Source organism: Canis lupus, chromosome 17 (genome assembly GCF_048164855.1).
Source record: "Canis lupus baileyi chromosome 17, mCanLup2.hap1, whole genome shotgun sequence".
Lineage (NCBI taxonomy): Eukaryota > Metazoa > Chordata > Mammalia > Carnivora > Canidae > Canis > Canis lupus.
The window spans coordinates 31,564,484-31,636,572 of record NC_132854.1 but is presented as its reverse complement, the minus strand read 5'-3'; the positions used below and the strand labels follow the sequence as shown (position 1 = coordinate 31,636,572).

Below are 72,089 nucleotides of genomic sequence, written 5' to 3'. Positions count from 1 at the left end.
CCCATGCTCTTCAGTTCCAAGGGGTACCATTTCACCATCCTATTGCTATAAAACTGGAGTTTCATTCAGGATTTCAGTTTCTTGCACTTTCATGCAGTTTTGTGTGACTTTGCCTTTTAGGGAAAAATGGCAAGGAAAAGAAAAAGTAGGAGGAACTTCCCCCATACTCTGGAAACAGGGCCCTTTGGTTCCTTCTGGCCAGAGAGATGGAGTTTAAAGTGTCCACGTTGCTTTAGCAGCAGTGCAGCTTTGTGAGTGGGGCAGGTAAAGCCTGAAGGCAGGGCTGAGGGGAAAAAATAACAAACAGGAAACATGTGGGAGGACTACCCCTTCAGTCTCTAAGACACAGAGGTCCTCTTTCTCAAAGGGAAATCTCTTTCAGAATTTTCAGTCTTTACCTGTTGTGCACTTTGCCCTCCAAGAGATAAAAGGGGACTAGAGAGAGACAGACTGATTTCACCTCATACTGGTGGTTGTTCTTTAAGTTCTGACTTGCTTTCCAAATTCTACTGCTATTGTTTGCTTTTCTTTTTTTAAAAAAGTAAGTTATTTATTTGAGCCAGAGAGCTCTGTACTGTTCTCTTACGAGTTACAACTTAAAGCTGGGCTTAAACTTGGGCTATCTCACCTTATTAGGCTCTTTCAATATTATTTTCCACCCAACCTATGACACTGCTGGTAGCTCAATTTCTCTTTTGAAATGAGAAAAATAACATTTTGGGTTGTTGTTATGTCAATGAATTCTCTTCATCAGGAAGTTACCCTACCTGCCATGGTAGCTTCCTGATGTTCAGATAGATGGTTTTTATATTTTATTCACCTGTGTGTGTGTGTGTATGTGTGCATGTGTGTGTGTGTGTGTGTGTGTGTAAGGATTGTTCTGTCACTAATTGGTCTGTCTCTGCCAGAAATAGAAATCCTATAAAGGATTATATTTTGGTAATTTCATATTTCTATCTTGTTCTGTATGTGTGAACATATGTATTTGGATAGATGTATAATTGTCTATGGATATGTGTATGTTTGTGTTATTGATATATTTTATGTTCTAATGCTAAAATGGGTTATATTCTCTTCAACTTTTAAAAAAGATTTTATTTAATTGAGAGAGAGAGAAAATAAATGATGGAGGGGGGGGAGAGAGAGAGAAGCAGACTCCCCGCTCAGTAGGAAGCACAGTGTGGGACTCAATCCCAGGACCCAGAGATCATGACCTCAGCTGAAGGCAGATCCTTAACTGACTGAGCCACCCAGGCATCCCTCTCTTCAACTTTCTATATACACTGTTTACTCTGTGAACTTAATAAACCACTCAGAGTAGAAACACTTGTCCCTTTAGTAGCTTTTCCTTAGTATCCTCAAAATTACATTTTATCACATGAGCTTGGTAAGGTGCATAAATGCACAAAGGTTTTAAGACCCAGTGGAACAATGTTATGAGGTTGTCCACATGAGAACTTTTATTCTTTGGAATTACTTTGATTTAACCTAACTGCCATACCCAATATTTATTTTCTTTAATGATTCTACTAGTATTATAGATCCTGATCCTTAGACATTTCCTTAGAAATTAGACATTTCTTAGACATTTCCTTTGTCACTTTTATGATTGGTCTGTAATCAACATCAGCTTGTTTCCATATCATTTCATATTTTTCTTTAGCCAAAATATGTTGACTGAAAAAGATATGTTTGGCCATCCGTTCTGTACCTCTCAGCCTTGTACCATACTGGCAGAAATAGTGAACATTATGATATTCAATTTTATTGTGGCGATCTTGTTATTCAACCAGTCACAGAATTCATGTAAGACCAAAGCTAGGCACAAATTGTGTCCAGGAAAATACTGCACACATGCCATCATTGAAGCTACTCAGATATTTTTAAATTGAGGATTTAATTAGATTATTTTTCCTTTAGATAGTTTGATGTCAGAAGGGTTGGGCAGTGGAGTCTCACTTATGTTTTATTTTTTCCCAATTTATTGAAGTATGATTGTGCAAATAAAAATTGTATATATTTAGATTGTAAGATGTAATTTTTAAAAGATGTATAATGTGATGGTTTAATACATATATACATTGTAGATGGTTATCACAATCAGGTTAAGTTACACAATCTACATAATTAGCTTTGTGTGTGTGTGTGTGTGTGTGTGTGTGTGTGGTGAGGTTCACTTACAGTCTACTGTCTTAGTAATCCCTATCACAGTTCCAAAGGTGTTTTTCACAGAAATAGAAGAAACAATCCTAAAAGTCCTGTGGAATCCCAAAAGACCTCAAATGGCCAAAAAGTCTTACCTTTGTTTAGAATGAAGCAATGGTGAGGATGTTTAATTAGATATGTCATAATTTGGGCAAATTCTCCTAAATTTCTGTTTATATTGGATAAAATTAAATTGAATAAATGAACATAATGTTGGTATAGTTTATGAATGTTATGCATCATACTCTGAAGAAATGCATTAAGTATTTTGAATGTATGCCAAATATGTAAATGGTAACCAGTAAACTTATTTGGATATATTTGTCAGAGTCATAATTTTTTTTATAAGAATAGCCTTTATGGTTATTTTCTCCAGTGGTTATTTTTGATTTTGTGTCTCTTACTCACAGCTGTGCCATTATCAATTGGGATCAGTACATAAACTTAGTGTATATCCATGCTTATGATGACAGAATAAATTTGTCATCCAAATTTATGTTAGGCAAATGTCATTGTCTCACTGTTGAGAATGATACGTAATGGATCTATGAGCTTTGTCCCTTTTGAAGGTTACCATTTGGAGAAAATATGTTTAGTGACATTTATCAAGGCTACAAAAGCTTTAAAGTGATGCAAAGTCTTTGTGTCAACTAGACTACTTTGGAGGTTAAGGAATCACTGCACAGAGGAAGGAAAACTTTAGTAGAATAAAGGTATCCTGGGAAAGCAATGGGAGAAATTTTGGAGGACAGAATTATGTATTGATGATTGGTCCTCTGGCCAGACCCATCATTAAACCCTGGGGAGCACTTGACGGGATGAGCACTGGGTGTTATTCTGTATGTTGGTAAATTGAACACCAATAAAAAATAAATTTGTTATTAAAAATACTAATCTTAATAAAACAGTGATAATAAAACTCATATTTATTAAGCAAAAAATAAATAAATAAACCCTGGGGAGAGAGAGAACAGGCATAGATACTAAAAGAGTGGTTGGAATCTATAATCCTTGTGAAAATCAAAAGTGCAAGGTAGCATTTTGTGACAAAATGTGATACCTCAGGTGTTGTGACTAGAAGAGAGTTCTAGAATGAATTCTGAAATTGGCAGGCAGCTTCAGTGTCATGAGATGTGATCACCCACATTAAAAAGTAGAAAGTAGTACAATAGTGAAGAGTGACTTTACCCAACCTCAAGAACAATACCAAGGAAATGAACCTGGAGCAAAAAATGAGGGAAAATAGTCAACCACCTGTGGCTTCCTACAACCACAGACTTGACTGCATTTCCTTGTAGATTGTTACTAGTTAGATACATTTCAGCTGCAAGTGCAAAACCATATTTGAATTAGCTCAAGGAACAGTACAGATATCATTGGCTCACAGAAATATACAAAGGCAGGCGTGTTTGGCTTCAAAGGAACTCTCAAGGGACCTCTGTATCTAATAATTGAAAAAGTTGCTTTTTTTCTCTCTACCCATCTCAGTTCTTATCCCTACTCTCATATATTTAGTTACATTAAAAAATCTGTTAATGTTTTTCTTTTTTTAATGTTTTTTTTTTTAAATTAAATAATACATACATGTCTTTGGTTTCAGCAGTTTCACCTTTGGGGAAGCTGTTTTATAAAAACAAATAGTTAAGAACATACAAACACATATAATGTAACTGCATTAAAAAATGCAAGTGTGTAGGAGCTTCTGGGTGGCTCAGTCGGTTAAGCATCTAACTCTTGGTTTTGGCTCACGTCATGATCTTAGGATCCTAAAATCAAACCCCACGTCGGGCTTTGCACTCAATGGGGAGTCTGCTTCTCTTCCTTTCCTCTCAATAAAATAAATAAATCTTTTTTAAAAAGTGGGAGTGTGTGTGTGTGTGTGTGTGTATTTACATATACTTAAAAACAGCCCTAGAAAAATAAATACACGAACCTATTAATGGCAGCTACTCTGGGAAAGAAATGTCTAGGCAGGAAGAGAGGAACATTCCTTTTTTATGTTCTGTAATTTTACTTTGCTTAATCGTATTGCAACAAAATATTTTTTTACTTGTACAATTTTATTTATTTATTTTTAATTTTATTCATTTATTTATTTATTATTCATTCATTCATTCATTCATTCATTCATGAGATACACAGAGAGAGAGAAACAGAGACAAAGGCAGAGGGAGAAGCAGGCTCCATGCATGGAGCCTGATGTGGGACTCGATCTCGGAACTCCAGAATCATGCCCTGAGCCAAAGGCAGATGCTCAACCACTGAGCCACTCAGGAGTCCCACTTCTTATACAATTTTAAACTATAGGGAAGAGACCTATTAGAAAACATAATGAAAATATTTTAAGAAAGAAGTAGAATTCATAATTCAAAAATTTCATTGCATGAAATATTTTTACTGAACATTAAGTTTGGTCAAGTTTTTACCAAATGTATACTGTAAAAAGTGTGGATGAGTACCAAATAGCTAGTTGTCATGGTGACATTATCTGATTTGTTTCATATTCTCTGTTCAGCTAATCACTGATGCTACAGGAGACTTACCTGTAACTTGTTTGGGCTTTGGGAAGTGATTGAAAGACAAATTCATGGAGATATAGATGCATGCAGAAATAAAATATGACTACTGTTCTCTCCACGTTTCTTCTTTTTCTTTTTAACCATTGTTGAGAAGGATTAAATTGGTCGATAATGACAGAAACATCCGTGGCTGCCCAAAAGCCTACTTTAGCACATTGTTTTAAAATGATAAGCATGAGTAGAAAGTACATGGCTCTGGGAATTAGATGACCTGGTTTTCAGTTCTGACACTTACACTTAACAAAGTGTCTATTATTTTATCATTCACCTAGAACTCTATAGTTTACAAACTGCTTTCAAGTAAACTGTTCTATTTAATCCTCATAACAACTCTGTGAAATGCATGGTACTATCACCCCATTTTAAAGATAAGAGAACTCATTCTAGAAAGGTTGAATTACTTGCCCAAGGTGAAAGTGGTTTATAATTGGAATTGCAAGAGAAATGACGCAAATCTAGTTTTCTAGACTCCAAGTCATGCCTTTTACTTAAGGCAAAATAATATGCCATGATAAAAAGTAATAGGGTGGATATGTAAGATATTGATATACATAAAAATAAGATAAAGATCAAAGTAGAATTCAAGACAAAAATATCAAATGGGACAGAGGGTAGTAAGACATTTAAAGCAGATGTCCTGGTTAAAAAAATAATATCAATTTCTGAATACAGAAAAGTTAGGAATGGAAGGCTCCTTTCAAAACTTAAGAAATTCTAAAATTATAGACTGTTATTATATTTAAAATGAGACGTTGAAAACATTCTAATTAAACTCACCTAGAAGATGAGGGTTTCTGCTATGGCTGCTATTGCCCAAAATTGTCCTGGAAGATCTTGTACAGGGATTTTTCAACTCAACATTCAATTGCCATTGTGTACTCTGATAATTTGGAGAGCTTTTTCCAATACCAGTGCTTGGGTCCAAACTCAGGATCCTGATTAAATTGTTCTTAAGAACTGGCATAGGTGAACCAACAATGTGTACAGTGAAGAGGAAACCAGACAGGTGAACACTGTGGCACTTTCTTCTCTCTCTCTTTTTTTTTTTTTGTTGTTGAGGAAGTTACTGGCTAAATATAAGATAAAATCTTAGTAATAATTTCATGAAAATATCTTTCATTTGTGGGATATTCATCAATTTTAAAACATTTTTGTCCTCACGTTTTATTCTTACTACAATCTTAAGAGGTTAATTATGCCCCACTTTTACACATACTGGCACAGTGCCCTCTTTTCCAAACTTATTTAAAATTGTTTTGCAACATTCTATGAATGTTAAGTCTTAGCTGAGAGGATGAAAAACATTCATATATACCAATAATACCCTCTAGTGTTGGAGAATAGCAACCCCCCAAAATGTAAAAGCAATAATTAGTTATAATTAGTTATGAAAAATTAGAAATTACAGGTTATAAAGATGACCTGAGGTACAGAGCTTCATTATTTCCTTATCTTAAGATTTAAATTTAATATTACCATTACTCATTACCTGGAAACCACAGAGACATTGCCAAACATTGGATTTACAACAAATGATAAGACCTCATGACAATACAGGGAATTATGACTGCAGAACTGAAAAATATTAAAGACTTGGAGAAAAAGGAAAACTATAAGGTGCTGGATATGTCAAACATGATCTCCCTGCAAGAACTGTTAAGTAGCCACAATTTCAATTTGCCACTTAAGACTGCAAACACCAGAATATTGACTGACTCTTTTTCTCTCTGCCTTCCCTCTTTCCTTCCTTTCTTCCTTCCTTCCTCCTTCCCCTCACTCTCTCCCTTCTTTCTTTCTTTTTCTTTCTATCTTCACTTTTGTCAATACCGTGACCCTCTAAATTGTCGGGAAAAATAATATAGTATGTATGTGGAAAAGAACAAGTATAGCAAGAAATTGCCAGTTTTGTTCCTAGATCCATTAGGAATTCATATAACTGAACTTTTTACAAGAACATGGGACCACTGAAAACTCATTTCACTGTGATTCCAGGAGACTACAAGTCTGTTGCCACCTTTAGGCATCTTTATAAAGAAGCTATTTAAGAAATTCAGATGAAGTTGTAGAATTGATGTTGGCTATAGGCTTCAGAAGTGTTAAGTGGTATTGACAGGATGGAGAAACCTACATCTCTGTAAGTTAAACTTTTATGAGATCTTGTAAAATAAGGGACACGTTGAAATTATCTCAGAAATGTACAAATATTAATGCCCTCTTGGTACTGAACACGATTATAATTTGAATAGAGATGCCTCAATTTCTAATACAGTGGATGCCAGCAATGAAGAGAATTGATGAAATTCAAGCAGAAACTTTGGAATATGAAGTTTGGGGAATAATGAGCTATCTGGCTTTGAAGATGGCAATTTCTAGGTTCTGAGGTTGAAGATTACTGTAAAGCCTTATGACAGATACATTTTTACATTTTTCCTTCTTGCGATATAGTGATATTTTATTGAAATAGCAGTATATATTAGAGTGCATTCATATTTTTATGTTGCCTACTGTATATTAATATTAAAAGAAATATAAAATATTTGCTTTTAGCGCATGCTATAGTATGAATTAGAAATCTTACAAATTCATTATTCCTTATGTGTTTGTATCATTTTTATGAAATTATTTGTTTATATGCCTGTTCTATGGTTATCTGCATAGAAATTAAAATTGTGCCTAAAATTCAGTACTCTCTTTTTATAGGATCCTTAGTATGAATTTTTATTTGTAAGGAAATTATGTTTTGCTTTTACTATGTACCAATATTTACAGACATCTGTATATTTGTTTTCATATAAGTTGATTCTCATTTTTAATGGTTTTATTTTCTGCAAAGTCAGCTCAAACACTGAAAGAATGAATAATCAACCATTGTTTCTAGGGGAAATAAAGGTCTAGGTGCCTGTGAGCCTCTTTTCACATTTTCACCAATTGATCAATACAAAACTTTGTTTTTGTTTTATGTATGTTTCTGGGTAAGGATATTTTATTTAATATATATTGAGGATTTCCCTAGCTTTATTGGATATAATTGACAAAAACATTCTGTAAGTTTAAGGCATACAATCTGATAATTTGATATTTGTATATATTGTGAAATGATTACCATAATAAAATTAGTTAACACATTCATCTGCTCACATACTTATCTTGTGTATGTATGTGTGTTGGAACATTTAAGATCTGTTCTCTTAGCAAATTTCAAGTATACAATACAGTATTGTTAACTATAGTCCACCATATAGTCCACCGTATATTCCCAGAACTTTTACATCTTATAACTGCACGTTTGTACCCTTTGATCAACCACTCCCCACTCCCCCTACCACTCAGTAGATTGGTAATATCAATTTACTCTCTGTTTTTAGGAGTTTGACTTTTTTTTAATTCCACATCATACAAGTGTGATCATGTAGTATTTGTCTTCTCTGACTTATTTCACTTAGGAAAATGGCTTCCAGTTTCATTCATATTGTTGAAAATGGCAAGATTTTCTTCATTTTCTATATCCATTCTTCTGTTGCTGAACATTTAGGTTGTCTCCATGCTTGGGCTATTGTGAACAATGCTGAATGACATGGGGGTGAAGATATCTCCTTGACATAGGATTTTATTTTCTTCAAATATATACCCAGAAATAAGACTACTGAATCAAATAGTAGGTTTATTTTTAATTTTTTGAGGAAGCTCCCTACTGTTTTTCCGTAATGGCTATGCCCATTTACATTCTCACCAACACTGCACAAGTGTTCCCCTTTCTCCATATTCTTTAATATATTTTGTTGATTCACTAACATTGAACTTGTGGCCAAAAACATTATAACTCATGCCTGAATGAAGCATACCTAACAGATATTTTCTCCATGAGGCATATCGCAGCCTTCTTGCACTTAGGAGGACTGGATAATACTTTAACACCACATTTGGAAGCCATTTTAAACAGCAAAGTCATCCAAAAACAGCACAAAAATGCTAAACACTAAGTAGACCAAGAAAAGGATGCTGGTTTGGAAGATGAGAGCTGATACAAAAAGACAGATCATCACCTTGTTCAACTTCATGTGAAGCTGAGGAACATGTACATGAAGTAACTGAAATTTCTGCCACTCTGTGCATGCCCATGGGTTCTGATTTTGGGGTTACAAATAAATTTTAACATGGAGGTGAATTCACAACTATGAAATCTATGAATAAAGGAGATCAACTGTAGGTCTTTTGGTACTTACAAAAATAGTGGAATATTACCTGCATATCCAGAATTCATCAACCAAAAATACACTCTTTGTTTTTTTTTTCATTGAGGTGAAATTCACATAAAATTTATCAAGTTTAATTCAGGAGCATTTAGTTCATTCCCAGTATTGTGCAACCATTACCCATGCATGGTTCCAAAACATTTTCAATACAATAGAGCCCTGAACCTATTAAGCAGTCATACTCCATTCTTTTTCTCCCCAACCTTTTGCAACTACTAATCTGCTTTATGTCTCCATAGATTACCCATTCCAATGTTTCATATAAATGGAATGATGCAATATATGACCTTTGTGTCTGACTTCTTTCATTTAGCATAGAATTTTCAAGGTTCATCTATGTTGTGGTGAATATCAGGCTTTACTACGTTTTATGGCTGAATAATATTCCATTATAACATCCATTCTTAATTATCAATATATTATGATGAAAAGGGCCTTTTATTTACCAAAAAAAATTACTATATGTTTATCAGTCTCTTGTATAGAGAGAATTCCATAAAAAACTTCAGATATTTTGAACTTAACTGATAGGACCTAAAAGATAAGACATCAGATGGAAAACTCAGGAAAATCTTTTGAAGAATATGTTTTTGAAGATTATAGGGAAAAATCATTCTTCTTTGCATATTCCCCTGGAAGCCTGTCAATTTTTCTTTCCTATTAGGTGTTTCTAGTTGCTTAATATTTGATTGTTTTCAGTTTGGTTCTTTGCCTGCTTAGATGGTCCTTTCATGATTTACATAGTATGTAGTCTCACTATCTTCAGTAAGTTTAAGTGGTGTGAGTTTTGGTCTCTACCTGAAGCTTCACAGGCTGGAATTCTGAAAACAAAGATCACAAGCAAGAAGTAAGTATGTGGTTTTAAAAATTAAGGCTGTAGAAAGCATCTGGTTAAGATTTCTTAAAGGTGACAGACAAAACCTAAATCAAATAAAGGCCAAAGTTCTTAAAAATTTATAATATCAAAGTAGAGATTCATATGGTGAAATGCCTTGCTTTTACTTAAATTCAGAAAAGTAACTAAGAGGAGAAATATGGGTTGCAGTTTTTATGGTGATATAAAATATATATTTCTTATTGAAAGTTCATTAGGTTGTGGTGAATTTGCAGCAATATTTTAAGAATAGAAGTCAGATGGGAATAATAACAAATCACTTGACATAAACATATAATCTATGAAATCAAATTCCTCTACCAGGCACAAAGGGAACAGGTTAATATTAATATATCATATGTGGCTATATTATAAGGAAATGGTGGTCCTCTTTCCTGGACTACACAAAGGAAATATCAGTGAATTTACTTATAGGTATTCGACTTTTTGACTAATGCAAGCAATGGTCTGTGTAGGGTGAAAGCAATTAATAAGGCAGTAGGGAGAGGAATCTAAAACTTTATAGTGACTTTTATCCCCTGTATTAAGAGTAGAATACATGCTTTCCTCCCTCTTTTTGAATCACTAGCTCCACATATTCATTTATCCTGATTATTACCAAATATAAATTCTTAATAAAAATATGCCCCATTTCAAATTTTCTCATAAGTGGTTGGTTTCTGTTGACCTGACATTGATAAACATTGTTATGAGATTTTCCAGTAATAATTCTCAGTGATATAAGTCAAATATAAAACATCACTTATACCTTTCTTTTGCCCGGAAAAATTGAAGGTAATGTTTTTGTTCTGTAAAATCCCAGCCCTGTGCACATGAACAGCCATTCCCAGCAGCTGACTTTAATTGCAATATGTTACATGTCAGCAGCATTTGGAAAATGCATTTTATCAAAGATAACTTGTACAAAGTCATCTTGAAAATGACAAAAACAATCAAATTTCAAAAACTGAGAATGTGAGAAATACTAATGGGCACTAATGTTGACTTTTTTCGATTTGTCATTCTGTCAATGATTTGAGATTATTATTTAGCATAGGAGTGGGAAAGAGATTTAGAGGGGAAAGGAATTGATACTAGTTACAGGGAGATTTTTAAGTATCTATGTGTGTGTGTGTGTGGGGGGGGTGTACACATGTGCTCCTTGGTAGAACTGGGAAAGAGGCTAGTTTGATGAAATCTGGAACTAATTTGCTCCACTATTTAAAAATGTAATTATGGTATATTGAATAAAAGTGGTTTAGAGTCCATATTATTGTAATTTTCTTTTTATGATATCCTGGAGAACTGTCATTGACTCTGTCCTTGGACCATCAACTGAAAATGGGGTAATCAGCATCCTACATGAACCCATTCCATTATTGGAAAGTTCTAAATGACAGTTCTTAGATTCTTTCATATTTTAGTCTTCCTTTTGATTTTTGGAGCAACAGGAACAAATAGTCTCTGCTTGGTATTCTTAAATATTTGAAATAATTATTACATCTCCCTGTTGGGCCTCTCATTTGCCCAATAGAATTCCTAGTTCCTTCAATTGTTTCACTTAATCAAAGATATCCAAATCTGTCATCAACCTGATTGAATTTCTCATAATATATTTTACTTTGTACCTTATAAAACAATGCTCAGAATTGATAATAATGCTCTAATATGATACAAGCACTTGAGAACAGTGAGAGTCTACCTACCTACCATGATTTGGACACTGTAAATATATTCATGTAACCCCAAATTAAAGCAACATTCTAGTAGCCATTACACTTTTGGCTTAGGTGAAACCTGTGGCCAATAAATGTTAGTTGAAATACTAAATCTTTCCCCTCTCTCCTTATACACTAAAAGCTTGTCTTGTTTTGGATTCTTTTGGATGGCTACTATTAAAATAATAGAAAATAGTAAGTGTTGGTGAGGATGCAGGGAAACTGGAACCCCTAATGCATTGTTGTTGGGAATGCACAATGGTGTAGCCATTATGGAAAACAGTATGAAGTTTCTTCAAAAAGTTAAAAATGGAATTACCATATGACCCAGCAATCTCACTTCTGGGTAGCTATCAAAAATAATTCAAAGCAGATATCAAAGAGATATTTGCACAGTATTGCAGTGTTATGCACAATAGTTGAGGAGTGGAAGTAACCCATATACCACATGAAAAAGAACATGTGGTATGTGAATATAATGGAATATTTTTTTACCCTTAAAAAGGAAGCATTATGGCCTATGCTACTACATGGAGGAATCTCAAAAACATTGTGCTTAATCAAATATGCTAGACACAAAAGAAAATATTGTGTAATTCTACTTATATGAGGTATCTAGGGTAAGTTGAACTTCTAGAAATTGAGGATGGGATATAGAAAATTAAATTAATTTTGGACTCATGTTTTAGCTATTAGAACACAATGACTGTTTTTTACTTTAAAGATGCTTTATAGGGGATCCCTGGTTGGTTCAGTGGTTTAGCGCCTGTCTTTGGCCCAGGGTGTGATCCTGGAGTCCCGGGAATGAGTCCCACATCAAGCTCCCTGCGTGAAGCCTGCTTCTCCCTCTGCCTGTGTCTCTGCATCTCTCTCTGTCTCTGTCTCTAATGAATAAATAAATAAATAGAATCTTAAAAAAATAAGGATGCTTTATATATAATATAGTTTCATTGAATTAAGAAAAGCTCTCTTTTCATATGCTTTACACATACATTTTCAAAAACATCTAAATGAAAAAACATTAGAAACCATATTTTAATTTTTATAAGGTTTAAAATGTCTATCCTTTAGACCTAATATTGAGCTAAGAGAAGTGCATACTATTAATGAGAGACTTGCTTAAAGGGGGAATATGTAGTTCTACATAAAAATTCACATCAAGGATACATTTGCTCTATATTGTGATAGTTATTAACTAATTTTCAGATGATTTTTAGGGTGTATTAAAATGCAGGGTTTAAAATAATCTATGTAATATCCTAACTATTCTTTATGTTTATCATTCTTAAAAAGAAAACAAATTACAAATTTTAACTTTTATTTTGGTATGTTTATAGGCCCAATTTGCTAGTCATTAGTGTGATGCCAATAATGACTAGCTGTTTTGATGATGAGGGAATGCTCAAGTAATAGTAGAGTCAGATCCAAAGATTAGTTAAGTAGGTTATCTTTATAATGTTTACCAAACAGATTGGCTACTTATTGACTGTTGTCTGGATAAAGCATATTTTTTATCAGTCTGCAGATTTTTAGATTGCTGAAAATGAAACTGAGGGTCTACAGATGTTTTTCTTGATGAATTCACTTAAGAACCATAGATCGTCAAGATAACTTAATATGTACCACATTTCTAATTTGCAAAGTCAAATCACTTGAGATCTATAAACCATTATGGTATATAATCAGAGTGGGATCTGCCTTACATAGAGAACCATTGACAGTTGACATTTGACATTTAAGTTTGGCTTTCTCTCTAGCTCCTAAACTTTAACATCAGGAAAGGTAAGAATTACATTATTTTCCTTGGCCTCTTTATGCAACAAATGCTTCATATGAGTTCAAGAAATTCATATTAAAAGTACATAATTGAGTTTTGGTTTGTAAAGAAAATGTGAAACTTAGAATGCAGGATTCAGATACAGATGTTGTCATTTAAAAATGTGAAAGGGAAAATTGTGAAATTGTACAACATTTCAAGATAAATTTTAAAGAGAAGTCAAAGAAAAGGCAGAGAATGTAACAGAGGGGCTCTTTCCTCATCTATTCTACAGGCCAAACCATGGGCTTATAGACAATAAGAGAGATCAACAAGTCAGGTGTAAGCAAACATTAAAAATTTCCTTGATGGTTTCAATACTAGTTCATTAACTTGAAATTTTTACAATATATTGAAGAACTTGCGAATTTGCTTATTCAGATTTAAGGTACAGAGATGATGTTCAACACCCTTCACATTTGTTGTAAATTTCTGCTAACAAAAACGACGTGAACATTGTTTGTAAGTACAAATGCTAGATTAAATTATTTGTAGTCAATTAACCCATCAAAAAAACTCTAGGACCATATGCATATGCCCTGTCCTCAATACTTCAGTGGATACATCTCTCTCACCCTCAGTGATTGTGAAATGGACTGATTGTGTCTTAAGCACTCTGCTTTTTCTGGTCTTTGTTATTTTTCAGTCCTCAATGGTATCCTCATACCTTTTCTAGCCCTTTGAAATGCTCTCTGCTCTATCAAACACTTCATCCCATGAAGGCAGCATTCATTCTATTTTATAGAAAGAGAAAATATCCAGAGAATACTTTGTAATGCAGCAGTGTCCCAGAAGGTACAGATTTTAAGCACAGCATCTAGGCACTAAGGAGATGACATATAGCGTAAACCGCTGGCCTAGATCATCTGAAGAAACTCTAGTAACACAAATTATTTTACTTTATCCCCCTAAGTACGCACTTGATCTCATAAAGAAATGTGTTACAATTTTGTTTTTTAATTTTGGAATATCTGTTTCCTACCTGCTAAATGATTAGTTGGTCTCAGTATCAAACATAGAACCACAGGCCAAATAGCGACTATTACTCAATCTCATTCTAACAAGGAAATTTTTTACAAGCATACTTTTGTAATTACTTTATCTAATTAGCTAAGATGAAGTAATAGTCCATCATTGTCTAACAACTTTTTTGCTATATGACTGAATACAGTCAGCTGTAGTGAAGTATATTAGAATCAATCAGCCATCACAATTTATGCTGAATTTACTTAATTATGCTTATTTGATATGTTCAAGTTTTGTTACATTAAACTTACCACTTAGAAATGGAACTTTATGAAGGTTAATTAACATTAGAAAATTGAGAAGAAATAATACTTTTATTTGAACTTGGCTCAGATTGAGTGATATTTGATATCTTGGACCATGCATGTGATCTATCACAAATCACTGTTATTTTCTATAAAAAATTTATGTAGACCCTTTAAAATGAAAATAGGTTTCAATATTAAAAATCTTTGATGTTCTTTCATAGGAGTAAAGAGTAGAATGGTTGCTGGCAAGGGTTGGAAAGTGGAGGAACTGAGATGTTGGTCTAAGGCTAGATACTTTCAGTTATAAGCTGAGTAAGTTCTGGGGATACAATGTACAGCATAGTGTCTATACCTGAAATTTGCTAAGAGAGCATATATGATGAAGTGTTCTAGCCACACACAAAAAATGGCAGCTATGCGGGGCAGCCCCCGTGGCCCAGAGGTTTAGCGCTGCCTTCAGCACGGGGTGTGATCCTGGAGACCCAGGATCAAGTCCCATGTCAGGCTCCCTGCATAGAGCCTGCTTCTCCCTCTGCCTGTGTCTCTGCCTCTCTCTCTGTGTGTGTGTGTGTGTGTCTCTCATGAATAAATAAATAAATAAATAAATCTTTTAAAAAAATGGCAAATATGTGAAGTGATAGGCATATTAATTATCTTGATTACAGCAATCATCTCACAATGCATACATACCTAATTATGTACACAAACATATATAACTTTTATTGTCAGTTATGCATCAATAAAGTTAGAAAAATGTTTGATCTTACTATAAATTTCATAGGAGTAGTATTTTGGAAAATTGTTCTAATGGTAATATATAGCTTATCTATGAAGCCCAAATATGGTAATATGTAAGTGGGAAGTTTTTCTAAATTTCTGAGTATGTAGCATTTTGCTAGAACATTTTATAAAATTCCCAGAGGATCCTCAACAAAAGAAAAAACAATGTATTTGTACCCATTTCATCAACATAAAGTATCAACTTAAGATGACTCAAGGACTGATAACCAGTGTAATATTAAATGATTAAGCAGCAGCTTCAATAAATTCTATGAAGTAAAATGAGTATACATCAGGTGAGTAAACTTGAGACATCTCTAAGATCTTAGGAGAGCTCAGCCTGGCCATGCATATAGCATGAGAAATTACAGAAGGACCATTGACAAACTGCAATGATTAATGATAACTTATATTGAATGGTATTTGGTAGAATGAGAAGAGCAATTCCTTAAAATTCCATATTTCCTATTATTTTGATTAACATCTATAGGATTAATCCCCAGGATAATATTGAAGTCTGTGTGAACCTTGTTTAAGGTAGGGACAATTTTACCTCCCGTGAGACATTTGGCAATACTTAGTGATGTTTTCAGTTGTCACAAATGAGGGGAGTGCTGTTGGCATCTGTGTTAGAGGCCAGGGATGCTGCTACAGTCCTACAATGCACAGGACAGCCCCAACATATTGTCTGCCTTCAACTATCATTAGTACTGAGATGAGAGTCCTGCTTTAGAGCTAAAAAACCTCTGCAGGATGGGCAGAGAAATGAAGCAAATCAATCTGAAGCCAAAGAAGAGTATTTAAGGAAGTCTGACTTTGAATCACTGCATCTATAAAATGAACCAAAAGGGAAGATAGGCAGGGAAACAGAATTGCTGTCAGATACTTAATAGCTGTTAGCAAAGAAACCTCAAAGGTAATTGAGGGACATAGCCAGAAACCAAGTAAATTAAATATGCTTTGAATATAAAATGATTATGGACTCTAAGCCAGAGAAATTTGTAATGAGAGCATGTCAGGGCAAAAGTAGTAGGGACTGGTAAGTCCTTGTCAGAGAGTTCAGAGGCAGAGTCCTTCTGCCTTCCACAAAAACCCATGTAGGAACATGGTTTTCCATCATGTTATACTGTCCTGTGAAAACATGGGTTTGACATCCTTCACTTTGACTTTCTTAGGTCATGGTCCTACTTGCTTTTCTGATTCCAATATTTTTAAAAATGGGCTACTTAAGAATGAACCCACTTGCCTCCAGAGATGCAACTGAAGCCTAAATTGAAGGGAGTGTTGAGATGACGGGGTGGTTGGTAAAGACGTAGTGTGACTTAGAAGAGAACCATTCTGTGGGAAGTCTCAGTTTCCTTAGTGATGGTCTTGTTCCCACTCTGCTCTTTGCTTTCATTTCTCCTTTCCCTTCGTCCTTTCTCCTTTCTCCATTCCTTTTTCTTTCCTTGAGGTATTTGTACATTTTTTTTTGTTCATAGTACTTTATTACTTGTTCCTTTTTGTTTTAATCTTCTCAGTCTTTTCTCATTCCAATTCAAACCTCAGCATGGGTTACATGCTAAGGTCTTTGATATAAACTCTTAAATGTGCCATTACTTCATAAACTCAGCAATAGCAATTTTGATTGGATAATAAATTCTGAAATTCAGGTGCCCTCTGACTCCACCAAATTCCAAGGATTTTGATGGGGTGGGGCATATCATGATAATCCTTCTAAGATAAAGGACAAATTATTGCATCTGGCCCCTCCTGCAAACAAAGAGACACAATGCCTAGTGGATCTCTTAGGGTTTTGGAGGTAACATATTCTTCATTTGGGTGTTTTACTACAGTACATTTACCAAGCGACCTGAAATGCTGCTAGTTGTGGGTGGGGCCCAAAACATAAAAGGTCCAGGCTGCTGTGCAAGCTGCTCTGTCACTTGAGCCATATGATCCAACAGACCCAATGGTATTTGAAGTATCAATGACATATAAAGATGCTGTTTGCAGACTTTGGCAGGCCCCTGTATTTAAATTGCAATAATAGCACATTAGAATTTTGGAACAAAGCTCTACTATCCTTCACAGGTAACTACTCTCCTTTTAAGAAACAGATCTGGCCTGCTACTGAGTCTTAGTAGAATACTTAAGCATGAGTCGCCAAATTACCATGCAACATAAGCTGCCCATGATGAACAGGGTGTTATCTGGCCCTCCAAGCCACAAAGTCGGGAATGTACAGAAGTACTTTATCATTAATTGGAAATGGTTTAGGTGAGATCAGGTCTGAGGAGGCTCTGGGGGCACAAATGCTCATGGTTTCCACTCCTGCTACTGTGTCTTCTCACCTGCACCTCTGACTTAATGGGAGAGCTCCCCATAATTGGTTGACAGAGGAAGAGAAGACTTAGGCCTGGTCTATACATGGTTCTGTTTGATATGCTGGCATCATCCAGAAAATAGCTGGAGTACCACAGCCCCTTTCTGAGACATCTCTGAAGGACAGTGATGAAAGGAAATCCTCATGGTGGCCGGAACTTTGAGAAGTGTACCTGATTGTGCACTTTGCTTGGAAGGAGAAATGTGTGATTATATACTGATTCAGGAACTGTGGTTGAAGGTTTGTCTCATGGACAGGGACTTGGAAAGAACATGATTAGATAATTGGTGATAAGGAAATCTGGGGGAAAAGTATGTGGATAGACTTCTTTGGGCAAAAAACATGAAGGTATTTGTGTTCCATGTGAATGCACATCAAAGTATGACCTCAGCAAAGGAATATTTTAATAATCAAGTGAGTCAAGCTCTTTCCCCAGCCACCCTTGTAATGCCCAATGGACTCATGAACGAAGCAGTCATGGTAGCAGTGAAAGAGGTAATGTATGAACTTAGCAATATGAATTTCCATTCATCCAGGCCAACCTGGCTATAACCAATGCTGAGTGAACAATCTACCAGCAATGGAGACCAACACTGAGTCCTGATATGGCACTATTCCCTGAGGTAATCAGCCAGCTATTTGGTGTCAGGTTGATTACATTGGATTGCTTCCATCATGGAAGAAGCAATGTTTTGTTTTTATTGGAATAGACACTTTGGATATGGATTTGTCTTCCACACGCACAGTGATACTGCCCAAACAGCTTGTGGACTTAGACAATGCCTTGTCCGCATTGATGGTATTCCAAACAGCATTTCTTCTGATCAAGAAACTCAGTTCATGGTAAAAGAAGTATGTAAATGGGGCTATGCTCATAGAATTCACTGGTCTTATCATGTTCCCCACAAGCCTGAAACAGTGCTTTATAGAATGATGGAATGGCCTTTTGAAGTCTCAGTTACAGTATCAACTAGATGGCAATACCTTGGAGGGCTAGATAAAGGTCCTCCAGAAGGCTATATATGTTCTGAATTATTGTCCAATATATGTGTGGTTTTTCCCATAGCCAGTATTCATGGGTTATTTGTTTTCTTCTTCTCTTATTCCCTTACCATGTAATATCAGATGTATTGACTTCATATCACAGTATTTAGAATTGGTATTTTATATCTCAAGACTTTGCTTCTGGGAGATGTGTTAGTGCATTTTTGGTTGTATGCAGGATAGCTGTTATGTTGAGTAGAATTATGATCCTATTACTGTTTTTATTTGAGGTTTATGGTTTAGGGAGATGCAGATGTGAACCACGTTGACGGGATGGACTAATGATAGTTAATTTAATGTGTCAGTTTGGGGCATGGGATGCCCAGATATTTGTACATTTCTCATTCAGAAATGAGATTATTTGAATAGGCAAACAGAGTAACTCAGATTTCCTTTTACAATGTGTGTGGGCTTCATCCAGTGCACCAAAGGCCTGAACAGAACAAAAAGACTGAGTAAGGGACAATTAGCTCTCTCTTTCTGCATGTCTTTGAGCTGGAACTCAGTCTTTGCCTTCAGACTCTGACTCAGACTAGAGCTATACCATTGGTTCTCCCAATGGCTCCAGCTTACTAACTTCAAATCTTGGGACTTCTCAGCCTCCATAACCACAGGAGCCAATTCCTATTGGTTATACTTCTCTGGAGAGCCCTAAGATACCTCCTTTTTCTATTTCTTTCCTTCCTTCTTCCATTCTTTTCTTCCCCTTTCCTGTTCCTTTCCTGTTCCTTTCCTTTCCTTTCCTTTCCTTTCCTTTCCTTTCCTTTCCTTTCCTTTCCTTTCCTTTCCTTTCCTTTCCTTTCCTTTCCTTTCCTTTCCTTCTGCTATTTGTACTTTAGTTCATAGTACATTATAATTTGTCCTTTTTGTTTTAATTTTCTCCATTTCTGGTTCCCAATTCAATCCATACCATGAGGACACATATTAATGTTTTTGATTAGACTCTTAAATATGCCTATATCTTATAAACTCATTAGTAGTTTTGATTGTATATGTACCTTTCTTATATTTATTTTTTTATTGCAGAAAAAACACATAACAAAATTTAGCATATTAATAATTTTTGTGTACACACCTAACAACAGCTCCCCTTTTCTCTCTAGCCCCTGATAATTACCATTTTATTTTCTGTTTTAGTATTTGACTACTTTGGGTTTTGTATGTGTTTTGAATTAACATAAATTATATTGTACTATAAAGCTTGTTCTATTCCTTTATTCATTTGACACTCTTAGTAAAATCTAGCCAAATCACTGTGTCTCTATCATTGCTTCTATCTGCTGTATTTTATATTTATAGTTTTCTTAGTATTTCAGAATTGTATCCAATTAACTTTTTTCCTACAGTGAGGTATACTTGGTTTCAAACTCTTTGTTACCCCAGCAATTACCCAATAAACATCTTCAGACATGTCCTGTTATGGATACCCAGGAATGTAATCATGCTTAGGACATTTGATACTTAATTTTATCAGATTTATCTCTGAAATGATTATACCCAGATTTTATTTCATTCAGCAGTGCATGAATGTTCTCTTTTCCCCAAATCTTCACCAAAAATTTGGTGTTATCTAGCTTTCTAATTTTTATAGTTGTAGAGAGACATTTCTTTGTGCTTTTATTTTCTAAAAGATTTTATTTATTTATTTAATTTATGTATTTATGTATGTATATATTTATTTATTTATGAGGGAGAGTGAGAACAAGCAGAGGGAGGGGCAGAGAGAGACGTAGAGGGAGAAACAGATGCCCTGCTGAGCAGGGAGCCTGATGTGGGGCTCAATCCCAGGACCCTAGGATCACAACCTGAGCCGAAGGCCAACGCTTAACCCACTGAGCCACCCAGGCACCCCTCTGTGCTTTTAATGAACATCTTGGATTACAAATTTGAGCATTATTAGACATTTAGACTTAGCTTTCTATGGATTGATAATTTTTGAACTTTGCTCAGTTTTAAAAATGAATTTACCTTTTCTTGTTTTGTCAGAATTATTTGTATAATTTAGAGATTCATGGTTGATCTTGGACCTTTAACATATCTTCTTTCTAGCTACTGTTTTTCATTCTGTCCATGGGACTCTTCATTAAACAGGAAACCTTAATTTTTATTTATGCAATTTAGGGATGCCTGGGTGGCTCAGCGGTTGAGTATCTGCCTTTGGCTCAGGGCGTGATCCTGGGGTTCCGGGACTGAATCCCACATTGGTCTTCCTGCATGATTAATCATAACCTCTTGCCTCAGTTCTACTCTGCAACATGTTATCAGATGGATTTGCAACAAATCTTTGATAGTATGGGATATATTCACTGGATCTCCATGGACTACTGTGTACAGCCCCAATTCCTAGGCCAGCATTCATATACCGTGTGGCCCTAATCAGTTCTTCCAAGCTCATTTCCTACTGCCTGTGTGTATCCATAGTCTTCATTTAAACCATACTCCTTGCTGTTCTCTAAGTTTTCTCTCTGGCTTCCCACCTCTGCATTTTAAACATCATAGAATTTTAGAACTTAAAGCAAACATGGAGATGCTGCTTTAAGTGATACACCTTCTGTATCACAAGGGTGGCTCAACCCTCGTGATACAGAATTGGAGACTGAGGACCATTTGAGACTGAAGACATTGGGTATTACTTCTCTGCCAAAGCTTTCCTTGATCTTGGCCAAAGTGAACTCTTCCTTCTCTGGTTTAATATGAAACTCTGCACCTCTATTCATGAACTTCTACTCAGCCTGGTACTGTGGTATGTGTGTCATGTTATCTCTTTCCTCCTAAAATCTGTGTGTTTTGCAAGAAGGAGCTATGTCATCCTTTTGGTACTTAATACATTGAAATCATTTAGAATAATATTTGAGTGAAGGCACAGAAGTGACTGAATAATGAGTCATTCAAGAGTGATTGACAGCCTATCTTTCCAAAGTATATGTGTGCTGGAGTGAAAGAGAGAGGCTTGGAATAATTTATCTTTTTTTCTTTAGCCCAAACTAAACATCTTGAAAGTTTGCCATGAATTTCCACTTCTGTTATTTGACAGCTAACCTTGCATCATCATAAAATGAGAGTTGCAGCAGCTTATTGTCTTTTTTCCAAATATTAAACTAATCACACAGCTATTAAAGGAGTCATCAGAAAGAACCTACTGAGAATCAAAAAGCTGAAGAGTCATTTGATATTTTTTTCTTATTTTCTTGCTTTCCCCCCAAATCAATGTGTGTGGATGGATGATGTCAACATGTGGTGATGTGAGTGTCAGTGTTAGAGAGCCAAGAGAAAGAAATGAATATGGAAAAATATGATTATTAGGTTTATTAAAGAAAAAACAGACTGTATAGTAGATATTAGAAGATTCTTGCTAGAACAGAGAGCAAAAATAATTAAAAGATACTTATAAAATTCTAAGTAAAAGTCAAATTGCAAAAAATGAAGATGTATTTTCTGTGATATGCTGGCTGGAGTTCCTGAAGAATGCTTAAGGCTGGTATGGAAGCAGTAACAGCACTATTTTTTTTAAGGAAAAACAGTTATTTTTGGCTGTATTCTAGGCTCTAGTCTTTCTGGGAGAAAGACACCAGACGAATTAGCTATTAAGGAGAGATACATTTAGTAATTTAAGAATTTTAACTTGTTAGACTTTGGAGAAAGAATAAAATGTGAATCACTATCTTCCTGACTTATTGAAAGTTGGCACAGTGTAAATCAGGACAGAAAACATTATAGCAGGTTTATTTTCTTTGAATTTTTCTTTTTTCTTATTGGTTGAAGTATTATTGACTTAATAATAGATTTGTTTTGTTGATACTTAAGAAAAAAATAACATATTTCAGTGGATCAGTATAACTTCCAAGTACTGTCTTGACCAAAACGCAGTAGATTTAATGGCAGTGCCATTGTTGTAGTTCTACTGTTATATATTGGAAAAAGAAAAAAAAAAGAATACTAATAGGTTTCTAGATACATTTTCTACTCAAAATAAAATACTGTTATTATATCTATTTACTGGAGAAAATGTAACCTTAAAAAATAGTTGGATTCAAATTTTCTAAAAGAAACTAATTAAAATCACATTTCAAAGCAGAAAAGTACAACGGCTAAGAGTTTACTTTACGGAATTAGATCTTGGATCAACTCCTAATTCATTATCTACTCTGCTTGAAGGCCTCTTAATCATTCTAAGACTGCTTACTCATCTATAAAACGGACATTGTATGGGGTTCTTATAAGGATTAAATGTAATATATAATACAATGCATTTAGTATGGTGTCTGCAACATACTGAATTCTTGATAAATGGTATCTACTGTTAGCAGTGGTACCATTCAATCATCATTGTTGTCATCCACAGCATTACAATAGTCAAAGTTTAGGACAGACAAAAATTAAGGTGATTCATATCGATGTCCTGTCTAGACATACAATTGGTTCCAGCAATCACTGGGATTATGCATGGATGATCCATCCATTTTAATGTCCAAATCATACAAAATTGTGCAAAATTAAATTGCTTCTAAAAATATAATCAAATTATAGCTGTAAATAATAAAATATCCAGCAGCTACTTTTAGAAATGCAAATCTGATTTTGTTTACTCTCCTGCTTAAAGCCCTGCAATGACTTCCACTGTACTTTGAATAAATTCAGACACTTTAAAATACCCTTAAAGGCTCTACAAGATCTAACTCCTGCTTCACTTCCCTTTACCCCCCTCTCCCTTACTCATTCACTCTAGTTACCAGGTAAACTTGCCTTTTGTTTGTAGGAGATCAACAAATATTTTATGAGTTAATAAATAAATGTGTAAAAGAATGATATATGCTGCAATCTGGTTAATTCATTTTACCCTAATCTGTACTTTAAACTTAAAGACCATATCTCTTTTATTAAGAAAATCAAAGTCATTATTTATAGGTAGTATTTATTTTTCTTTTCCATACAGTTATCTTTGAACAACATGGGTTTGAACTGCACAAGTCCACTTACATGTAGTTTTTTCAGTACAGTATTGTGAATGTATTCCCTCTTCCTTATGATTTTCTTAACATTTTCTTTTTTAGCTTGTTTTATTGTAGGGATACAGTATAAAATATATAACATAGGGATCCCTGGGTGGCGCAGCGGTTTGGCACCTGCCTTTGGCCCAGGGCGCGATCCTGGAGACCTGGGATCGAATCCCACATCAGGCTCCCGGTGCATGGAGCCTGCTTCTCCCTCTGCCTGTGTCTCTGCCCCCCCCCCTCTCTGTGACTATCATAAATAAATAAAATCTTAAAAAAAAAAATATATATATATAACATACAAAATATGTGTTAATTGACTTATCAGTAAGGCTTCTGGTCAACAGTAGGCTATTAGAAGTTTAAGTGTTTAGGGATTTGTTTATTTTGTGGGGGTTGGGGCCTCCAACTTTCACATTGTTCAAGGACGGATTGTATTTTCTACTTACAAATTTATTTTAATATGCAAATTAATTGTAAGGTTACTGTAGGAAAAGACCTATTTTCTACATATTTCTACATGCCTTTACCTCAAATATCAAATATCTATAAAGTTGATCCTGATGCCTTTTCTAAGGTCAAAGTTATGCATGAAGGTTTGGGGACATGTTTTAACAGAATTTTTTATAAAACTAATCTCATAATAGTTTGATAATTCAAGGCACAGAGCCTATTTGTGTTTTTCTCTCTAAAATACTAGAGATTTACACTGGATATAGTTTGGAGCACATCAGAACATGTATTTCCATAAATTGGTCCACTTGAGGGATTTTAAAGGTTGCTTTTCTACCTTTTCTATGTTGCTGGTTTCAGAGGGTCAAAAGATTCAGAGTTCAAAACAGTGATCTCCTGGGAGCTATGGATTTGTCACCATGGCAACAAGCCCAATAAATCAGTAAACAAAGGACAGAGGAAAAGATTGTCTCTTATTGTTCCCAAGCAAGAAAGGTATCAACAAAACTCTTTCAAAGTAGATATATAATTCCATTGTAAAGGTGAATAATAGTTGTGAGTTCTATGATTTCTGGAATTTTATCTTCCTGAAAATTGAAACAATTAGATGATAGAATATTAGTTTTGAGAAAGATGATTTCTTAACTGCTCTAAATGGCAATACCATCTATTAATATCAGTTTCTAGTGTCAACATACGAATTACTCAAGGTCAGAATGAGTGAAGGTTAATTGCTTTTCATCATCTATATTGGTTGAAGCGTAAGAAATAGAAGAGACATTTAAATTAACAAAAGGGTCAGAGGAGTATCTTAAAAAAGGTTTTTATCTTTGAGTAGTCAGTAAACAAATCTCAGAAATATGCTCACCTGGATGGAGAGTATTTCTCCTGGAAACTAGAAGCAAAGCAGCTAGCACAACATAAGTTGTGAACTCTGCCTCTCTCTTCATTAAGTCCCCTGCTGATTGGTTTTGGGATTGAGCTGCCTCAGAAGGCGCAAAGGAAAGCTGTACTGTCCATGCAGAGCTGGGGCATGTGACAAGGATGAGGCTGGAATAACTGCGGGCATCAGAGCATTTGTCACATTGTACTGTAATGTACCATTTACAGCTTGCTACCTCTGACTGCATTGTGAGGTCCATGTGGGAGGAGACCAGATATTATCATCTTTTTAATAGTAAATGCCCATTCATAGTGCCTAGTAGTTAGAAGATGCCAAAAATATTTTGTGGAATGGATGGAAAAATGACTGAAAAAATGAATTCTATCCTGGGTTCAGCATTCCGTCCACTTCTGCCCAATCTTCTTTGATGATAACACTGAAGGGCAAGTTACTAAAAGATATAGATTTGTCTTTAATGAGACAAACTAATTTACAATGGCTTAGAGAAAAAAAAAAACACCTTGGTTTTCTTAACATTTTTTTCTAAATCTGACATGCATAAATTAAGCTAATAATTCTTTTAGGTGACAGTTGTCAAAGAAAAATAGCACCTGATGGAGTTAAACAGACAAAAAAGACTTCATAATTCAAGATTATTGGAATAAGAGAGAGAGATCGACTCCCATTGAAACAGAAGACAGGAGACTTAACCACTTGTTAGCTAGTGAAAAAGCAGTGGAGAATGTTAAATGGCTGGTTGGTCAGTGTAATTAGGCCATCTGTGTTTGCTAATTGTCACTTATTGAAGTTAGGCTCCGGACTATACCACAGAAATTGGGATATAGGAGCGTTATGTTTCCTGTTGATTACATTTCGAGGGAATACCTTCCATTGGCCTTGGGAAAGGCACTCGTAGGTTGTAAAACTGACAAATAGGTTTATATCTTAAAAGGGCAGAGAAAGAATTTATAATTGCATGTTTTTAAAGTAAATGCTTTAAGGAAAGGGAGACCGCGGCTTACTGTCAGGAAGAAAACTACCTAAAGTTTTGTCAAGTTGAGTGGAACATTTAGGCCACCTTGGTCATACTTTATATTATAACGTAGTGGAAAAAGTTTAACCACATATCCAAATTTGTATCTTATTTATCATGATTTTACTATTTTTTAAATTTCAAGGACTTTCAAACAGTACACCAAAACTTGTTGTATGTACTTGAATTCACCTAACATATAGTCTCCTGAATTTTTATAGATTAAACTTCATCTTTACAACCTTTATTTTATTTTTACCTTACTTTTTCTTTTTTAAAAGAATTTCATCTTCCTCTGAAAGCAAAACTTGATCACTGTAATTGTTTTTAATTATGGCTTTTTCAGCTTTGGTATACTTTTTTAAATGAGAAACAAGGGCCAAAATGATACTTACAATCCCAAGTGTGTTTTCAGCAAAATTCCATTCATAGATTTGATTAATGTAGTATGCATTCATCCAACAACTCTATGTTGAGAAGTGAATATATTTGAGGCATTGTCTAAAGTGCCATGGGAAGAAAGAAGTGAGATTCTTTTACTCCCAAGCATCTTCCCATTTCTATACACAAATGCAATGAAACGCCGGGACACCTGCACCCCGATGTTTATAGCAGCAATGGCCACGATAGCCAAACTGTGGAAGGAGCCTCGGTGTCCAACGAAAGATGAATGGATAAAGAAGATGTGGTTTATGTATACAATGGAATATTACTCAGCTATTAGAAATGACAAATACCCACCATTTGCTTCAACGTGGATGGAACTGGAGGGTATTATGCTGAGTGAAGTAAGTCAGTCGGAGAAGGACAAACATTATATGTTCTCATTCATTTGGGGAATATAAATAATAGTGAAAGGGAAAATAAGGGAAGGGAGAAGAAATGTGTGGGAAATATCAGAAAGGGAGACAGAACGTAAAGACTGCTAACTCTGGGAAACGAACTAGGGGTGGTAGAAGGGGAGGAGGGCGGGGGGTGGGAGTGAATGGGTGACGGGCACTGGGTGTTATTCTGTATGTTAGTAAATTGAACACCAATAAAAAAAAAAAAAAGGAAAAGAAAAAAAAAAAAGAAAATGTTCTTTAGTGTACAAGTAGTAAGTGTAATAAAAGATGTAGGAAATCACTGCTTACGTGTATTTGCCCAAGAGAGAGATCACCTTTCAGATGATTTCATGAAGAAGATATTTCAATGAGATCTGAAAAGATCAACATGTTTATTTGTGGAAGACACTTGCTCCAGATGAAACAAATGTTTAGAGCTGAGGTATGGAGGAAGAAAAGTGAAAGCGTGTTTGATATTTGCTGAGTTTGCAAGTAGAAAAATAAATGTATTTAAACCCTTAGTTATGTTTCTTAAGCTATAAAAAAGTTGGAATGTTATATCACTGAAAGTTTATTCTGTTACTTCATCAGCCATATAGACCGATTCCCAAGGATGATCTGAAACCTGTCTTTGTCTCTTCCTTCAAGGTGCAGATAGAGTTCACCTCAGATTGACAGTGAATTTCTCTTTTCTTCTCCATTCTGTATGTCTCCTATCACTGAATCTTTCTTTGCTTTTCTGCTTCCACTTTGATTTTCTAAGTTTAGTTTGGACCAGAATTCCAGAAAGCAGTGGTGATATGCTCCATCTGAAGATGAGGATGCATGTATAAGGAGAAGTAAGTGTTGGAGAAGGAAAAATCCTGTATGGCATTAGTGCAATGTCCAACTGAGAATGGAGGTTAACAATAAGTAGGTAGATCTGTAGTGGGTTGTATTTTTCCAAAATGATGACAATCATATTTGTGGTGCTTATGCTTCCAGAACTTTGCCATTCCCCATGAAGAGGTAGATTGTATTTCTTTTTGGACTAGCTGAACTTGAAACTACTTCAGCCAATGGAGAAGAGTGCAAGTGATGCTGTTTGATTTCTGAGGCTAGGTCATAAAAAGAATAGAGCTTCTGCTTGGCTCTTTTGCTTTAGGCTCTTGTCCCTGGAATTCATCCACTAAGCTGTGATGAAGCCCAAACTATCCCATGCAGAGATACCACATAACAGGGTCAGCCTAAGAAACATAGTACCAATTGCTAAACCTGTGAATGACTGATCTTTCAGATGAATCTGTTCACAATATGGAAATCTTCCAGATGAGGCACTCAACATTGTGGAGCAGACAAGACATTCCTGTTACACTTTGTCCAGATTCCTAACCCAGTTATTTATTGACACTAAGTTTTGGGTAATTTGTTATGCACACAAACTAGGTCTATGAATGATGGAGTCTGAACTTTATTTGAACTATTGAAAGTTTTTGGTAAAGGGAACACATAATCTGAGCTACACTGAAGGATGTCAACTTTGATAACAAGATAGCGGAGGCATCAAAGGGGATGGGAGATTGAAGAGACTGTGTTAATAAGTTTCTAGAATTGAATCACGGCAGCAGAAGGAAACAGAAAGAAATGGATATGAATAGCATTGTGAAAAACCCACTGTATTTGAGTGGTACTTGGACATAACAAAAAAGATTTATGGAAAAGTCACAGAGTAGAAAAAAGTGGAAAATTTTTAGGAGCTGATATAGTTTGGGGAATATGCCTTGTTTGAAAACACTGGGTTCAGTGTATCAGTTTAACATCCAAGAAAGATTCCGTAGCTGCTAGAGATATATAGTTGGGCATATTTTCATTGAACTAATAAACAAATTATAGAAATACAGGAAGAGAGCATTGAAAGGAAAATCAATGGATAAAGATGAGGGGCATTGGAATTAAGGGACAAGAGCTGGAAAAGGAATGGGGAAAAAAGGTTGGAGAAAACAAAACAAAAAACTGCACCAAAATGTAGAAAGAACCAGTGGAAGACAATATTTTATGATGTCAAGGACAAGGAAGCAGAATTTTTTCCATGAAAAAGTGTTTGTCAAAAATGTTTAGCATGAGAATGAGGATTTAGAAAACTCGATTTTATGATTAGTAGTAGACCTTATTGAGAGTAGCCTCAGGTGGGAAAGAGGCTACTCTCACTTTTCAGGGAAAGTGAGTGGCAGGGATAGAACTAGAAGCAGGAGGAATACATTCAGTGAAATTTCTTGGTGAAACAAAGGAGAGAGGAAGGTGATTACTCAAAAATTAGGGGGTCTTGGGATATCTTTGAGGCAACAATGGAGCAGGAAACAGAAGGGTTCAATGCATGGAGTTGGAGGAATCATACAGAGATATGTACAAGGATTACTCTTAAATGAAGAGATGACTATGAGTCAAAAGAAAAAAAATTGAAGTATATATAGAAATCAGAATTATGTTCTTCCATTTTGTTCCTGACATTACTATCAACATTGAACTCTCTTATTGGGAAATAATGTTCTCACTGAAGATACATAAAATGTTAGTTGCCAAAACGTAAGACTGTAACCTACAGATTTATTTTATTTTATTTTTTTAAAATTTATTTTATTTTATTTTATTTATGATAGTCACAGAGAGAGAGAGAGAGAGACAGAGACATAGGCAGAGGGAGAAGCAGGCTCCATGCACCGGGAGCCCGATGTGGGATTCGATCCCGGGTCTCCAGGATCGCGCCCTGGGCCAAAGGCAGGCGCCAAACCGCTGCGCCACCCAGGGATCCCAACCTACAGATTTATATAAGTAAATAACAGTAAATAGTTTTGCTGTTTTTTTTTTTTTGTATGTAGCTTTTGGCTTCTCAGATCCCCTGATGAGAAAATTTTATCTATTAATTGTTGGTTATTTATTATTATATTTTATGTACTGTCACACTTTGATCATGTCTCTTATAAGCATTTATTTCAATCTGTGTCCAACAAAATCTTCATAATCTCAGAAAATTAAGGAAGATATGGATATAACTTAGTCTAAACACTTTAAAACTGCTGACAGGTGCCAACTATAATTAGTCAATGCTTTCGCCTGTGTTCATGAGAATCTCTCTTCCTTGCCCTCCTACTAATACCACTTCCTTCTTATCACCTTCATCTCTAGGTAGATTTGGAGCTGGTTTAGTTTCCACTATGCATTCAGGCTCTATCTAAAACTCCTTTTATTCAAAAATTGCTTAGATTAATTAACATTATTTGCCTTCTGGGAAAGCCCCTGATGTGGGGGTGATAAGGAAATCCTATCATAAATGTCATAGGTGAAGTTTAAGAGACTATCTAATCTATAGATAGATTATTGTTATTGTGATACTGCTCCAAAGCAGGAAAATGGAGACTTTCAGAAGAATCATGTCATCCTTTTTTCTTTTAATCAACTCACAAAATGAAGTTTTAGATAAATGAACATACCACTACATTTTTCTATTAGATAAGCAAACCAAAAATATTATGACAGTAGAGATTATATAGGACTTTTCCTTTGCTTTAAAAATATCTATAAATGGAATCTGTTTATGTAGTATATTGATAAAAAAAAAACTTATGGTAACAAAAATTAGGAATGAAAAGTCCCAGGAGGCTGGAGATTTAGAGTTCACATACCATCTGCAGTTATTACTCTTGTGGTAATTGTGTACACAAAGATACAGATTGAATTTCAAAAGTTCATAGGAAGTATTTATGAAGCCAAAAACAATTCTCTTGTTGCAATTCTTGATTTACACAAAAGCACTTCAGAATAGCAGACAAGAGCACTTGTATTTTCTAATCATTTAAAGGCCACTTTGTGAGTCCAAATCCACATGGTTCAGTGCTTCTGGTTATTAACATTTTGTACTGTCATTTGCCCATATTTGTTAAACAGTTTTTAATTGCTATTTTGCTTTTCCCCGTAAATAGTAGTCTTTGTAAATGAAAAAGAAATCCTGTAAAACATGTTTTTTTCTTATTTTGTGTTGAAAATTTAAAATGAAAATCGTGATTGTGTTCTGAGCCACCATTTGAATTACTTTGCCTTCTTGTGACACTAGCTTTTTGAAAGTGCCAACTATCACTTGACTTTTCATTGTTAAACCATCATCATTATACTTGTTGCCCTGGAGTGGAAGGCTGAATATATGATTTTTACTTATCTCCTTAATAAAAATTTTTGAAGACGAAGAGGTTGATTGAAGAGTTATTTAACACTGTTTTAATAAGTATTAATGGAGATTTTAAAAACTCTAATTTTAAAAGCGACTTTAGAATAAAGACTAGTGTTAATGCAAATATGGAAAAATTAGAACCCTCACACGCTGTCAGTGGGAATGTAAATGGTGCAGATACTATGGAAAACAGTATGGAGATTCTTCAGAAGGTTAAAAATAGAATCATTATATGATCCAGCAATCCCACTTTTTGGTATTTATCCAAAAGAATTGAAATCAAGATTCTTGAAGACACACTAGCCCTCTCATGCTCATCACAGCATCACTTACAATCGCCATGGTGTGGAAACAACCTAAATGTCCATCAACAAATGGATGGATAAAGAAAAGGTGATATACTCAATGGAATCTCATTCAGCCTTAAAAAAGAAGAAGAAAATTCTTCAATATGCAACAACATGGATGAACCTTGAGCATAGTATGCTAAGTGAAACAAGCTGGTCACAGAAAGGCACACGCTGTAGGATTCCACTTACATGAGGTATCTAATACAGTTAAATTCATAGAATCAAAGAGTGACATGGTGGTTGCCAGAGGCTGAGGGGAGGGGGGAATGGGGAGTTACTAACCAATGTGCATGAAGTTTCAGTTAAACAAGATGAATAAATCCTAGAGATCTGCTATACAACATCGTGCCTAGAGTCAATCATACTGTGTGGTACACTTAAAAATTTGTTGAGAGGATAAATCTCATGTTAGTTGTTCTTACCATAATAGAATTTTTAGAAACTAAGTGAATAAAATATTTTACTCCTATTCTGGCTTTAAGGTTTCACGTAAAAGACAATATAGATTCATTCATATTGTTCCAATTCTGCATTTTTGCTAGTTCTTTTTAGTAACATTTACCTTTTTATGGACAATTTAGTAGAAATTTAATTTTTCTTTGTCATTAAATTGTCATTTCACCTATAAGACTAAGATTTTCTAGGTAATTTAAGTAGAATCCTGGCACTATTTTACTACAAGTTATAAACTCATCTTAGAAATGCTGAGCACCTGCTGTATGTCAGGCTTTGTGTTAGATGATGGCTATGAAGTGGTGAACCCAACAGAAGCAGTTTCCACCCTCATGAGGTTCCCTCTGGAAGGGAGAAGACTGGCAATGACCACATCAACACTTAAATTACATAATTACTATCTGTGATAAGTACTATGAAGGGGAACAGCAGCAAGCAAGGAAAGAGATTAACACTAGGGGACCTATTACACTCAGGATTATGAGAGAAGGTCTCCCCATAGAGGTCTCAGTTGACTGAGCCCTAAATGACTAGTGACCCAAAAGAGGAATGTGTAGTATGATATTCCAAAGAGAGTGAGCTGTGCCCCTGGAGGCCTTGATGTGGGAAACAGCCTGGTATATTTCTGGAACTGAGAAGAAGGTCCAAATGCAATGGGACAAGGAGAGAGGGGAAGATGAGATGGAGGTGGGAAACTGGAATAGACAGAGACCAAACAATGCAGAGGTTTGTAGTTCATGATATAATGTTTTGCGAAGTACAATGGGAAATTGTTGGAAAAATAACTAGGAAAGTAACACAATCTAATGTATTTTTTTCTTTAAATGATTACCATATAGAAGATCAGTAATTGGAGAGCAAGGCAGTCAGGGAAGACTGTTAAGGAAATAAGTCAGGAAGTAGAGCTTTCTCTGTATTAACAAACACAGTTTGAATTGAAGAGCAATGGATATAATAAAAATCAGCAATTCTGTGTTCTGTGTATGTCGTTAAAATTGTATTTTGTTTGTAATGTTTTTATGTTAGTATCTGCATAGTCTTATTTCCTATTTTCAATTTCTCTAAAAATTTAAAATCATACCATAAATATGAATATGATAAATGAATATTCAGTAAAATTTTATTGAGCATACACTGTATGATAAAAATTGTGCAAGGTGAAGACATTTACAATTGCCATCTCTCCCCCTACCTTGTCCTATTCCCACTCATGCCTGTTGTCTTTTTTACCTCTGTGGATCACTAAGCTGTGGAATCACTACTCACTATACCGTCTTCTCCCTATACTTGAAAAAAATGTATATAGCACTTCTTTCTATCTCCTAGTAAATAACATCTTTCTTTCATTCAATTCCAGAGTGCTTGGCACTGCTGATTCTGCTGGGCTTGAGCTAGTATTATAGAAGTAGGTAAGTTTCATCTCATGGCTTAATTATTAGAACCCAGACTACCTAAACTTGATGGTGCTTCTGGCAATTTATAGGTAATTTTGACAATAAGAAAACGGAAAAAATAATTCTTAAAACTAAAAAACCAGCATCTATATTTGCTATCTAGAGAACATAATATACACATTAAAGAAGCTATCTGTCCAGTGCAGGTCTTAAGATAAACAAATGGAGTCCCCAAAATTAGAGTGCAGTCGTGCATACTTAATTTTGATTAGATATTTACGCAGAGTGCAGTTTCTTCTCTTTTTTTAGAGATAAATGCACAAGTATCTAGCTTACCATTTTTTATTTTGCTATTGCCACAAATTGCACAAGATCTCATTAAAGTTCCCTTGTCCATTTAAAGTACACACTTTAGTCATTTTTCAAAAATGCATTTCTTTGGCTATTGCTCATTGTTAAATGATGAATTCTCCACTGGTTTTAGAAAGAAACATAACACTTACCAAGAACTCTGAATTCTGTAAGTAAATTCCTGAGTTTCTGAGATGATCTTTCTTCACTCTTTAGCACTTTTAGATTCTCTCATGTTGCAAGTATGAAGTTTAGTACTTAGTAAGCACATTAAATTTCTTGCATAAAATTATTTGCTTTTATAAAAGTTTTTTATTGAATTAAGAAAAATATGTTCAGATTAAAGAAATACACATCAAGGACTTGTGCCTGAAAATTCAGTTACATATATTTAAATATTTATCATGGTAGTTATGAAAATACCCATTTCTTATTACAAATATAAATTAATATATTTTCTTTAATCTAGATGCAAATATGATCAACTGTTTTAATAAAACTATTTGATATTCTTATAATGACAGTGGTTAAATATGTCACATGCATATAGATAATGTATACAGCTACCATGAAGATAATCTTTCTTCATTGTTGAGAAGATGATAACATATTATCAATATTTATCAGTTCTAGCAATATCAATCAGTTTGTTCCTGAACACAATCCTGAGAAAAACAAAATATAATGAAAATGTGTTCTTGTATGCTAATTCATTGATTTGTGGAGTGGTTTTTGTTTTGTTTTGTTTTAGGACATATAAATAAGGAAAGAAACTCATAATCAAATGAATACTGTAGAATTAAAATTCACTTCCCAATTTTTTTCCTTTTTTTTTTTTTTAAAGATTTATTTATTTATTTATTCATGATAGACACAGAGATTGAGAGAGAGGCAGAGACACAGGAGGAGGGAGAAGCGGGCCCCATGCCAGGAGCCCGACGTGGGACTCCATCCCGGGACTCCAGGATCGCGCCCTGGGCCAAAGGCAGGCGCCAAACCACTGAGCCACCCAGGGATCCCTTTTTTCCTCATCCTTATGCAGCAATTCAGTCAGTGGTTTCAGAGACAAAAAAAAAAAAAAAAAGGCAAAAAACAAAGAAGCATTAGGTACTGGATATGGAGAATATAGGTAGAATCAACAGTCTCATTGATTTTAAAACAAGGGAAATATTTTTAGTTGAAAGAAGAGCTTACAATTTAAAAACTTTCACTTGCTTAAAATTATCTGACTTTAAATTAGTCATATTTGAGCACCCACTGTGTACTCTCCTTTATGATAGATGCAACAATTCTTTCCTGCCCTCACCTTGACTTTTTCACAGGGATTTCCCAGGGCAGTACATAGATTATCATCTCTGAAAATGCTGACAGTAAACTAACAACTTAAGCTCATGTGAATGAGAACCAGAGCTCCCTCTTTACCTGCAGAGTACACACGAGGGATTGTTTCCCCCTTATATGCTGTAAATGTTCAAGACACAGTTATTTGTTGTTGGTGATGGTAGTAAAAATGCTTGGTATTTGAACCATCATCTCCAAATCAAGGTTTCTAGACAGTGGTAACTGTGATATAGTTAATTAGTTCTTATTACAACAAAGGAACCCATTTAGTGTGCCTAGCCCCTCATTTAGTGCATGCCACCTAATTAGCTCAAGGTTTGAGGTTAAGTTGCTTAGATGGCAGCTGCTAAGTGGTGATGCCAACAGGATCAAGTGTAAGAGCTAAATACTCAAGACCTATCAGCATAAAGGTCAGTGATTCTCAACACTGACACTTCAGGATAGAATTGACTGAAAATTTAACTAACTGATTGTCTTGTTGGAAGTACAGATTCATACAATCAGAGCCAGGGGTAGCAAAACCTGGACAGAAATATTTTTTAAACTTCCCAGGGAGAGTTCCTATTGTGTAGACAAGATTGAGAGACTGGAGAGTGGCTCCTTTTCAGGCAGAAAGAGGAGGATTGAGCCACTGACTTCACCTGCTTTATGGGAAGGTTTGTTTACAGAAGCTCAACATCATATTCTTTTATTCGCTATGAGGTTCTCAAAATGGTTAGAGGACTGGTAGCATCAGCATCTGGGAATTAGAGATGCAAACTTTCAGCCCCCACCCTAGACCTACTAAAACCAAAATCCTATAGTTGGAGCACAGAACCCTGTGTTTTAAAGTCTTCCAGTTGATTCCATTAGAAAAAATACCTTAAAGTTTGAGAACCATCATTTTCAGTAAAACCTTGGCTAACAGATATTTGGAGGGCAACATTTAAAGCTATCTTCATTCATTATCCAGTTAGACTTCAGTTAAATTAGAAAGTACCTGATCAATCAGATATACATCTTATCTGGATGTAAAAACAGCTTCATCACCAGAATAAAGTAGTTGACTTAGATGACATTTTATTTTTTAAAAAGACTAATTTATTTATTTATTTTAGAGAGAGAAAGAGAGAGAGAGAGAGAAAATATGAGTCAGGGGGAGGTGTGGAGGGAGAGAGAATCTCAAGCAGACTCCCTGTGGTGTGAGGAACTGGACTCGGTGCTCAATCACACAACCCTGAAATCATGATCTGAACCAAAATCAAGAGTTGGATGCTTAACCGACTGAGCTACCCAGTATAAGAGCCTTCTAAGAATAATGAGTGACATGGCATAAAGTTTCACATCAAAAAATTAATGCTCTTCCAAAGAATATGAAATGAGTATTTCTATTCTTTTGTTATTAAATTCCCCAATGCAAAATGTCTTCAAATTTTGAATATATTTACATAACAAATCACTTCTCTGGTGGTCAAAATTAGACTCAAAGTAAGATTCCCAAGTTATTTCTTTTCTTATCTGAAGAGTAAAATTGGTGTTAAAAGGCAAGAAAACATATTTTATTCTCTCCTGATGAGTTAAGTCCTCTAAGAGTTGTAAGGATATTTGGTGTTCTCACTGTTACTACAGCTTGACACCAACTATTTTATTTATCTAAGGAAAGTGTCATCTATATACTCTCTCTGGCCTAGGAGTTTCTAGTATTCTTTCATTGTTACTCTCACATTTACTTTTTGACATATACATTTTTTCTACCATATGTGCTCTCAGCTTTGAATCCCCACACAGTGCACAGAGGCTTCTGTTTTCTATTGCATGTTTCTTTTTGATAAACTGTGTACCTTTCACTGTTGCACATCATGAGTCTCATCCTATAAAATTTCAGTAATAGCTCTCTGTTCATGTGTCCTTCCTTGGATTAAAATTGAGACAAATTTTAGCCTGGGATTTTGAATATTCAGATTTAATCATCTGGGTCTAATACTAAAGAGTTAACTACCAATTAAAATTCTCTTTCTGCATAGGGAATAGAGTCAATGGTATTGTAGTAACATTATATGGTGACAGATGGTAGCTACACTTGAGGTGAGCATAGCATAACATATAGATATATTGAATTGCTATGTTGTATACTTGAAAGTAATGTAACACTGTGCATCAACTATACTCCAAAATTTGGTTTTAATTGTCTTTCTGTTCGTGGAATCACAGAAATACAGGACTAGAAGGAACTTTGGTTTTGCATAGTTCTGGAAACTCTTTTATGGTTTTTCTTTTCATTAACAATCATCATTTTACCTAGTAATTACTGAGAAATCTTAAACTTGTCATTTCTGTCTTTGCCTTTCAAACTGTAGCTTAAATACATTTCCCCCTAGCTGCTAATTATCCTATCATGAGTACATTGTTGGTGATGTAATATGGAATCTGAAAAACCTGAATCACGTTTGTCAACACAAACAACACAGGCCCCTGTTCTCTTTTTAGGCCTACTCTTATTTTCCAGAATCTTGACTCTAAAGTGGAATAATACTATTACTATATTCCCATGTCTTTTTAGGTAATTTTGTTTTTTTAAGTAGTAGTTCTCAAGCTTTAGGGGTGTATCAGTATAACCTGAAGGGCATGTTGAAACAGATTGCTGCTTCTCTCTTATCATTTCTCCCTATAGTAGTCAGAGTGATTCTCTTAAAATATTAAGTAGCTTATACAGGATTTTTGAACTTGGTTACTCCTCTGCTCAAAGGTTTTCAGCATCTTTCTGTTGCTGTCCAGCTAAAATCCACCTCCCCCTGCCCCCTTCCCCCAGTGTGATCTGCCAGCCTTTCTGGCCTCATGTCAAAGTTAGCTTTCCTTTCTGGTCCTTTTTCACTAAATTCTTCCCCATAGCAGGCCTTACACATCTTCTCAATCACCAGGAATGCTTTTGCATTGATTCTGATTTTGCCAACTTCTGCTCTTTCTTTATGCCCCAGCATAAAAATCACCTTCTCAGAGAGGCTTTCTCTGACTCCTACTCTATCAGGTCTCCTCATTCTACTTCTGGGCTGAGGAACTCTCCTGGTTTGCTTAGAACTGAGTTACTTCTTACAAAATGAGACTTCCAGTGCTAAACCCAGGATAGCCCCAAGCAAACTGGGAAGATTGATCATGCTCCTTGCTCCCCAGTTGCAGATTTTACTTTTTCTTTGCAGCTCCTACATGATTTATAATTGTATATTTAGTTGTGTTATACTTTTTAAGTGCCTACCATACTTACTAGATTATAACTCCAGGAAGCAGGAGCTGCACCGACCTTCCCGGGCGGAAAGGGGCTCGTGGGGAGTTGGAGCAGGACCCAGGAGGGCGAGGATGCCCTCGGGTTCCCCGGGACAGTAACAGAGCAACTGCGCGCCCAGGAGAGTGCCCCGAGCTCCCTAAGGGCTGCAGCGCGCACGGCGGGACTCGGAGCAGCTCGAAGGGGCTCGGGCGGCGGCTCCGCGGAGGGGGCTGCGCGGCCCCAGGAGCAGCTCGGGGGGGCTCGGGCAGAGGAAGAGGCTCCGTGCGGAGGGGGCTACGCGGTTCCAGGAGCAGCTCGGGGGGGCTCGGGGGCGGCTGCGCGGAGGGGGCTGCGCGGCCCGGGAGCGCGAATCCACCAGCGCAGGCTCCGGAGCACAGGGCGCCGGGACACAGCCCAGGATCCGGCCTCCTCCGGGACAGGCAGAGGCCGGGAGGGCCCAGGACAGCGAGGACGCTCCTGCCCCAGCTGAGCAGAGCAGCGGCCCCGCCCCGGAGCCTCCAGGCCCTGCAGACGGAGTTCCTGCCGGAGCTGACTCCAGGTGTCCAGAGCTGCCCCGCCACTGGGGCTGTTCCTCCTGCGGCCTCACGGGGTAAACAACCCCCACTGAGCCCTGCACCAGGCAGGGGCACAGCAGCTCCCCCAACTGCTAACACCTGAAAATCAGCACAACAGGCCCCTCCCCCAGAACACCAGCTAGACGGACAACTTCCAGGAGAAGCCAAGGGACTTAAGGTACACAGAATCAGAAGATACTCCCCGGTGGTTCTTTTTTTTGTTTTGTTTTGTTTTGTTTTGTTTTGTTTTGTTTTTTGTTTTTTGTTTTGTTTTGTTTTGTTTTGTTTTGCTTTTTGATTTGTTTCCTTCCCCCACCCCCTTCTTTTTTCTCCTTTCTTTTTCTTTCTCTTTTTCTTCTCTTTTTTTTTCGTTTTTTTTTCTTCCCTTTTTTTTCTCTTTCTCTTTTCTTTCCTTCTTTCTCTCCTCTCTTTTTCTCTTTTTACCAATACAACTTGCTTTTGGCCACTCTGCACTGAGCAAAATGACTAGAAGGAAAACCTCACCTCAAAAGAAAGAATCAGAAACAGTCCTCTCTCCCACAGAGTTACAAAATCTGGATTACAATTCAATGTCAGAAAGCCAATTCAGAAGCACTATTATACAGCTACCGGTGGCTCTAGAAAAAAGTATAAAGGACTCAAGAGACTTCATGACTGCAGAATTTAGAGCTAATCAGGCAGAAATTAAAAATCAATTGAATGAGATGCAATCCAAACTAGAAGTCCTAACGACGAGGGTTAACGAGGTGGAAGAACGAGTGAGTGACATAGAAGACAAGTTGATAGCAAAGAGGGAAACTGAGGAAAAAAGAGACAAACAATTAAAAGACCATGAGGATAGATTAAGGGAAATAAACGACAGCCTGAGAAAGAAAAACCTACGTTTAATTGGGGTTCCCGAGGGCGCCGAAAGGGACAGAGGGCCAGAATATGTATTTGAACAAATTCTAGCTGAAAACTTTCCTAATCTGGGAAGGGAAACAGGCATTCAGATCCAGGAAATAGAGAGATCCCCCCCTAAAATCAATAAAAACCGTTCAACACCTCGACATTTAATAGTGAAGCTTGCAAATTCCAAAGATAAAGAGAAGATCCTTAAAGCAGCAAGAGACAAGAAATCCCTGACTTTTATGGGGAGGAGTATTAGGGTAACAGCAGACCTCTCCACAGAGACCTGGCAGGCCAGAAAGGGCTGGCAGGATATATTCAGGGTCCTAAATGAAAAGAACATGCAACCAAGAATCCTTTATCCAGCAAGGTTCTCATTCAAAATGGAAGGAGAGATAAAGAGCTTCCAAGACAGGCAGCAACTAAAAGAATATGTGACCTCCAAACCAGCTCTGCAAGAAATTTTAAGGGGGACTCTTAAAATTCCCCTTTAAGAAGAAGTTCAGTGGAACAGTCCACAAAAACAAGGACTGAATAGATATCATGATGACACTAAACTCATATCTGTCAATAGTAACTCTGAATGTGAACGGGCTTAATGACCCCATCAAAAGGCGCAGGGTTTCAGACTGGATAAAAAAGCAGGACCCATCTATTTGCTGTCTACAAGAGACTCATTTTAGACAGAAGGACACCTACAGCCTGAAAATAAAAGGTTGGAGAACCATTTACCATTCGAATGGTCCTCAAAAGAAAGCAGGGGTAGCCATCCTTATATCAGATAAACTAAAATTTACCCCAAAGACTGTAGTGAGAGATGAAGAGGGACACTATATCATACTTCAAGGATCTATTCAACAAGAGGACTTAACAATCCTCAATATATATGCCCCGAATGTGGGAGCTGCCAAATATATCAATCAATTATTAACCAAAGTGAAGAAATACTTAGATAATAATACACTTATACTTGGTGACTTCAATCTAGCTCTTTCTATACTCGATAGGTCTTCTAAGCACAACATCTCCAAAGAAACGAGAGCTTTAAATGATACACTGGACCAGATGGATTTCACAGATATCTACAGAACTTTACATCCAAACTCAACTGAATACACATTCTTCTCAAGCGCACATGGAACTTTCTCCAGAATAGACCACATATTGGGTCACAAATCGGGTCTGAACCGATACCAAAAGATTGGGATTGTCCCCTGCATATTCTCAGACCATAATGCCTTGAAATTAGAACTAAATCACAACAAGAAGTTTGGAAGGACCTCAAACACGTGGAGGTTAAGGATCATCCTGCTAAAAGATAAAAGGGTCAACCAGGAAATTAAGGAAGAATTAAAAAGATTCATGGAAACTAATGAGAATGAAGATACAACCGTTCAGAATCTTTGGGATGCAGCAAAAGCAGTCCTAAGGGGGGAAATACATCGCAATACAAGCATCCATTCAAAAACTGGAAAGAACTCAAATACAAAAGCTAACCTTACACATAAAGGAGCTAGAGAAAAAACAGCAAATAGATCCTACACCCAAGAGAAGAAGGGAGTTAATAAAGATTCGAGCAGAACTCAACGAAATTGAGACCAGAAGAACTGTGGAACAGATCAACAAAACCAGGAGTTGGTTCTTTGAAAGAATTAACAAGATAGATAAACCATTAGCCAGCCTTATTAAAAAGAAGAGAGAGAAGACTCAAATTAATAAAATCATGAATGAGAAAGGAGAGATCACTACCAACACCAAGGAAATACAAACGATGTTAAAAACATATTATGAACAGCTATACGCCAATAAATTAGGCAATCTAGAAGAAATGGACGCATTCCTGGAAAGCCACAAACTACCAAAACTGGAACAGAAAGAAATAGAAAACCTGAACAGGCCAATAACCAGGGAGGAAATTGAAGCAGTCATCAAAAACCTCCCAAGACACAAGAGTCCAGGGCCAGATGGCTTCCCAGGGGAATTTTATCAAACGTTTAAAGAAGAAACCATACCTATTCTCCTAAAGCTGTTTGGAAAGATAGAAAGAGATGGAGTACTTCCAAATTCGTTCTATGAGGCCAGCATCACCTTAATTCCAAAACCAGACAAAGACCCCACCAAAAAGGAGAATTACAGACCAATATCCCTGATGAACATGGATGCAAAAATTCTCAACAAGATACTGGCCAATAGGATCCAACAGTACATTAGATTATAACTCCAGAAGGTAACAGGTGATATGTTTCTTAATCTTTTTGTCTCTAGTGTCTAGCACTACACTTAGCTATACTTATAAAGTATCTGCTCAATAATGACTGCTTTTGAAAGAGACACATGTCTTGTTGGTTGCTCTGTTACAAAGGGAATAGAGAATGCTGATGCGTGTTATACAACAACCTATATCCTTTTGTCTCACTTATAAAACACATGACATCTCATCAGAATGTTTTGAAAATAACTTACTTTCTTTCCTTTGGTCCCTAGACATTGCTAATGTGTTTTAGTTGACTAGAGCCCATAAATTCCACTTATGTATATGGACTATGGATCTTCTCAGCTAAGAAAGCTGCAGCGAAAGAAGCACCTATGTCACCAACCTAATAAATTGGTATACACAGACCTGTATAAATAAATAACAGTTAATAGTAACTATTATTGAGTTTCAGATAAATGCCAAGCTTTGGGTTAAGCACTGTGTATATATGTCTTTAAAAATGTCTGTTATGAAATAAATACTTTTTTATTATCCTCACTTGCCCTATGGACACAGGGAGAATAAGCATTATATCCAAAGTCACTTATATATAAAGTGGTTGAGTCAGGGTTCTAACTTAGCTCTCTCTGACTGAAAGAAGTCCAAGATTTTTACCTATTCTTTTGTCAAAAAAAAGATAGAATTTATTTTTTCTTTTTTGGGGAGGACAAAGGGAAAGGGAGAGAAGAAATCTTAAGTAGGCTCCATGCTCAGCATGGAGCCTGACAAGGGGCTTGATCTCACAACCCTGAAATCATGACCTGAACTGAAATAGAGTCAGACATTTACCCAACTGAGTCACCTACACACCCCGGATTGATTTTTTTTAATTGAAGTACAGTTGACATACAATATTATATTAGTTCCAGGTGTAACATTTGTATACATTACAAAATTCTCACCACAAAAAATATAGTTACTGTCACCTTACAAATTTATACTATTATTGACTATATTTCCTATGGATTGACTTTTTTCAATAGGTATTTACTTGCCTGGATTAGAGCAAATGATCATCTTGTCTAGGCAAACTGCCTTTTATAAATTAACTGAGTGGAATTATAGAAGTGAATTATACATATATGTATATAAACATACAGATGTATACACATATAAATAGACATATGTGTATATAAACATATGCATACATATGTAAATATATACATATGTATATTTAAATCATACATACTATGTGCATGTTATGCACATTATCTATCATGTGCCCAATGATATACATTATATGTATTTGCTAGTGTTTTGCTAATACGTAAAAGCTAACATTTATCTAAGGCTTACTATGAGCCAAATTCTAAATTAGTATTGTTAAAAGAGATATTATCTCATTTAAACATCATACTTTATGATGTAGTGAGATTTTCCACTTTCTAAAAAAATGGAATTCTTCATGAATTATGTGTCATCTTTGTACAGGGACCTTGCTAACCTTCTTTGGATTGTTCCAATTTTAGTACATCTTTTGCTGAAGTGAGCACAATATTTTCCACTTATTATAGGTGACAGAACTGAGGTGCAAATAGATGATAGGGAGACTTTTCCTGGGGTCATGTAGTTTATAAATAATTGAGCCAGAATAGGAATACAAGACCATTTGATTCTTTTTTTTAAAAGATTATATTTATTTATTCATGAGAGATGCAGAGAGACAGGCAGAGACATAGGCAGAGGGAGAAGCAGGCTCCATGCAGGGAGCCCGATGTGGGACTTGATCCTGGAACTCCAGGATCACGCTCTGAGCAGAATGCAGATGCTCAACCGCTGAGCCACTCAGGGGTCCCAAGACCATTTGATTCTTAAGATTCATTTGTCATCTATGTCTTTCTTTTCAAATCTCCAAAGTAACCAGGGATCAAAAACTTTTAGCAATATTTTTCAGGTTTCTTTAGCTTATTTCTCTATTATTCAGCACAGTTGCTAATTGGCATTTATAGAATGTTCTTTCTCTTGGGCTGTCCAGGTGGCTCAGCGGTTTAGTGCTGCCTTCAGTCTGGGGCGTGATCCAGGGGACCTAGGATCGAGTCCCATGTTGGGCTCAAAAAGAAAACCAAAATGTTCTTTCTCACGTGAATTTAGGCACTTGGAAATGTATTTAGTCACTATAGGCCATGTCAGTGTATTAAGTTTTATACTACTACTCTTGTTGGTAAAATCTTGGTGAATGTCTTTGAAAGTGAATTTTCCTTTGAGGAAAAACAATAGAACCTTTCCTCTCCTGGATGTCTGATAGTCATAAAAACTTGACCAATGTAGGAGAAAGCGGTCAGCACTTCAATAAAAGTGATATTGAGATGATTGATTGAGAGCCTTCAGGATAATGACCTTATCTTTTGTGTGTCTTATGCTGCAAATGTGTATAGCATTGCCAAATTAATTTTAGTGGATTGATTGAAATGTGCAGTCACCTTATCACTATGTTGTTACCTGAGGCCATACTTTGGCTATGGCCTCTTCTTACCACTTGGTAATTTGTGTAAATTCCTCTAGCTCTCAGATACATTGATTTGCATTTGTTTACGGTTGTGCCTTGTGGATTAGGAATCTTTAGAAATGTTGGAGAAACAATTTTTTTTTCTGAAAAAGAATAGAAATTTGTGTATTATGTTTTCATTTATTTTGCATATTTTTGTCAGATCAAGAACAACTCTGGGGAACAAACAAGGGGTGTTGAAAAGGGAAGTGGGTGGGGGGTTAGGGTGACTGGGTGACCGGCACTGAGGGGGCACTTGACGGGATGAGCACTGGGTGTTATGCTATATGTTGGCAAATGAAAAATACACACACAAAAAAAGACAACTCTGGGATGTAAAAAATTATGTGAATGCATTAAGTCAACTTGCAAATGAACTATTATTCATTTTTCTTAGCCTATAGATTTGATCTAATAACATGTTTAAACGTAGACTACCGCCTTTTCATTATTTGATTACTTATGTTCTTCTTTCTGGAAAACTTTACTTATGCAAGACTTGAGTTAGCATGTCTAAAAAATGATGTGAAATAAAGAATTTTGATTATATGCCAACAAACTGCACAACCTAGAAGTGGGTTAAATGTGAGAAATATACAATTTTCCAAAATTGAAGCAGGGAGAAATAGAAAATCTGAACAGAGCAATTACAAGTAAAAAAACTGATTCAAAAATTAAAAAAAAAAACTGCCAAAAAACAAAAGCTCAGGATCAGATGGATTTGTAAATGAATTCTACCAGACATTTAAAGAAGAATTAATACTTACTCTCCACAAAGTATTCCAAAAGACAGAAGATGAAGTAAAGCTTCCAAATACATTCTACCATGCCAGCATTATCAAAAGCAGAAAAAGACACCACAATAAAGAAAACTACAAGCCAATATTCCTAAGGAACATAAATGCAAAAGTCCTCAAAAATATATTAGCAAACCACATATAACAATACTTTAAAAATATCATTCACCACAATCAGGTGGAATTTAGTCTAAGGATGCAGGGATGGTTCAATCATCAGACACCACATCAACAAAACCCAGGATGAAAATCATATAATCTCCTCAGTAGATGCAGAAAAACAATTTAAAAACACTCAATATTGGGGCACCTGTGTAGCTCAGTGGTTGAGCATCTGCCTTTTGGCTCAGGTCATGATCCTGGGGTCCTGGGATCAAGTCCCACATTGGACTCCCCACAGGAGCCTGCTTCTCCCTCTGCCTATGTCTCTGCCTCTCTCTCTGTGACTCTTGTGAATAAATAAAATCTTAAAAATAAGTAAAAATAAGAGACTCAATATCCATTCACAATAAAAACTCTTAACAAAATACAGTTAGAGGGAACATATCTCAACATCACAAAGGCCATACATGAGAAACCCACAGTTGACATCATCCTTAATTGTGAAAACCGGGGAGTTTCCCCTCTAAGATCAGGAATAAGACAAGGATGTCTAATTTTGCCACTATTATTCAACATAGTACTACAAGACCTAGCCATAGTAATCAGACAAGAGAAAGAGAAAAGAGCCATGGACATTGGTAAAGAAGAATCCAAACTGTCACTATTTGCAAATGACACAATACTATACATAAAAAATCCTAAAGATGCCACCAAAAAACTATTAGAAGAAATAAATGAATTCAGTAAAGTGGCAGGATACAAAACTAATTCCCAGAAGTTGATAGTGTTTGTATATACTAACAACAAAGTCACAGAAAGAGAAACTAAAAAAATTATAGTACTATTTATAATTGCACCAAAATTAATAAAATGCCTAGGAATAAACTTAACTAAGGAGGTGAAACCCTTGTTCTCTGAAAAGTATAAAATACCGATGAAAGAAATTAAACATGACACAAACAAATGTAAAGATATTCTATGCTCATGGATTGGAAAAACAAATATTGTCAAAATGTCCATGTTACCCAAAACAATCTACAGATTTAATCCAGTACATCATAGATTAGCAGAAGAACAGATCAGTGACCTGGAGGACAACAATAAAGTTAAAAAGGAGAGACAAAAAATTATAAAATATTAAAATGGACTTGGGGTACTCAGCAACACCATCCAGCATAATAACATTTGCGTTATAGGGATTCCAGAAAAGAAGAGAGAGAAAAGGGGGCAGAAAATGTATTTGAAGAAATAATAGCTGAAAACTTCCCAACTCTGGGGAAGGAGACAGACATCCAAATCTAGGAGGCACAGAAAGTCCCCAACAAAATCCACCCAAGGAGGTTCATACCAAGACACATAGTAATTAAGATGGCAAAAAATAATGATAAAGAGAGAACTTTAAAAGCAGCAAGAAAAAAGAAAACAGTCATGTATAAGAGAAACCCTATCAGGTTGTCAGCCAGCCGAGTTTTCAGCAGAAACTTTGTAGTCCAGAATGGAGGGTCATGATAGATTTGAAGTGCTGAAAGGAAAAAATCTGCAGGCAAGATTACTCAATCCAGCAAGACTATCATTCAGGATAGAAAGAGAGAGTTTCCTAGACAAAGTTAAAGGATTTCTTCACTACTAAACCAGTCCTACAAGAAATGTTAAAGAGGGCTCTTCACATAGAAAAGACCATAATCAGGAGTAATAAAAGTATGAAGCACAAAAACAGTAAAGTATATCTGTAAAAATAAGTCAAGGGATTCACAAAATAAAAGGATATAAAGTATGACACCATAGAAGAAAACTGTGGGGTGGGGGAAAGGAGTAAAGAATGGATTTAAACTTAACCATCAACTTAATATAGACTGCTGTATGCATAAGATGTTAGATACAGACCTGATGGTAACCACGAATCGAAAACCAGTGATATATATGCAAAATATAAAGAGAAAGAAATCAAAATATATCACTAAAGAAAGCCAGCAAACTATGAGAGAAGAGAGCAAGAGAAGAAAGGAAGAGAGAACAACAGAATAATCATAAAACATGTAACAAAATGGCAAGACATACATACTTATCATTAATTACTTTGAATGTAAGTGGATTAAACTCTCCAATCAAAAGACACAGGGATGGGCAGCCTGGGTGGCTCAGCGGTTTAGCACCACCTTCAGCCCAGGGTGTGATCCTGGAGACCTGGGATTGAGTCCCATGTCAGGCTCCCTGCATGGAGCCTGCCTCTCCCTCTGCCTGTGTCTCTGCCTCTCTCTCTGTGTGTCTCTCATGAATAAATAAAATATTAAAAAAAAAAAGACACAGGGATACTGAATGGATAAAAAAGCAAGACCCATCTATATGTGGCCTACAAGAGACTCATTTCAGACCCAAAGACATATGCAGATTGAAAGTAAAGGGGTGGAAATTTTTCATTTCCAATGAAAATGTAAGCAAAGAGAAAGCTAAGGTAACAATACTTATATTGGATAAAATAGACTTTAAAACAGAGACAAGGAAGGACACTGTATAATCATAAAGGAAAGATCCCAGCAAGAAGATAAAGAAATAAAATATGTAAAAACTGAAAAAAACGAATAGATTAATTGAGTGAAACCAGGAGCTGGTTCTTTGAAGATCAAAAATATTGATAAAACTTTAGCCAGACTCATCAAAAGAGATAGAATAAAGAGAAATAGGACTCAAATAAACAAAATCAATTCACACCACAGAAATACAAATTATTATAAGAAAATATTATGAAAAATTATATGCCAACAAATTAGACAATCTAGAAGAAATACTTACATTCCTAGAAACACATAACCTCACAAAACTGAGTAAGGAAGAAATAGAAAAATTTGATAGAGGATTGCTGACAATTAAGTTGAATCACTAATTTTAAAACTCAACAAACAAAAGTCCAAGACAACATGGCTTCACAAGTTAATTCTATCAAACATTTATTTTTTTATTATTTTTTTTATTGGAGTTAAATTTGCCAACATATAGTATAACACCCAGTGCTCATTCTGTCAAGGGCCCTCCTCAGTGCATATCACCCAGTCACCCCCCACCCCCGCCCACCTCCCTTTCTACCACCCCTTGTTTGTTTCCCAGAGTTAGGAGTCTTCCATGTTCTGTCTCCCTTTCTGATATTTCTCACTTATTTTTTCTCCTTTCCCCTTTATTCCCTTTCACTATTATTTATATTCCCCAAATGAATGAGACCATATAATGTTTGTCCTTCTCCAATTGACTTATTTCACTTAGCATAATACACTCCAGTTCCATCCACGTCGAAGCAAATGGTGGGTATTTGTCGTTTCTAATGGCTGAGGAATATTCCATTGTATACATAGACCACAGCTTCTTTATCCACTCATCTTTCGATGGACACCGAGGCTCCTTCCACAGTTTGGCTATCGTGGCCATTGCTGCTAGAAACATCAGGGTGCAGGTGTCCCGGCGTTTCATTGCATCTGTATCTTTGGGGGAAATCCCCAGCAGTGCAATTGCTGGGTCGTAGGGCAGGTCTATTCTTAACTCTTTGAGGAACCTCCACACAGTTTTCCAGAGTGGCTGCACCAGTTCACATTCCCACCAACAGTGCAGGAGGGTTCCCCTTTCTCCACATCCTCTCCAACATTTGTTATTTCCTGCCTTGTTAATTTGCCCCATTCTCACTGGTGTGAGGTGGTATCTCATTGTGGTTTTAATTTGTATTTCCCTGATGGCAAGTGATGCAGAGCATTTTCTCATGTGCGTGTTGGCCATGTCTATGTCTTCCTCTGAGATTTCTGTTCATGTCTTTTGCCCATTTCATGATTGGATTGTTTGTTTCTTTGCTCTTGAGTTTAATAAGTAATTTATAGATCTTGGAAACTAGCCCTTTACCTGATACATCATTTGCAAATATCTTCTCCCATTCTGTAGGTTGTCTTTTAGTTTCGTTGACTGTATCCTTTGCTGTGCACAAGCTTCTTATCTTGATGAAGTCCCAATAGTTCATTTTTGCTTTTCTTTCTCTTGCCTTCATGGATGTATCTTGCAAGAAGTTACTGTGGCCAAGTTCAAAAAGGGTGTTGCCTGTGTTCTCCTCTAGGATTTTGATGGAATCTTGTCTCACATTTAGATCTTTCATCCATTTTGAGTTTATCTTTGTGTCTGGTGTAAGAGAATGGTCCAGTTTCATTCTTGTGCATGTGGATGTCCAATTTTCCCAGCACCATTTATTGAAGAGACTGTCTTTCTTCCAATGGATAGTCTTTCCTCCTTTATCGAATATTAGTTGACCATAAAGTTCAGGGTCCACTTCTGGGTTCTCTATTCTGTTCCATTGATCTATGTGTCTGTTTTTGTGCCAGTACCACACTGTCTTGATGACCATAGCTTTGTAGTACAACCTGAAATCTGGCATTGTGATGCCCCCAGCTATGTTTTTCTTTTTTAAAATTTCCCTGGCTATTCGGGGTCTTTTCTGATTCCACACAAATCTTAAGATGATTTGTTCCAACTCTCTGAAGAAAGTCCATGGTATTTTGGTAGGGATTGCATTAAATGTGTAAATTGCCCTGGGTAGCATTGACATTTTCACAATATTAATTCTTCCAATCCATGAGCATGGAATATTTTTCCATCTCTTTGTGTCTTCCTCAATTTCTTTCAGAAGTGTTCTGGAGTTTTTAGGGTACCTTTACCTCTTCGGTTAGGTGTATTCCTAGGTATCTTATTCTTTCGGGTACAATTGTAAATGGGATTGACTCCTTAATTTCTCTTTCTTCAGTCTCATTGTTAGTGTATAGAAATGCCATTGATTTCTGGGCATTGATTTTGTATCCTGCCCCACTGCCAAATTGCTGTATGAGTTCTAGCAATCTTGGGTGGAGTCTTTTGGGTTTTCTATGTGCAGTATCATGTCATCTGCAAAGAGGGAGAGTTTGACTTCTTCTTTGCCAATTTGAATGCCTTTTATTTCTTTTTGTTATCTGATTGCTGAGGCTAGAACTTCTAGTACTATTTTGAATAATAGTGGTGAGAGTGGACATCCTGTCGTGTTCCTGATCTTAGAGGAAGGGCTCCCAGTGTTTCCCATTGAGAATGATATTTGCTATGGGCTTTTCCTAGATGGCTTTTAAGATGCTGAGGAATGTTCCCTCTATCCCTACACTCTGAAGAGTTTGGATCAGGAATGGATACTGTATTTTGTAAAATGCTTTCTCTGCATCTATTGAGGATCATATGGTTCTTGTTTTTTTTGCTGATATGATCAATCACATTGATTGCTTTACGAGTGTTGAACCAGCCTTGCATCCCAGGGATAAATCCCACTTGGTCATGATAAATAATTTTCTTAATGTATTGTTGGATCCTATTGGCTAGTATCTTGTTGAGAATTTTTGCATCCATGTTCATCAGGGATATTGCTCTATAATTCTCCTTTTTGGTGGGGTCTTTGGTTTTGGAATTAAGGTGATGCTGGCCTCATGGAATGAATTTGGAAGTACTCCATCTCTTTTTATCTTTCCAAACAGCTTTAGTAGAATAGGTATGGTTTCTTCTTTAAACATTTGATAGAATTCTCCTGGGAAGCCATCTGGCCCTGGACTCTTGTGTCTTGGGAGGTTTTTGATGACTGCTTCAATTTCCTCCCTGGTTATTGGCCTGTTCAGGTTTTCTATTTCTTCCTGTTCCAGTTTTGGTAGTTTGTGGTTTTCCAGAAATGTGTCCATTTCTTCTAGATTGCCTAATTTATTTGTGTATAGCTGATCATAATATGTTTTTAAAATCGTTTGCATTTCCTTGGTGTTGGTGGTGATCTCTACTTTCTCATTCATGATTTTATTAATTTGAGTCTTTTCTCTCTTCTTTTAAATAAGGCTGGCTAATGGTTTATCTATCATTAATTCTTTCAAAGAACCACCTCCTGGTTTTGTTTATCTGTTCCACAGTTCTTCTGGTCTCTATTTCATTGAGTTCTGCTCGATTTCTTTATTAACTCTCTTCTTTTGCTGGGTGTAGGATCTATTTGCTGTTTTTTCTCCAGCTCCTTTAGGTGCAAAGTTAGCTTTTGTATTTGAGTTCTTTCCAGTTTTTGGATGGATGCTTGTAATGTGATGTATTCCCCCTCAGGACTGCTTTTGCTGTATACCAAAGATTTTGAACGGTTGTATCTTCATTCTCATTAGTTTCCATGAATCTTTTTAATTCTTCTCTAATTTCCTTCTTTAAAATCCTTCTCTAATTTAATTCTTCTCCTAATTTCTCTTCTAATTTCTAATTACCCTTTTGTGTTTTAGCAGGATGGTCCTTAACTTCCACGTGTTTGAAATCCTTCCAAATTTCTTCTTGTGATTTAGTTCTAATTTCAAAGCATTATGGTCTGAAAATATGCAGGGGACGATCCCAATCTTTTGGTATCAGTTAAGACCTGTTTTGTGACCCAGTATGTGGTCTATTCTGGAGAAAGTTCCATGGAACTTGAGAAGAATGTGTATTCAGTTACGTTTGGATGTAAAATTCTGTAAATATCTGTGAAATCCACCTGGTCCAGTGTATCATTTAAAGCTCTTGTTTCTTTGGAGATGCTGTGCTTAGAAGATCTGTCGATTGTAGAAAGTGCTACATTCAAGTCACCAAGTATAAATGTATTATTATCTAAGTATGTCTTAACTTTGGTTATTAATTGATTGATATACTTGGCAGCTCCCACATTCGGGGCATAAATATTCATGATTGTTAGGTCCTCTGTTGGATAAATCCTTTAAGTATGATATAGTGTTCCTCTTCATCTCTTACTACAGTCTTTGGGATAAACTTTAGTTTATCTGATATAAGGATGGCTACCCCTGCTTTCTTTTGAGGGCCATTTGAATGGTAAACGGTTCACCAACCTTTTATTTTCAGGCTGTAGGTGTCCTTAGGTCTAAAATGAGTCTCTTGTAGACAGCAAATAGATGGGTCTTGCTTTTCTTTCCAGTCTGAAACCCTGTGCCTTTTGATGCGGTCATTAAGCCCATTCATGTTCAGAGTTACTATTGAAAGATGTGAATTTATTGTCATCATGATACCTATTCAGTTCCTGTTTTTGTGGATTGTTCCCTTGGACTTCCTCTTTCTTTTACAGAATCCCCTTAGTATTTCTTGCAGAGCTGTCTTGGTGGTCACATATTCTTTCAGTTTCTACCTATCTTGGAAGCTCTTTATCTCCCCTTCTATTCTGAACGAGAGCCTTGCTGGATAAAGTATTTTTGGCTGCATGTTCTTCTCATTTAGGACCCTGAACATATCCTGCCAGCCCTTTCTGGCCTGCCAGGTCTCTGTGGAGAGGTCCGCTGTTAATCTTTCTCCCCATAAAAGTTAGATATTTCTTGTCTCTTGCTGCTTTAAGGATCTTCTCTTTATCTTTGGAATTTGAAAGTTTCACTATTAAATGTGGAGGTGTTGAGTGGTTTTTATTGATTTTAGGGGGGGATTTCTCTATCTCCTGAATCTGAATGCCTGTTTCTCTTTTCAAGTTAGGAAAGTTCTCAGCTATGATTTGTTCATATACATACTCTGGACCTCTCTCCCTTTTGGCGCCCTCAGGAACCCCAATTAAACGTAGATTTTTTTCTTCTGAGGCTGTCATTTATTTCCCTTAACCTATCCTTGTGATCTTTTAATTGTTTTTCTTTTTTCCTCAGTTTCTCTCCTTGCCATCAACTTGTCTTCTATGTCCCTTACTTGTTCTTCTACCTCATTAACCTTTGTTGTTAGGACCTCTAGTTCAGATTGCATCTCATTTAATTGATTTTTACTTTCTGCCTGATCATATCTAATTTCTGCCTGATTAGATCTAAATTCTGCAGTCATGAAGTCTCTTGATTCCTTTATGCTTTTTTTCTAGAGTCACCAGTAGCATTATAATTGTGCTTCTGAATTAGCTTTCTGACATTGAATTGTAATCCAAATTTTGTAACTCTGTGGGAGAGAGGACTGTTTCTGATTGTTTTCTTTTGAGGTGAGTTTTTCCTTCTAGAGCAGTGCAGAGTCGCCAAAAACAAGTTGTACTGGGAAAAGGAGAAAAAGAAGAGAAAAAAGAAGAAGAAAAAAAAAGAAGAAGAAAAAAAAAAAGAGAACAAAAAGGGGGGGGAAGCAAACAGAAAACAAAAAAAACAAGGGGACTATCCTCTGATTCTATAGACTGTAAATCCCTCGACTTCCCCTGGAACTTTCCAGTGCTGCTTGGTCAATAACTTGTTTTTCCCCTGTCCATCTAGCTGGTCTTCTGGGGGAGGGGCCTGCTGTGTTGATTTTCAGGTGTGAGCACCTGGGGGAGCTGCCCAGCCCCCTGCCTGGTGCATGGATTAGTGGTAGCTGTTTAACCTGTTTATCCGGTGAGGCCACTGTTAGGCTCAGTGGGGATTGTTTATTCTGTGAGGGCCCAGGAGGAACAACCCCATTGGCGGTGGCCAGCTCTCCAGCCCGGGAGTCAGCTCCCGCAGTAACTACAGCAGCTCTCAGTCCGCAGGGGCCTGGATGCTCCGGGGGCGGGGCCGCTGACCTGCACAGCTCAGGGCCGCCCAGCGGCAGGATCGTCCTTGCTGCCCTGTGTCCTCCTGGCTTCTGCCTGTCCCGGGGGAGGCCGGATCCTGGGCTGTGTCCCCGGCGCCCTGTGCTCCCGGGCCTGCGCTGTTGGATTTGCGCTCCCAGCTGCGCAGCCCCCTCCGCGGAGCTGCCGCCCGAGCCCCTCCAAGCTGCTCCCGGGGCTCCACCTGGCGCGTGCTGCAGCCCTTTAGGGAGCTCGGCCGTGGGTGTGGTGCTCTCTCCCCGGGTGCACAGGTGTCTGTTAGTGTCCCAGGGAGCCCGAGGGCATCCCCGCCCTCCTGGGGTCCTGCTCCAACTCCCTGCGGGCCCCTTTCCGCCCGGGAAGATTGGTGAAGCTCCTGCTTCTCCAGGACTGGGCTCTCCTGTCCTGGGGGTACACGTCCAGGCCTTAGCCCGGCTCCTTGCGGGGCCCCTCCCCCTTGGATGCCTTTTGTTTCTTTATTTCTTTTTCCCCGTCTTCCTACCTTGATAGACTTGATAGAAGCACGAACTCTTCTCACTGTAGCATTCAAGCTGTTCTCTCTTTAAATCTCAGGCCGAATTCGTAGATTTTCAGTATGATTTGAAGGTTATCTAGGTAATTTGGTGGGGACGGGTGACTTGGGGACCCTACTCTTCCGCCGTCTTGCCCCCTCCCCCCTCTATCAGACATTTAAAGAAGAGTTAATAGTGAGTCGTCTCAAACTGTTACAAAAAAATAGAAGAGGGAAAGCTTTCAAATTCATTCTATGAGGCCAACATTACATTGATGCTAAAACCAAATAAAGGCACTACAAAAAAAAAAAAAAAAAAAGAGAACTCAGGCCAATATCTCTGATGAACATAGGTGCAAAAATCCTCAACGATATATTAGCAAAGCAAATCCAGCAATATATTAAAAAATCATTCACCATGATCAAGTGGAATTTAATCCTGGGATGCAGGTGTGGTTCCATATTCACAAATCCATCAAGGTAAATACGTGACATCAACAAGAGAAGGAATGAAAACCATATGATCATTTCAATAGATGCAGAAAAACTATTTGACAATGTACTACATCCTTTCATGATAAAACCCCTTAGCAAAATAAGATTAGAGAGAACATACTTCAGCATAATAAAGACCATATATGAAAACACCCACATTATACTGAATTGTGAAAAACTGAGAGCTTTTCTTCTAACGTCAAGAACAAGACAAGGATGTCTACTCTTACCATTTTTATTCATCATAGTACTGGAATATTTAGCCACTGCATCAAGAAAAGAAATAGGAATAAATGGCATTTGAATTGGTAAGGAAGTACTAAAACTTGCACTATTCACAGATAACATGATAGTATAAGCAGGAAACCCTAAAGACTCTACAGAAACTAGGAAAATGGATCAATGAATTCAGTAAGATTTCAGGATACAAAATCAATACGCAGGAATCCATTGCATTTCTATACACTAATACTGAAGTAGCAGAAAGATAAATTAAAAAAAATCTCATTACAATAGCACCAAAAATGATAAAATACATAAGAATAAGCATAACCAAGGAGGTGAAAGACCTATACTCTGAAACCATAAAACATTGATGAAAGAAATTGAAGATGAAACAGATGGATATTCTATTCTCAAGGATTGGGGGAAAATATTGTTAAAATTTTAAAGAAATTTAAAAATTTAATGCAATCTCCATAAAATTCCCAACAGCATTTTTCATTGAACTAGAACAAATAATCCTAAAATTTGTATAGAACCACAAAGACCCAAGGAACAAAACTAGAATTACAATCCCAGATTTCAAGATATGCTTAAAAGCTGTAGTAATCAAAACTATAGTACTACCACAAAAATAGACACATAGATTAATGGAAAAGAATAGAGAATCCAAAAGTTAACCTATGATTATATGGTCAATTAATCTTTGACATAGGTGGCAAGAATATGCAATGGGGAAAAAGGCAGTCTCTTCAACAAATTGTGTTGGGAGAACTGGACAGCTACATGCAAAAGAAACTAGAACACTTTTACACCATACACAAAAATAAACTCACAATGGATTGAAGTTTATGAGATCTGATGATAAATTTTCCAGAAGAGACCACAGGCAATCATTTTTTGACATCTGCCGTAACAACGTTTTTCTAGGTATATCTCCTAAGGCAAGGGAAATAAAAGCAAAAATTAACTATTGGGACTACATCAAAATAAAAACTAAAAGACAACTTATTGAATGGTAGAAGATATTTGCAAATGACATATCTGATAATGGGTTAGTATACAAAATAAAAGTGAACGCCAAAAAATAAATTAAAAAATGGGCAGAAGACATGAACAGATATTTCTCCAAAGAAGATGGCCAACAGACACATTAAAAGCTACCCAAGATCACTTGTCATCGGGGAAATGCAAATCAAAATCACAATGAGATATCACCTCACACCTGTCAGAAAAGCTAAAAAAAAAAAAAAAAAGAACAAGTGTTGGTGAGGAAGTGGAGAAAATGGAAATTTTGTGCACTGTTGATGGGAATGCAAACTGGTATAGCCACTGTGGAAGACAGTATGCAGGTTCCTCAATACATTAAAAATAGAATTATCATATGATCTCATAATTCTGCTACTGGATATTTACCCAAAGAATATGAAAACAGTAATTGGAAAGATATATACACCCCTATGTTTATTGCAACATTATTTACAATAACCAAGATATGGAAGCATCCCAAGTGTCCATCAATAGATGAGTAGATAAAGAAGTGATATATATATATATATATATATATATATATATATAAAATGGAATATTATTCAGCCATAAAAAGAGTGAAATATTGCCATTTGCAACAATATGGATGGATCTAGAGGGCACAATGCTACGTGAAATAAGAGAAAGACAAATACCATATGACTTCACTCATACATAGAGTTTAAGAAAAAAACCACAAAGGAACAAGGAGAAAAAGATACAAACCAGAAAAAAACAGACTCAGCTCTAGAGAACAAATTGATGGTTACCAGATGGGAGATGGGTAGGGCAGATGGATGAAATAGGTTACGGGGATTAAAGAGTAAACTATTGTGATGAGCGCTGAGTAATGTACAGAATTGTTGAATCACTGTATTTTACATCTGAAACTAATAAAGCACTATATTAACTATACTGGAATTAAAATAAAATAATAGCAGAGCATAAGAAATATAGTCAATGATATTATAATAATAATGTAATGAGTAGCTATACTTGTGGTGAACATGGTGTAGTAATAAACTTATGAAATCACTAAGTTGTACACCTGAAAGTAATGTAACATTGTGTGTCAACAATACTCAAATTAAAAAAAAAAGTTTCGACAACATTTGTCAGAAAGAAATAGAAATTCTATTTCTCAAGAAAAAATAAATTCTTTTTTTTAACAGAAAGAGTGATCAAATATGCATGAAAGGTAGAGACATAGAGACAACATCCATAGAAAATGAAAAGAAAATATGGGCTCAGATGTACTTTCACTGAAGCCAAGACTTCTCGTAAAGAGAAAGCTCTGAAATCTCAAATTTGTGGGAAAAACTCTCCCTGGCAATTAGTTACTTTTAGTGGTTGGCAAGAGATTGAATAAACTTCTCTACAATGTGTCAGATGTCTTCAGTTTCACTCAACTGCCACACACACTACCCACATAACAGTAACTGGCTCTGGTTGGTTCAACAAAGATGCTCTTGTGGTTAAGACTGAAATAAATTTCTTCCTTTTCTAGTCCTAGAGAAGAGAAACAATAGTGAGATTTACAATAAAAATTAAGCCATTCAGAAAGAGGAATTTGCTTTTTCATCTTCTTATCTGAAACATTCAGACAATACTTTTGGTAATATTCTCATTACTCTCAGGGGAAAAAAATTGAGTAAACTCTATAAAAGTGGAACCTGCACATTTTACTCAACATAGACTACATGTTTTAGCAACAAACAAAAAAATTTCTTTCAGTAGCAATTCCATTTGGTTAATGGTTGGCAAAACTAGTTCCAGTTTTGATAGAAGTCATATGAATGATTTTCCACCCAGTCTAACTGAGAATAACTAATGTTGTAAAGGAAGAGCCACAGATTAAAATGAGGCAAGATTTACTTTTCATCTCCACAGAAAATTAAAAAGTAAGAATGATATCAAACTCACTGTAGTCTGAATTAGCTATTGATATGCTTGCCGCACTGGGATCTGTTGCAAGCAGGATTATTCATCCACATAGCCTACCAACCCAATTAAGGAATTAATATATGATGGTATAAGCTAAGGTGGAAGTTGGAGAGAGACTGTGACTTCTAGAAATTTTTGGTGATGAGTCATATTAAGAATATTACCTATAGAAGCATAAAGGTATTTGCTTAAACAAAAAGATATTTTCTCTGAGAGACTAAAAGCAATTGCTTCTGTTTTGGAATAAAAATAGTATTTGGATTTTTTTTTTTTTTGTATTTGGAAAATTTACTCCAAGTCTAGTTCTTTTTTCTTGTAAGTGATAGATTAGGGGCACCTGGCTGGCTCGGTTGTTAGAGCATATGATTCTTGATCTCAGGGTTGTGAGTTTGAGCCCTACATTGCATATAGAGATTACTTAAAAATAAAGTATTAAAAAAATAAAAGGATATATTAATGTGTGCATTTGTTTCCTTTGCCTGCATAATAAAGTAACAAGAACTGGTGGCTTAAAATTAAAGAAACTTATTGTCTCATAGTTCTGGAAGCTAGAGGTTCAAAACTGGTAGGGTTGGTCCTCTGAAAGAGGGAAGAGGAACTGTAAGGGGAAGTTTGTTCTATGCTTCTCTCCCAGTTTGTGAAGGATCACTGGCAATCTTTGGCTTATTCCTATCACCACCTATACTTCACATAGTGTTTTCTCTGTCTCTTCTTCTCTCTCTTCATATCGTCTTTCCTTATGCAGGTTTGTCTGTGTCCAAATTTCCCTTTTTTATAAGGATGCCAGTCAAATCGGATTAGACTCCATTTTAACTTGATGACCTCATTTTAATTTGATTATCTCTGTCTGTAGTGATTCTATTTTTAAATAAGGTTGTATTCTGAGGTACTGTGGGGTTAGAATTTCAATATATCTTTTTCTAGGGGATGCATTTCAGCCCATAATAATGTGTTATCAGTAAAGTTCTTTTTTAAGGAAATGTGATTCCTAATGTTTCATGCAGATGCAGAAGTTGGTTCACAGATCTTATGCACAGAAACAGTGCAAATTCTCTTACTGGTGGAGGCTTTCTGAAACTATAGGCCCATGATAACTGAAACTTGCTGGAGTTACTATAGGTATTAGAGACACTGATCACTTTGTTAGACAGTAAAACAATAGTATTTCATCAAAGGTAGCTTTTCATTAAAAGAGGGTAGCTATAGAAACTCCATTAATAAGGAAGAGAAAGTAGGCTGCTGCTTCTTTTATTTGTCTAAATTCAAATGCAGCGGGAAAGGGACTCTTTGCTCCCCAGTGCTGTTCCCTCGATAGCACTATTTTAGCACCATGAACAAGCAATTATAACTATCTACCACAAGACTTCTCCTTTTAAAGTTCATACTCAAACTATCTTTCCAATAGCTGGCTAGCCTCCATGGTCCCTGCTCATGGACTCTAGTAATAACCACAACTAGCTCATAGTAGGTCTTTCCACTCCTTTCTTATTCCTGCTACTGTAACTAGTTTTACTAGAACTATCTGACATAGGCACAGGTCAGTGATTTCTTCTATTCTCTCTGTCCTATGTGCGTTTGCAATGCATGTGACCCCCCCTCCCCCCACACACACATACACACACCGGTGACCTCTCTATACCTTTAAAGATATAACTGCTTGTTCATATATGGCAACAATCTGTATTCAGTGAGAGTTTACTGCTTCACTCCAGACAATACTGTGATAGCAGACTGCAGATATCCTTGAAAAGTTCTTGTACATTCACCAATGTTCTTCATTTAATTCAGTTAGTGCTATGAAGCCAAAAAAGGTTTTGGACCAAGCCATTAATTGAAATTTATAAATATTAAACTGTAAACAAGACATTGGAAGAATGAGAAGAGGGAAAAATGCTAAGTAAGTAGCTGCCTATTGCATCCACCCCTAAGTGACCCTCACTCTTCAATCAGTGACTTGATTTTGATATCAGAGTAACTTGCTCATGGACTCTAACCTTAAAGTGTTGAAGAGATACTTTAACATTCTTATGTGGCTGATGACTTATAAAATTCTAACTCCTCCTTTCCTAACAGCCAAGTTATAACAATATTCTTAGCCATAAATATGACTTCAAGTGGATTTAAAAAAAATCTACCCACATTTGATGAAAAATAGCTGTAGAAGATTTTATACTATATTTAATTTAGTTTTACCAATGCCCATATTATGAAAATATGGTCTTCTAGACCATTTTACTTTTTTTTTAAAAGGAAAATGGCAGGAACTTGATCAGCCACTTATACAGGTAGACTTTAGAAAGAAAATAGGCCAATGATTTGACTTGGAGTGTGAAAGAAGACAAACATGAAAGAAATAAAACCCTAAAGTTAGTGTTGGAATTCTGTAGCCAATTACTAATGTCAGAAAATTTCTCACAGTGGGGGCCAAAGGGAGAAAAAACTCAATAGGGCATCTGTTAGCATCCTCCCAGGCACCTGGAGGAGCATGAGGCCAATTGTGCATCTTTCAGAGCCCACATGTTTCTTACCTTGATTTAAATACACTCAGCAATCAGCAGCTGGGTTTTATCTTATTATTTATAATTTATGAGTATTCTTATGCCCGTGAAATAATCACAATTTCCAATATGCAATTTCTTTTTCCTGGTTTGTCACCAATTTCACTGTGTTCTTGGCCATTCAGCCATTCCTTGGTTTCTTCATTTGCAAGAATGGATATTACACTTGTCACTTCCTTCTCCCAGACCTCTGGGAAGATTAATGACAAAATATACTTAAAACTTGTTGGACATTTTGGAAACAAGGTGCTACATATGCATAGTATTTCATCCTTATTGATTTTCACTTTTGAAGGAAAATTAAGTAAAATGAACACAGCTGGGCCTTAGGTTAGAGCAGGGTGCAGGGGCTAAAACTAACATTTGGGAAAACAATTCCTCTTACTTTGGAAGAGGTTTTCTTTTCAAGGACCTTACAAATGAGATCCTGGATATTTTCTTTTCATAACCGATTCTCTTTGTGATGATTCTCATTGTCCTCTCAGAATTTCCTTATAGCATGTAAAGTGTATGATTTTTCTCGATAATTTATAGAAACTGTTACAAAAAATAGAAGATTCTTAAAAATAAAAAAGTGGCAAGTGATCTCTCTCTCTCTCTGTGACTATCATAAATAAATTAATTAATTAAAAATTAAAAAAAAGTGGCAAGTGAAAGTATGCAAGATGGCATTTCTATGAAAAAAAACAAGGAAAGAAAGTAGCTTTTATCATTATGTTCTTTGAAGAAATAAAGTTCATATAATTTTTTTTAATTTTTATTTATTTATGATAGTCACACACAGAGAGAGAGAGGCAGAGACGTAGGCAGAGGGAGAAGCAGGCTCCATGCACCAGGAGCCCGATGTGGGATTCGATCCCGGGTCTCCAGGATCGCGCCCTGGGCCAAAGGCAGGCGCTAAACCGCTGCGCCACCCAGAGATCCCTGAAGAAATAAAGTTCAGATGTTAGTCTGGACTTTTGAAATTGTAGAAATGTCTAACAATATCAAAATAATTCCATTTCTCAGAGTAGAGACTAGGAAACATTCTCACATGGATCATTGGTGTAAGGAGACACTTAGGATTCATAAGAGGGAAAAAAAAAAAAGGATTCATAAGAGGTCCCTTCAAACATGTCACCTTTGATTCCATGTGCAGGGGTACCTATAGCCAACTAACATGCTCTAACATTTTATTGAATTCCTACAGTGTTCTTTATATTTACATACATTATCTTGTTTAATCTTCACAAAAATTCCATTATTTTCCTCATTTCCAAAGTTAGGTTAAATAAGTTGCCTTAGTTTGCAAAGCTAGGAAGAAGAGCCTAGATGGAAAGTTATCTGGCACAAGTCTGTGTCTATCATTGTTATATCCTATTGTTTCTGAGAGAAGAAACTCAAAAGCTGATCCTATATTCAATGAGTGTGCTTTTGTTAAAACAAGTGTCTAATTCCTCCACTAGGTTGCAAACTCGTTTGGAGGGCATTAAATGTGTCATTATGCATCTTTGTGAGAAAACCAATCATAAGCCCTGCATCTGTGCATAGGAAAGATGTCCCCAAAGGAGATACTGTTATTTCCTTGATCTAGATAAAGGATGTGAAGCTTCAAGGCATTAAGCAATGTGTCCATAATCCTGTATCTGACAAAGAGCAAAGCCAGGACTGTCGTGCAGGACTTCAGACTCTGGTTCATGACTCTTTCCATGACACTGCAGCCTCCTCCACTTGTTTTTTTCTCTGTATTACTAGGTTTATAATATTATAAAGTTCTTGATCACATATTAAGCTCTGTAGGAAACTTTAAGGAACATGCTATGTAAACTGAAGTAATAGGTACATTTAGCCTTCAAAGGACAGATAGGTAAGTAGGCATTTATATTGCATATTGCAAGGTACCGTGTATATTGCTAAATACATTACTAATCACATTCAATTTAATTTTCTTAACTATTCTATGATGTGGCAGTGAGTATATTCCCACTTTACAGATTAGGAAACTAGTCCAATAGAGGTTAAATTACCTCTTCAAGGTCACATAACCACTTAAACCCAGGTCAGCCTGACTCTAAAAACTGAATTAATGTAACTACACTAAAATGATAACATAGTAGTGTCTCTCAAAGCTTTACTTTAATTGTACAATGAATGACCAAGACTATTTTCTATCTTAGTTAAGAGAGGCAGATTTTATTGAACCTTTTTGTAGTTCATTGTCAAAATAATATTTTTACTGAATGTGAAATTAATTTAATTTGAATTTCACATTAATTTGAATGTGATTACTACTTATTAATGAAGTGAATTGAAAAAAGATGGAAGTTTATTACACAACAGTTCCTTCTGAGAGGGCTAGAACTCTTTGTCTGCATTCTTTTGTCTTCTTCCAGGCTGCTAGGAGTGTTCACCCATGGGAGACCCATCAGCTCTATCAGAAGTTCTGGCCTCTCTTCAGCATCAGATAATCACTGGTTTCCCATTTCCACCCACCTGGCCTTCCTATTGCAAATCGCTGACATCCTTCCTTTCAGTGAGAGCCAGTAACTCCAATCCCTTTCTGTCTTCTGCTTCAGCTTGCTCTTCTTTTTATCATAGAGCTTTCATACCCACACTTAAAGAGAAACATGCTGCCAAGATGCAAGCAGGCGCCACCTCTGCTTTTGCTACTACTGGCTAAAAGCCTAGACCAATGACGGTTAGGCAAGAATAAGATTCCTGGCACACCTGGGAAAGGAGCATGTTGGGGCATAAAGAGTGAACATGATAAAATACTGGCACAGGAAAGTGGAATAGCAACTGGTGTGTGGAAAGTGTCATTAATGTTCTAAGGATGATCTAAAGTCATTCTTGATATGTAATCTGTAGGATGAAACTACCAATCCAAGAATTTATTTTTATGGTTGTCTTGCTTCACAATAAAGAGATGGGATGCCACATATCAGCCAGGTTGTGAAAAATGTCAGACAGAAGTTTGAAACATTTACTTCTTTGATTTTGGATGTGGACAGTGGTATATCACATCCATGCATGTATCTGGGGTATCTTAAAGAATTAGTCTTACCTCCTGAAATGAATGCTCAAAGCTTCATGTCTCAGGCTCCAGGATCCCCACACTTTGACCATTGTTGAGGTGTAGGGTAGAGATGAGGGAATACATCTAGCTCCTGCACATCCCCTCCCTGATATAGCACTTGGAATATGCTTACTGAACCTGGAAAAGGTCATACTATCCCCCAGAGACTGGCCAGGAGTAGTACCAGGTTGCCAGATCTTGGTTGGGGAACTGGATTTGGGACTTTCCACACGAAGTCTGGTGTGACGTTTTTACTTGCTTAAACTGGTGGCCTCTGGGGTAGAGGGACAACAGTAATCTCTATCTTATTCTTCTGCTGCTATCTTTGGTGCAGCACCATGCTCAAATTGAACTGAGATCTTTTGTGTGGTTAGAGATCTTTCAGATCCTTCTTTCTAGTTAGAATGAAGATGTTTCTACTGAAACCTTTAGAATGAAGATGTTTCTACTGAAATCTGAGCATCATTACCTTGCCAAATCAATATAATTGGGGCTGAATCATCTCTTCTTGTCCCCAACTTGTGTATTAAGGAGATTGTCTTTGTTTTAGCTATTCTTCTGCAATTATAATTCAATTCACAAGTGCTTCTCTCAATCAAAATATTTTATGCTAAACTGGCCAGACTTATGCATATCCAGAGCCATTCTAGCCTCCTAGTACCAGCAGACCTTCTTCAGAGAGCCAGTTTGCTAGAGGAGACTGGCAACAGACAGGGATTGGTGTCTAGTTGCCTCATAAATGCAGAATATTTATATAAAGTTAGGAGGTCAGGCTCTGGAGTCACAGTGATGGTTTCAAACCTTTCCCTGATAGTAGCTGTGTGACTTTGGCCAAGTTACTTAAGCTTTCTGAGCCTTGTTTGAAAATAGACACTAATCTCTATCTGATAGACCATGGTAATAGAGGGTGTTAGGCTGTCAAGGTTACTGTAGATATGTGGTACTTTCAATACAGCCTAGAAGTCTTGGCTCCACCCTGCCAGGAAGGCACTGTCCACATAGCTGTGAATGTTGCTACTAGCAGTGTTACTACCATGAATTGAGCAGAGAAGAGCAAATGGGGTCAGCATACATATTAATCAGAAAGACTTGTAAAACCCTAGCTATCTCTATTTAACCAACCCAACTTCCCATTCATGGAAATATTTGGGAGAAATTTTAGTTACAGGTAAGACATAATGCAAATGAGGATGAAACCAAATAAATACTGTATTTTGACTATTATTAATGTTAGCTATTATGCTTTATATACCCAGGGCTGTTGTGGTCCATGAAACACCTGTTACATATTTATATATCTGAGCCTTTCTTTGTCATTTTATGTACAGCCACTGTTTTGGCTGCAGAGTTCATATAAGAAGAAAAGATGAAATAATTAAGTCAAATGCTATGATTTCCCAAAATTAACAGTGGGCTTTCAATTTTTTATTCCAGTCTCTCCCTCTAGCATTTTCATTTTCACAGGTGAGTTCAGTTCATCCTGAAATTTAAGTAGAATGAAGAACAGGCAAACTCAAATAGAAAAATAAATCCAGGTCATCCAAACTGAAATTGTATTTTGGGTCATCTGTGAAATGTCTTTGACCTCCTTTTGTTTCCACAGCTGTAAAATGGAAAAAAATTACAGCTGATTCCATAATTTTAAGGGTTATGAACAAAGTACTAGAAAGTATTTTTAAAATGAAAGTCATGCCCATTTTATTCTCAGCTTTAAGCACAAAATTGGCACAAAATAAGCAGTTAAATAGTCGGTTTCATGAGTAAAATAGTATTGTATGTGGTTCTTTGTTTACCCAGGAAACTCTACTGTGGAGCAGAAAAAACACTTCATTGGGAGTCAGGAAACCTGGATTCTAGTACCAGAATGACCTTGGATTAATGAGGTAACTTCCCTTCTTAGAACTTTATGTTCCTTATTCGCCACTTGAAGGAGCTGATGCTCTCTGATTCCTCCTTTCATTGCCAACACATTAATGATTTCATTCAATCAATAATGTAGAAGGATTATAGTATCAACAGTTCTCTTCTGAGATCTAGTAGAGGTCAAATGGTTCAGAAAGGTAGGGGAAGGGGGAAGAGAGGGAGGGAGAGGAAGATATGGGAGAAGAGGAAGAAAAGGATAGGAAGAGAAAGAAGGAAAAGGAAGATTCCTTTAGATGCCATGGAGCAGTACTAGCCCCACGTGATATTATGAAATAACTATAGTTTATCGTTGTACTTCTCACCATTTTGTATTCCTTTAGTTCCCAGAAACCATGCTCTTTCCAGATATCCAGATGACAGTGACTAGCTATCGTTCTAATCTTCCCACCCTCCCCCTAGGTGCACCCTCCCCCAATAGGCCCCCTACCTAAAAATCTCCTCTTTCCTCTTCCAATCTAACCAACCACACATATGAACCCAGCTGCAAGTTGGAAGATACTTAGCTAATTAATTAATGCCTAAATGATAGTAATTTAATCTTTAACCCTCCTCCAGACACTTAATCAGTTATACACTTTTTAAAAAGGGTGCCTGCAACTAGCTTTTTAACAGAAAGTGAAGTGCAGGGCATATCCAAGAGGTTGGTGTACCACCTCTAGATTCAGAGTTGCATGGTACCACCAGAGCCATGCAGGTCCCTTGGGATTCTGCTCCCCACAGGAGTTCCCTGGATGTGCCTCCTGCTTCCTGAGCTTCTCATTCTTTTTTGTCTGAATGCAAATATGCTAGTAAGTGAGTATCTATCACAGTAGCTCCCTTGGGGCACCACAAATTCTTCATGAACTTAATCAGGATATAAATAAACAAATATAACCAAACAAATGAATAAATAATCCACAGGTTACTTGGTAATGTCATTAGTGGCTCTGACTATGGGAGTGGAAAGAGTAGAGCCTGTGGCTTCTAAGTTAACAAATGCTTGGATCTTTTAGCATCAAAATAATAATGAAGGGCAATCAATGTTGACCTGGGATGAAGAATAACTAAGTGTTTTCTTAGACTATCTGCTTTCCTTCAAAAATCTATTTATTCCCAGCCAAGTATTAAATGTTAGAGTGAGACACATGGGAACCAGAGTTTTTCTGCTTCATCCTATAGCCTTCCTTCCTCTTTCCAAACCCATTTCAGTAGATGTGGCTCAAGCTAGAAATCCTGTTGTAGCTGCAACCAGAAGGCAAGGACCCCAGCTCCTCCACTACATTAGAGGAAGGATCAGTTGTTGTCTCCCAATAATTGCAATAGCAGATGAGAGCTGGAATCTAAGGAGTTATGAAGACTCTCAGCTATGGCCATAACTTAACTCCAAACCCTGATTACACTGGGGAGTACTGGTACTTCCCTAATTATGCAGCTAAAAGCCAACAACACATGGACTGTATCTTACTTCCAGAGCCTGACACTCCTGCCTGCTGCTCCAGAATGCAGTCAGCAGTGGGAGACACCTACATCTTCTTGTCTCTTAAGATTGTCTCCAGAGAGATTGTTCTAGAAGGCTTTGTTTGTGTGCTGCCTGGTCGTTTTCTGTTGTTTGTACAATAGGATACCAAATAAATATTCCTCATCTAGTTTGTTGCTTCCTAAAATTTTTTATATTCCTGAGAAATCCTATATGGTCATTTTATATGCAGTCGTGGAAAAATCTCATATACAATTCCTGGAAGTCTCTGGAGAGGCTGAAGATGGATTCAGGGGACCCTAGGTCAAGAACCCTGATAGAAGGAGCCATCCTTGCTCAGGTAAAGCAATGCTAGAAACATCAGATATCTCTAATAGAGGTGTGTGTGTGTGTGTATGGTGTTGGAGCAGGCTCAATCTAGAAGCTTTATCAACACCATAAACATACTATGTTTATTTGCTCTTCCCAGACACCGTATCTAATATAGAAGCTTTCCCTATGTTTTTCTGTCCTTTCACTATTTACTTCTTCCTCAGAAACACTTATTACCACCAGATCAAAAGGGTCTCCAGAAAGTTAGGAAGCATGGACTATGCTTATTTTGAAAATATATTAGTCGTACTTTCAAATAATATTCCCACTATGTTTTCCCTCAAATTTTAAACATCTTTTCAGGTGATGCACTTCTGAATTTAAAACAATGGTCTATTTACTCATCTAAGACAGTACAATGAAGGGGCACCTGGGTAGCTCAGTCTGTTGAGCATCCGACTCTTGATTTCGGCTCAGGTCTTGCTCTCAGGGTCCTGAGATTGAGCCCCACATCAAGCTCTGGGCTGAGTCTGGAGCCTGCTTTGGATTCTCCCTCTCCCTCGGCCCCTCCCCCACTCTGACAATTCTCCCTCTCTTTCTAAAATAAGTAAATAGAAAATAAAAAAGTATGATGAAGTATTTTCCTTATATTTTTAGATTTTTGGGGCAGTCTTAAGTATGTGTATTATATTGCGAGGTAGTCCTAAGAACATCTCAGTTAGAGGAAAGGGATTAAGAAGTCCATTAGTATGGATGCATGTTTATCTGATCTCATTAATAACATTAGTTACTACCTCCACAATTATAATTGGAATATATAATCTCAAGTCCCATTAAGTCTTATTCTTCTAGTCTCAGCAGGCTCTTGTATCAACTAATTAACACAAAGGTCATTGTTCTCATTTTTAGAATACCAACAGATTGTAAAAACACAACACTGATTATGCTGCCAGGTTGGGAAAGACACAGCATGAACAGAATCTTCTGCTCCATGAGAAGGAATGGGCTTTTTCTAATCATGCCTCTGCATGGGTAGAATTGACCCAAGATCAAGAGGAAAGTTCCATCAAAATCTCTCTGGATTGGGAATATGTTATGAGTGTACATTCAGCTGTGGAATCCTAATGATTTTCTTGAAGATGGTGGCCCTGGGTCTCTTCTCAGCTGAGAGATGATTCAGTCAGCAAATATTGATCATGTCCCTACTGTTAGCGGTGTGCTGGTGGCACAACACAGTTGCTAAGAAGGGACTCCCACTTTTTCAGTGGTTAACTGAAAGTGGACACAACAAAATACTTAATTGTTATAGAAGGTAGAGGGTGATGCATGCCGGGAAAAGGTAGAGATTGATTTCTATTACACACAGGAAAGGGTCAGAGGAATGAAAGATAACTTCTAGCTGGAGAGGAAGCAGGATGGGCTTGACTAAGTGAAGCCACTGAGGTAAGTATGGAGAATGAAAAGGATTTGAATATGCAATGATGGAGGAAAATGTATTCTAGCACTCATGCAAGGGCATGATATAGAGGATTCCCCAAACTCTAGCACAATGTTCATGTATTTGCTGTAAGTTGCTTGTCATTTCTGCTGTCCTAACTCTGCTTCACTTGCTCAATGATTAGCCCCAGCTTGGCAATGCCAGCAGGGACCAAGGAGAATTATTCATTAATGCAGGCTGATACTTCTAACTACTTTTCTGATAAATGCTGGAAAAGACAGATTAATGAAGACTCTATACTATCTCAGAAGCATAGCTAAGAATACAAATCAGTGTAGCATCCAGTTTTGGAGGAAATCTTTAAAAATCTGCAGTTAAGAAGGGAAGTTTACCACAACTAAAGTTCTTCTGGAAGAAGGCAAATAATAACCAGTAAGACAGAATAGCTCCTCTGAAAGACTGTGATAGTTGAAAAAAAAAGCCATTTTTCTCCTATCAGAGCTAATGTGTAAAGGGGATGTCATAGGAATAGCTCATATATGAAACAAACTTGACATGTTCAAGGAGCTCAGTTTCCAAAGGCTTTACTTTGAACACCAGAAGAAACAGAAATAGTCTCTGGTGGGGTAGTAAATTGAAAGTGAATCCAGATTTTTGCTTCCCCTTCATCTCGTTTGAAATTCAATATACACTCTTACTAAATTTGCTTGTGATTTTACCCATTTCTGAAACCTAATTTCTTCATAAATATATCCCATGTGCACTTACATTTACTTAATGTAAAACATTACATGCATTCATAAGTATAATTTTTGCACATGTGCTTTTTCAAGTGCAGTCCTTTGTCTCTTGATCCTTTTATGTTGGCTTCACCAACACTCAGTCCTCCTTCCACTTGCATAACCCTCTATTCAAAGTAATCCTTGTGATTACCTAGTATGTGTAGACCCTATTTGCTGCAAGCTCATTCAATCATAATTTGTGTATTTACAAATATACTTGTATAGGGATCTTTGCACTGGTTTGTTGTACACAAAAACCAGCATCATGCTAATCATACTTCTCAATCTTGTTTTTTCATTCACCATTTCTTTTTTTTTAAGATTTACTTATTTATTTATGATAGAGAGAGAGAGAGAGAGAGAGAGAGGGGGGCAGAGATACAGGAGGAGGGAGAAGCAGGCTCCATGCCAGGAGCCTGATGTGGGACTCGATCCCAGGACCCCAGGATCGTGCCCTGGGCCAAAGGCAGGCGCTAAACCGCTGAGCCACCCAGGGATCCCATCATTCACCATTTCTTTGTGGAAATCAGTCCAAGTCAAATGCTTTACCTCTCATTTATTCTTTTACTTCAAGGTTACCAAACTTTGCTTTGTTCTTGGGGTGAATAGTTTTAAATCCCACCAAAATAATTACATTCCAAATGGCAACAAGCTAGACTTATAAAAGCATGTTTTTTACATCAGTCATCAATATTAAGAAGTTAATTAGATTTGTGCACATTACAGGGAGACACTGGAAATTTCCATTGTTCATGCTCTACCTCCTGCCACCCTACCAGCCCCCTAGAAGTACTGGAAGCCTTTAGCTTTACCACTGGGCAGGAGAACAGGCAGGTAAAGACCATGTTTAAATTATCATTATCAAATGAAATTGGTATTTGGCTGGTTTCTATTGTATACTCCTTCAGTAACAATGTTCTGCTTTTTTGGCATTACTCATCTATCTGGGCAGTTTTTGCCTCCAGGCTACTTCTGTCTACATCCTGCGTCACTCAGTCTATCTCCCACACTATCTAAGTGCAAATCTCTTACTTGTGTCTCTTCCTGTACTTTTCGTATCTGTCTGGTTTGGTCATTCCTCCTTGCTGAGCTAATCCGCTTTCTTTGTGCCACACTGCTGAATGGTCACTATTTCTCTACCTCAGTATCTCTGGCTCCTATTCCTCAACACATGTACACAAGAACCACTCTTTGTATTGTTAAGTCTGAACTGTAGGAATGGCTTTTTACTTGCTCTCATCCTTCATGAGCTTACTAACCTCCTGTGTGCACTCTCTGTATTGTCTTACATATCTTGTAGGTGCCCAACTGAGCACAATTCATGGGGCCTTCTGGGCAGCAAATGCTCAAGAGACATTTGTTGGGCTGACTTTGTTGCATTGGTAATTGTTACACTGCCATTTTGGCTGCCGGAGTCCATTATTTCTCACCATTGGCTCCACACATACTTCAGTCACCAGCTCCCCATGAAAATGTTTGTTTTCTCCTTTCCCTCTACCCTCCCCCTCCTAACACTTCAGTTTAGTTCCTTCTTATTCCTTCTCTGGGCTACTGTACAAAGGTTCTCTGAGGGACCACCCTGGTTCATGTATCTCTTCAGTCATACATACTAAACAGAAACTTCCCAAATCTTAGCTCTCATTTTGTCATTTCCTTAGTCAAAAACCTCCAGTGCTTTCAGCAATTGGAGTGTCCCCCGGGTGTCCAGCCTTACCGTGCTACACGGTCTTGTCAGAGTCATCCTAGACTATTGTGTATTTTCATTTTAGCTATTTAATGTATGCCTTATTTGTTTCCTTTTTCGCCTGCCTTAAATATGGACTCATCTCTATTGTTGATAACCATTCTGGAAGGTCTTGAAAATCACTATCATATCTCTCTGCATCAACTTCATTGTGTGTTGTTTATGCCACTTGTCTGGTTCTTTTTTTCACCAACATTTCTCATATAAAATTATACTACCAGATATCTTTTTGGTTCCTGTATATGAATTTATGTGCTCATTTAAGGTAATGTTTTTGAAAAATAAAACAAAACCAAAATAAATTTAAAACAAGGAACTCTACTAGTTGATCGGTATTGTTCTCCTAAATTCCTGATGTGTCTGGATCTGAGCCAAAGCAAACAGGGCATCAGTTCACAAAGAATATGGTGAGCTGTGCCTTTGTAAACTATGAAGTCCTACTGCTTTCATTTTTATTCTTAAAAAGAAAATTCAGGCAATTATTGAGTGTCATGTAGATACTAGAAGAGGAAGCAGTGTTTTGAGTCTTCCTTGATGATTCTTTCCCAAACCTCAGAATACAAATT

The 72,089-nt window shown here is 36.7% G+C and overlaps 1 long non-coding RNA gene and 1 other non-coding gene across 3 annotated transcripts; one reads left to right on the top strand and one right to left on the bottom strand.

Annotated features, from left to right (window-relative positions):
• The first annotated feature begins 27,743 nt into the window (after positions 1 to 27,743).
• Positions 27,744 to 67,403, top strand: LOC140608373 (uncharacterized). Of its 2 annotated transcripts, none has more exons than XR_012010386.1 (4): positions 27,744 to 27,931; positions 33,454 to 33,505; positions 65,666 to 65,751; positions 66,983 to 67,403. It is a non-coding gene; the product is annotated as an uncharacterized lncRNA (long non-coding RNA). The 2 variants fall into 2 exon arrangements; XR_012010385.1 differs by having other exon boundaries at positions 66,980 to 67,403.
• LOC140608492 (U6 spliceosomal RNA) lies at positions 43,525 to 43,627 on the bottom strand. Its single transcript, XR_012010515.1, has one exon. It is a non-coding gene; the product is annotated as a U6 spliceosomal RNA (small nuclear RNA).
• Positions 67,404 to 72,089: the final 4,686 nt, after the last annotated feature.